The sequence below is a fragment of the Gouania willdenowi genome, chromosome 4 (genome assembly GCF_900634775.1).
Source record: "Gouania willdenowi chromosome 4, fGouWil2.1, whole genome shotgun sequence".
Lineage (NCBI taxonomy): Eukaryota > Metazoa > Chordata > Actinopteri > Blenniiformes > Gobiesocidae > Gouania > Gouania willdenowi.
Window position 1 is genome coordinate 16,257,389 of NC_041047.1, and position 72,089 is coordinate 16,329,477.

The following is a 72,089-nucleotide window of genomic DNA, read 5'->3' on the forward strand; positions in this document are numbered from 1 at the left end:
ACATCTAATTTGTTCCTCATCTCTTGGTTCACTTGTTAGGCTTCCTAATCAATGAAAATATTGGTATTCATATTTTTTCAATTACAATTATGATTATGTCATTATTGTAATTCATTATCAATTACATGATTACAATTATAAATGACCTCAACCCTGGTTGAAGCAATACAGTGTAAATCAAAGACAAAATAGATCAGCTCATGCATTAGTCTCTAGCATGTAGTTTCGAGCTCAGAGAGCTATGTATAATTGAGTCGCCCATCAACAAAAAAATAATAACTGAAGCAAATCATTAGCAAGTAAAAATGCTTAGATTGTTACATCAAATTGTAGTTTTTGCAAGCTGCTGGCCATTGTTACAATTGATGTTCAAGTCAGGGCTTTCGAGTGAACAGATGTTTACCACCTCACTTTTCTGCTGGTTACAATTTATTTTCATTATATTGTAATGAGATTTTAATGACATGACATTCAACTGTTAACCCAACCTTGTGTTACATTTCCATTGTGCTTCACAAAACTTTAAAAAAAAAAAAAAAATGTAATGCATAACACAATGGAAATGAAACAGACTAAAGCTGGGGCACCAAACACAAGGAGAAAATATGCAAAATAAATGAATTAACAGGGATAAAAAGAATTAAGTATTTGTGTCCAAAATCTCATATCTTAATGCACTTTATCCTTAATGCACAACCAGAGGGTCTAATCTTTTTGATTTTACAGTCTTGGACAAATATGTGATGAGTGCTCACAACAAAAGCTTTTTTTTCTAGCTGGTTATGACCTCACCTTTGAAGTTACAGAGAAGTTTGTGTGTAAATGTGAAAAATGAGTGTCTGCCAGACACTTTCATTTAGCCAGATTAGCTCTCAGAGGAAATAAAGGCAAGACTTGCTGGTTTATGGCCTCTCAGATGGAGCAAATATTTATAGTTGATGACACAAATCTCTGGCGGGGAAAGAAAATTTACAGATATACTCGGACTAAATTTAAAAAAGTGTGTGCTCCACTTTGTCAATCAGCAGGTTTCCACCTCTGGCACTGTAATCATTCATTTAGAAAATGGAGAAAGTGTTATTTTTATGTGAGAGTTGAGTTTTGTCCATGTTCTAACCTTTTATTCTGTTCGGTGGTTGTAGGGAGGATGAGTGCTACTCTTTATTAACAACACTTATGTTATACCACTGCAGGCTTCACGTAACATTCTGTTCTTCTTTTAACTTAGTGCAAAGCTGGATGTGACAGCCGCCCTTTAACAGACACGGGAGGCAGTGGGGGTGCCACTTTCTCACTGCCCTCGCACTCCGTCAGCGACTCCATGCTTTGATGTGGGCGAGAGAGTCCTGTTGCTAGGATACAGATCATGGGTCTTAGCAGAGAGCATGAAAGAAAACAGTGAAGCGGGTGATGACTCTCGCCCCTGCCCGATAAACAAACCTGGCTTTTCAGGCACTGCAAATATGTCACTGATCAAAGACACCATCTACCAGGATGTTTCCCCTTAAAGGTAAATGCAATTAGATTCTTCTTTAAAGCTGATATCCGGAGTTTCTGAGAAATGTATGTTTATGTATGTTTTGAAATGCGATAAAATACCTAACTAGTCCTTTACTATGGTCTGCTGCCGGTGGTCATTCATTTACATTAATGTATATAAGTCCCGCCTTCGTCCTATAGACCCCTATGCAAATGGAAACGAGTGCCGTGATCGCCCAGCCAATAGGGTTTGACTTCCTGTAGCGGAAACTGTCAATCAAAGTGAATGTGGAACTGTGCACGAAAATAAGGACGTGCGTCACAACAGCAAACAGGTGAATATGATTTTGGCTCTTTCCTGACCCATAGACCTATATCAGAGTGACCTGATGCAACCTTGTTATGTTTCACGATGCGCATGCAGAAAAGTAGAGGCGTGGCTTCTGGTAGTTTGGCAGAGTCAGTGGGAGGAAGTGGAGCTGTTGAGGGCGGGACATCGAGACATTTCTCAGAAACTCTGGATATTAGCTTTAAATTTCAGTGACAATTAATCAAAATTACTGAACCTGAAATGAATTACCCCCTAAATCATTCCGTTTGTTTCAATTCCACAGTCATTATTCTGAACTCAATTACAATTCCATTAATGATTACAACAGCAACATATTTTTTCAATTAATATTTTCAAATATGATTGCAATTATAATTACGTCATAAGTGTAATTAATTAACAATTACACAATTGCAAATGCCATCTACTTTAAAAGATTCATTTTGGACAGGAGCAGCAAATGATCCATAGAAAAAAAGCCATCAATGATATTGACACATAGGAGCTATCAGAAACGCCTTCATTAAGACTTAATTTAGTATTTTTTTTACACAAAAACCATCAATAAACCATTAAATCTTCACCTCGTTGCATCAGGCAACAGACTCTGTGCTGTTAGCCAGGTGCTTGGAGTTCACAGCACTTTGTTAAAGTGACTTTTTCCTCCCATCAATCAACACCACTACTGACCCTAAAACCCCACGCCGTAATTGCCTTCAGGATTAAAATGGATTGAAGTCTCTGCCGAAATCCTGTGCGCATTTTCCATTAGCGTTTTATGTGAGGCAAAGTTTGCAGTTGCAGGCTGAAAGGAAGATCCTGAAAATTATTTTTTTTCCCCTTTTATGTTGTTATGAATATTCAAATTACCTAACACGGAGGGTAAGGAAAACAGCCTTTATGCTTATTAGCTGTTTACCATTCAGTTTACACACTGTAGTGTGATGGCTGTTGTGATTTTCACAATTTTAATGTCATTGTCATTATAAGCCCCTATTATAAGAGTTATGATCAATTCAGGCTGTGTTGTCTAGGGCGAGCAGTAGCTGTAATTATATCAAACATTGGATTACATAACATTAAATTACTGTTTGGTGCCTATCATGGATTCATAGAAGGTCAAATGACTCACTAGACTGACTATAATATGATTACTGACGAGTCAATGGAGGATAAGCGTCCATGAAAGAAATACGATGTTATCTTATGCGTGTCACAGGCGCTGTGAGATGTCGTTTTTACTGTGTCTGCTGTGAAAGCCAATTTAGGTGATGCAGCGCAAAAAAAAAACAAGCAAGTATCAAAAGACAGGGCATTTGCATATTCATGAAACAGGACCCATAGAATAGTGTTCACACATTAATTGGGGCTGAGCTTGCTCGCCCATAAATAGAAACACATATATTACATGGAGCAACTAAACATGTTCCACTCCTTTCTTAATGAGTGTGTCCCCCCCCCCCAAACCCCATTACATTTCTATCACACACACACACACACACACACACACGCTCTCAGTCTCAACCTTGTATTTGTGTGATTATTATATAGTCTGTTTTTACCAGATGCCCTTTATCTGTAGTTTCACGTGTGTGTGTGTGTGTGTGTGTGTGTGTGTGTGTGTCATTCCCATCAGTCCTTTTCATTCTGACTATGACTACTTCTATAAACTGTCCTCTGGGTCTACGCTCCTTCCGCAACATCTTCTTCTTTCACAACAAGGGATCAATACATTTATGCGGGGGGAATGGGGGGGTTGGGGGGTTGTTGCTGAATCTTCATTGTGTGACTGCATGCATTTTGAAAACTGCTTGTTAGTCATTGTTTCACTCCGCTGCTCTTTACAGCTGATCCCGTCTTTTTTTGTGCCTCCCTCATTCTTTTTCTTCTTTCATACTCGAGTTTGATCAAAACAGGCGTTTACTTTCTGGTGGGAGGGAGAGAGAAGTAGTAAAAACTCATCTTTCAGACATAGATGTGCCATATTATCTTGTCACCACAAATCGACAATCAAGATTTCAAGCTTGAATGATGTAACTTTTCGTGACATTTGTTGTTAAAAATCCAATGATCAGCTTCTAATAGCGGACAGTTAATAGGACTGCTGCCCCTCAGGAAAGAGTTGCCAATCGTAACTGGACCACTGCAGACATATCTGTTGAATATCCTTGAACAATGTCATTTATGTAGAGTTTGCCTGAAAGATCTAAACCAGTGGTTTGCAAAGCTTTGTCTTGTCGTGACTCCATTTTTATATCACAAATTTCTGGCGACTCCAGTCACTTTTTTTTCTCTAAAATGTGTTTTTTTGATCAGGATTGTGATACTCGGTTACAAATACAGAGTACAGCCAGTATCAGTGCACAACGAAGCAAAAAAAGTGGCAGTTCAGTTATTTTTTATACTGCATTTTTTTTTTTACTAGATTCATATTTGAGAAAGGGAATTAAAGAGTACAGTTGTTAGAGATTGTGTGTGGAGTTTTAATTTGAAAAAGAATAATGATCTAAGCTAAAACTGCACCGTATGTCTATTTCTGTATTGTTTTTCGTTTTTTAATTGTGCAAAAATGATAAATACAAATACAGTATATACTGTATATTAAACATTTTAAATTAAATAATGAATAATACAATGTAGCGTTTAAAAAAAAAAAAAAAATGAAAAATTTAAAAACATAATTTTAACCATTTTTAATTTATTGATTTCATTTTTTTATTAATACATATCAGGCGATCATATTTTATTTCCAGGCAACCCCACATGGACCCCAAGGTTGAAAAACCCAAGCAACGCATGCACACACGCACACTTGATTGATTCCCTTTATTTGATGGACATCACAATTACATTGGTAACCCAGATGTATTCTTTAGCTTGTGCTAATTTGCAAAATCTGTCCACAGGAGACTTTTAAAAAGGTTGAAAGCAACAGAAATAATAATAAGAAAGTTAGAAGGTAATATGCACTGCACAAAACATTACAAAAAGAAAAGCAATTTTCAAAGTTAAATGCAGTCATTAGTTATAGGGCAGAGGCAACACGGGTAAGCGAAAAACCAGGTAAATCTATCAATGTGAACACTGTCGTTTTGATTTTAGCCATTTTTTGAGTCCATTATTGAAAGCATTGATTATTACTCAGTCTCACAGCCAAGATGTGAATACATATTATGTTTGGCAGTGTTACTGGTGCATGTGATTTTGTTTATATTCTAATGAGCATGGCATCTGAAAGAAAAACAAAAAAGGGGATTTGGGTTCTTCATGCATGTCATTTCCATTGTCATTGTAGTTTTAAAGAACTGTAAGGCCTCCCTTTCCTTTGACTCTGTATTTTGGTTTTTTCTGTGACTGTCAATCAGTGGCTTGCTGATTTCTTTCAAAGGACCTTTTTTTTCCTCTTTTGCAGCATTTGTCTCTTTCACCTCTAACCTACAGTCCATTATTATAACAATTATGAATCTCGGAAGCAGTTTGACAAGCGAGATCAAAAGATCAGTAGGAAGGAATCGAGTGAGCATATAATAGGTGTCGCATTTGAGGTTATTTGTTGTAAGAAGTAGTTCATTCTATTTTTCTGCTGAAAACCCTCACCAAACATAAATGTATGATCAGAATACAATTACTTTTCTTACAGTGGCTCCAAGTAGGAATTAGTACAAGAGGAAAATAAACATGAACAAAAGATTCATAGGTGATTGAAGGTAAAAAAATAACAAGTAAACAAATAACAAGAAAAAGAACGTAACTTTAATTATATTAATTCATAACATTAATTTTACTGTAATATCAACAGTATCCACACTAGGGGTGTAAATCACCAGCTTCATCACGATATGATACGCTGTCGATATGTTTGGATGACGATACAATGTTTGCCGATATCACAAGGTCTGTCACGATTCGACTCGATTGACAAGCCTGCGATCGATATCTCACACAATCATTTACATGTATATCAACTCCCAAAAAACCACTGAATCACGATTTGACCATTTTAGTTCTAATGTCTTCCAGGCATCACGCATTAAATAAATAGTATAAACACCATTCTGTAACATTTGACAAAGTGTTGGACTTTGAATTGTGTGAGTGATAAAAAGTAGTTTTATTTAAATTACTACAGTGCAATACGTTTTTAATCATCAATCAATCTCAATCAATCTTTTATTTGTATAGCGCCAAATCATAACCAATGGTATCTCAAGACACTTTACAGTAGAGCAGTCTTAAGGATGGACTCTTCATTTTATGGATACACACACGTGCATATATACGTATATACACATACATATGTATCCCACACCCAACATGAATAATACAAAAATATAGCTTTAAAAACTATTGTTTTCACTGTAACAAACTGTAACCAGATGGGGAAAAAGTGTCACTGGCATGTTATTAATAATATTATAATATTAACATTGACATGTTATTGATGCCACACTGTTGTAATTGTGTCCCATCCTGCTGCTCTTTAGGAAGATAAACTCTGTGTCACATTTTACACCAGTATTTACAGTATTTACACCAACATATTTACACCAGTTCTTTGTTTTTTACGCTGGATTGTCTTCATTCATCTCTTTTCTGAGTAATTTCCAGGTTTGGTGCCTCTGTCGTCACTAATCTCGCGTGAACTGCCACCCAGGCCATTTCAGGTTTCAGTAGTGACGGCGTTCAGTTTAATAAGGCATCTTTTAATCATTATTACATTAAAATACGGAATATTTACGGAAAAATGCTAATACGGGAAGATGGTGGGAAAGTGGGGTAAAATATGGGAGTTTCCCAGCCAAAACGGGATACTTGACAGGTATGAGCAATTGGATCGCTAATCAATTGATCGATATATTGTCACACCACTAATCCACACACAAACATATACAGTATCTGCTCGGAGCCCAGTAGTGACTGAGTGAACACAATGTACTTATTTATTGGCTTTGAAGATACAAATGGGGAGTACTAAGCAATCACCAAGTGTGTTCTTAAATACAATAATGGTAATACACAAAATATTGAATAATTGGCTTCCTAGAAACCACTACTTAGGGGAATGATCGTGAGCCGGGGGATTTCAGCGTGTCTTTACTGTGTGTGCTGCTGTAACTCTGCTGGTCACTGAAGTTTATGCACAGAAAGTGAAAAATGGCAAACTGTTTTAGATTCTTAACTGCATTCGACTTTGTTGTTTGGGAGGAGAAACCTGTGGCTTTATTTAATGATCAAGACATTACTCTATAAAGTTTCTGGTTGTTAATGTCAACGGTTAGTTTCCCAAGGCTTTGATCACGAGTGCAAATGTTTTAACGGGAACACAGGAATGGGTAACGCAACGTCCTTGGAAGTCAGAGGAATGACACGCGGCTAATAGGCTTTATGCTAACTATTGTCTCCAAGACACATGAAGGAATGAAATCTCCTCTCACATTCACTACAAATGGCAATAAAAACAATGGCCGCACTCACGCCTCAGACACCCAATATATCACGCAATGACACAAAGTTCAAGACAGTGCACCTATTAGTGTGCGCGTAATGTGTATAATATATCATGGTGGACGTTCAATCGTTTCCTCCTGCTGCTGTAGACAGAACATCACCACCAGCCAACGTTTTGCTTATATTTGGTGTGCAGTTCAGATACAATTGTCTCTATCGGACAGACTTGGATTTAAGGCGGCAGGTGTCGATGTGTTCCTGCAAATCAGAGAGGCAAGCAGCCAGCAAGGCTGAAATGATCTAATTGGAATAATGTATGAAATGAGTCAGAGTCGCAGGCAGGAAGCGTTAACTCTCAGCTGAGCCAGCTTCGACAGAGATCAATGCACCTAACCTCAATTCAAGAAAACATTCTTTAATGGATCCCCCCGGGATCACTGCACAGCCTCGTTCCTTCTCCTAACTTATTTATTTTAATCTTTTTTTTTTTTTTCCCTCCTTTTTCGACTGTGGCGCACAATTTTTAATTATCCGCCTGAGGATTACCAGGCCGGTGGAAAAGAGTGATTCCATATTCTGTCACACCAGACATCCAGACATTACTGGTCCTTACCTGACTTTTATTATTTGTCAATACCCAGGAGGACATTTTTACCTGCACTGTGTTAAGACTGCGGTGCCTCTGTTTGAGTCTGCAAGTTTTAAATGATACGTCAATAACTTTTTAAGAATCAAGACATTTTTATGTTTTCACAAGGGCTTTCATTTTAGAAATACATTCAATCTTTGTTTTTTCTCTACTTTTAACATATTTTGTCACTTGCTGAAACAAAGCTGTCAGATTCTGTCTTAAAAAGCCATTATTAGACGACGTATCTCAACAATGTTAATTACCTCAAGTTTAAACAGCTTACATTTGTGTCCGACAGCGGTAGTCTCTTTTAAAGACGAGAAAATGACTGTATCAATCAGATTTTCTTTAAATCTGCCCTGGCTGTCGTTTTCAGTTTCTGCCGCTTGTTGTCAGATGCATAATGAAGCACACAGGATTAAATAAGACAGGCCTGAGAAATTAGTGACAGATTATATTCAGATATGACAAGCTGATTGACTAAAGCAGTCAATCTCAAGACAGGTTGTTCATGAGATTTTTAAAACCCAGAAACTGGAAATTTAGACAATTAAAAACAGCCAATATGGTGAAAAACTAAAACAATAATAAAAAAGTCCTGATGCTAAAGCCTAGGCACTTACCTGAAAAAAAATGTACAATTTAAAAACTGAATATATTACAGTTATTGGACTTTATCTTGAGTAAATCTATCCATTTATTTATTTTCCAACCCTTGAGTAAATAAATAAAAGAAATATAAAACTACGGTGCTATTTAATTGCAATAACAAAACATGCATTGCTGTCTTAAAAAAAGATTGCACTTCTTGTAGTGTTGACCTTCGACAGCATGTGCAGACAAAGTAAAACATAAATAAATACATAAATTTAAAAAATAAGACTACTGTGCCGGGGAAGCAAACTCCAGTCAGGAAACCCAGCCCCAAAATATCCCAAACTATGTCTTAATGGAAAATCATTTCATGGTCACATTATGTGAAAGTTGTTTTTTGTGTTCTCTCTTTTACCTCTGAACACAAAAGTAATAAGAGAGTTAGTACAAAAGTCTCTGACATTTCTATTGTAACCTCCCGTGTTTCCCGTCATTTTAGGAAGAAACTCATCTTCACCAAGGAGTTGCCCTTGGAGATCACATATTGAACAATAGCGTAAGCGTTTCTATTCAGCTGGTTACACATTACTAAAGCAATATTTGTCGCCTCGAATTCTATATCATTGTTATAAGCTTCAAACAAGACTAAAACAAAGGCTCAAAGGCCAGAGAATAAGTTTTAGAAATGTATTGCAACAGGAGAGCATATTTGAATAAAAAAACACAAGAGGACTGCAAACTTCCACAAATGTGAACAAAAACAGACACTAAAGATACTGTAGGTCGATGTTCATTGATTCAAACTGTATTAAAATGTTAGGTTAATGTCGTTTCTTTTATGTCATTTTTTTGATTCCTTTACTTTATACTGCATTTCATTTGAACTGGATTTATAGTTCACAAAGTGAAAGCATAGAATACAGTTGTTTAGGATTGTGTGTCGTTTTAAATTTGAAAAGAGTAATGTAAAAATGTAAAAATGGATTTTTAATCAGTGGTTACTTTTATCAATTACGAGATATTTCAGGCAACCCTATTTAAATTCCAGGAGCCCCCACATGGGGTCATGACCCCAAGGTTAAAAACACTGGGTTAGACTATGGGTATGAGGGCTCAGCACTCATGGATGGATGAATAGTTGGATGAATCAGACATTGTGCTTGATTCTTACAAAAACACATTAACATTAAAAATAACTATGAAGCAGATTGCTGAACCACCTTTTCATTGAAGTCAATGACATTAGGTTTAGCAAGTAAATTCCAAAAAAAAAAAAGGGATATCTTCCACATTCTTCATTTTTCAAGTTTTTCCAAGATTACAAAATTAAAGGAGTGGGACATTATTCTGAGCAACAAACAGATGGTAAATAATTTTAATAAGTTTTCTTCCCTGGAGGCAAACACATTAATGATACTTATCAGTTAAAACTGCCTTTCCCCCTCCCCCACCCACCCCGATTTTCTGATCCAAGACAACCTGTCGCATGATTACAGTCCCACAGTACATCAAAGGATTTACACAGCATGATAATCTTTTTTTTTTTTTTCTCACTGTTACCTATTGACATGAAAAGGTATTAATAATTACACTATGTTTTAACATTAAAAAGCCCTGATGTCACATTAATGAACAGTGTTTAAAAAAAATGTCTGAGGGCATATTGCCAGCATCTGCTCAGAACCTTTTATTATACATATGATTATTTTTTGCTTCAGAACTGCTTTAACTCGTCCTGGCATAGAATTGAGTCCATAATATAATGGTAGCATCACACAGTTGCAGCACATTTGTTTGGCTCCGCATCCAAAATCAAAACTCCGACTTCACCATATCCCAAAGTTTATCTATTGGACCGAGATCTGGTGATTGTGGAGGCCATGAAGTATGAATTATTCAACCTCGTAAGACAGCAAACAAAAGACAAGTGGGCAAAAACTATGGACATACATGTTTATATGAGACATAAAGAAAGCCTTATATCAACAGTAGCAGGCTGCAGTGATGTACTGTACAAGGCAGGATGGATCCATGCTTTTGATATTTATGCCAAAATGTTATAGTGTCTGAACTCGGTAGTCGAGCCAACTGGTATGGGATTTTGAGGCTTTTAAAAAGCTGTTATCTGAGTATTTGTCAACATATATACAGTAATAAGTACATTGATCTATATAAACAGGATATCTACTGTATATGGACATACATTATTATAATACCTTAACTAGGATATAAGACAAAGAAGCAAAATGCTGCTACATTGAAATAAGGAACTGTAATTAGTCTGTCAATTTTAATGACTATAAAGCCACTGATAAAGATCTTGTCTCGTCATTTATACCTGCTTTTTCCCATACAGGGTACAGTGGAGGAGGCAGTGTAACCCCTCCCTGGATAGGACACTAGTCTACACTAGGGGGTTTGATCATAGATAAGTTGGGGGCCACCAGCAGGACTTGAACCCATGGCCCCTGCGCTGAGAGGCAGCAAAAATGAATTGTTATTTTCAGGACACAATATGGGTGGCCGTGGGTCAGTGGTAGAGTCGTTTATTGGTCGTCCAAAAACAGAAGGGTTGGAGGTCCAAATCTTGTTCTATCCCAGTCATTCATTGTTGTTGGATCAAAGAACAACAACAGCAACAGCAAGGTGGCTTAGTGGTTCATAGCAAGAAGGTCCTGGGTTCAAGCCCTGGGGTGGATGGACATTTGGGTCCATTCTGTGTGGCGTTTGCATGTTCTCCCTGTGCTGCGTGGGTTTTCACCGGGCACTCTTGCTCCTCCCACAATCCAAAAACATGACTGTTAGGTTGATTGGAGTCTCTAAACTAGATTGGATAGGAGCGAGTGTGAGTGCTTGTTTGGGTGTACCCCCGTCTAGCGCTCAATGAGAGCTGGAGCTAGGCACCATCAGACCCCTGTGACCCTGAAAAAAGGAGTAAGCAGGTCAGAAAACCGATGGATGAATGGAAATTAATACAATGTAAAAAAATATTTAAAAACAAAGTTCTTCAAATGGTAAGCAGTGTGAATCAAAAAAGCAAGTGCACTTCTCCCTGTGTTGTAATTTGGTAATCATTACTGCTGATTCAGAAGTGGCAGCTCATAAAGCAGAAAGCACAGCACAGAAAAGCAGAATCTCCACCAAAAAAAAAAAAAAACAATACTTCAGAAACATATTATACTGATTAATCAACCGAGTTATTGACCAATGTGGATTAATCAGTGATTGTTAAAATTAGCCCAATTAATTAGACACTGATTAATCAGTCAGGCTCTACTCTGTAGGAAAAAGGCAAGGCAATGCTTTTCAAATTCTTTGTTCACTTTAGTCACAACTTCAATATCTTTGAATCTTGACGTTGATCACTGCTTAGATATTTTTCATAGATGCATAAAAGCCAACAGCCATTAAAGTCTGCATTGATCAATCTCTTCTTTTCTTTAGTTCCATTTAAACCTCAGCAGCTCATTATGACAGTTTTTATACTCTTTAATACATTGAGTTGCAGATTGACCCGTCGACTTAAGACATCATTTAAACTAATTCTGAAGTGTAAATTATTAGCTGGTTTTGATCCCGTCACTCCCATGGACAGAACCATGAAACACTTTTTACAACAAAGAAACTGACAGGAGCAGGAGCGAGAATGACAGCTGTCTTAAATATGGACACTCTGACTGACACGCGGTGGCAGGAAGGGAACGATTGAACGGTCAATACACGACTGGATCCAAAACCAACTGAGGAGCTGCTTCCTGTCATTAGTGTTACGGCTGAACTACTCTGACGGCAATGGAAAAACTATTGGTGGCACACGGAACAGGTAGCAGATTGAAATGAGAAGCTATTAATGGTAAATTGAATTCTGAAGACATGTTTGCACTTGTTACAATAAACAAAACACAATCCACATGTAATTGTCAGATAAACCATGTTCAAACTTCATACTTCATACGTCAAACAGTCCAAACAAAAAGGTTGTTTTAATGAACTCTGGGAGGATAAAAGACAGACAGAAATTCACAACAAAGTGCTGCCTTTGTGATTCCAAGATACATACACAGACTGACGTTGAATCATTTTGGAAGCAGGAAAAAAATAAAAAAACACTTGTTCTATTTAAGCAGGCTTTTAATTAGTTTAGTTGATGTAGAGGTTTTGTGTCTAGTGCAGATCTGTGTCTGTTAACTTAATGGTTATTACATCATAGAGTTTCAAAGTGTTGCTCTGTCTCAGTGAAACCTTTTAAGAACAAGGCTGTATTAAAGCTGTCATTGTCATTCAGTCAGATGTCTTTCTAAACCCTTTGTGATATTTGTATTTGTGTAAGGTGTTCAGTAAATGACTGTTCCTACTTGGCTAGAATGGAAGCTTTGTCTGATCGAGCTCCCTCTGTGTGTTCACCTGGAACTCATCACTGTGGAAATCCTGGTTCTAGTAATAGACCATCAGTGCATCATTGGCATGGAAATGACTTGTCTATTTACAAGTGAGGAGCAAACAGCAGAACACACACAGTCAGACGTTCTGCTCACTGTAAGCAAACGGGCAGCTCAAAGGATGCCTGGCACTATTTTAAGGATACAACAGTAATCTGTGAACAAGGTGTCAAAAATGGGGAATATTAGAAATTACAACATGTCAGATGGATTTCTTAAATAGGATAACCGACTTTTGAATATGTATCAAGTAAATTATGTAATGGAGTTTGGAGTGTGCAATTGTTTTTGCTTGACTTTAAACCACTTGTCATATTTACTTGTGTGTTTTATGTTTAATGTCACTCTCAATGAAGAAAGTCACCTTAATTGCATGCGCGTGGGCCTCATCGATCCCACATTATGAAAAAAGTCATAAAAGGAAAAAAAAACTATTAATATAAATCTGCAGCTAGATGCAATTAATGTGCGATTTACATTTATTTCTGTAAAACTTTAACAGTTTAGAATAGAAACGGCCTTATTTGCATATTTTCTGTTGGAAAAGCGAGCAAATACAAGGTGACACGTCAACCAGCAGCAGCCTTACCTTTGATTAAACAAGCTGAGTAATGTGGGTGTCTTTGGTTTTCCTCACTTTTTGTTATCAATCTAATTATTTTCTACTTTTTGTGCAAGCCCACATTCCGTATAAGTAGTGATATATTTTCTGCTTAAGTAATAATAATAATATTTGTCTTTTTTTGTAATTAGAAGCATAAATGGAGGCAGTTAGCGCATATAAATCCCTGTAGGAAAACAATGAGTTAACATATTAGTGTATCAGACATGAACTTTGACTTGAACGTGTCCAACAGCTTTATTGTCCAGTTTTCCTAATACAGAAAAGCAACCGTTTAAGCACTACATACATAATGTGTGTATTTAAGTTTGATGTTTCTGATGATTCTAAAGCTCCCATTGAGTCCTTTGTTACTCCTTCCCTTTTTTTTTTTTTTTTTATCATCTCATGTTAAAATGATACTGGAATAGTAACTGGAATGTTAAATGCATGTGCACAGGTGAGCTCTGGTGGAATTAGACAATCCGTATCTCGATTAACACACCCAGATGATGTGTTTAACGACTGAGGTAATAGTGCATGTAAAAACGTTAGTTCGATAGAAATCAGACACGGTGTTCTGCGCATTTGCCACTTTTTCTACTGCTACTGTCCCCAAGAAGAAGAAAGATTGATAGCGAGCGAGAAGCAAAAGACGCACTTTTGGTTGGACAAGGAAACCAATTCATGCTGCTACAGCTAAAGGTTCTGAACGTCTTTAAGTACATACACGGTTTGACAGAAAACATTGGTCGTAGATGCACTGGCGGGCAGTGGGATAAGCTAGTTTTGGGCTTAACGTTAGACACGCTCATGATCCCAAATATAAGTTTTAGGTATAAGCACCCGACTGGCTCAACTGATTACACAACACAATAAGCACAATATGCACAACTTTAGAGTCACATTGCACTCTCAACTTAAAATAGTTGACTCTTTTCCACCCCTAGCATTTTCCTACCCTGACTCCTACTCCCCTGTTCCTTTCCCCCTCACCAAGGTGCAAAACTGTCCTCTCTTTTTTATTCTCCCTTTAATAAAGTTTTTCTTAACCTTGCTTAGGGAGGGCTGGTGTTGATCACAATTATGCAAAAAAACATTTATTTATTGAATTTCAAAACTTAAACATGCATAGCTGTGTTGAGCTTCAACAGCATATGCAGACAAGGCTCGTCACGATATGGGGATGTGGATGAGGACCCAAATGCAAACAGAGGCAGGAATAATGTTCAGAATACCAGTCCATTTTTAATGCTCAAGGCAACAAAAAACAAACTAAAAAAAAAAGGCACAAGGAGGCGAGAGGAAACAGGGTACAAAAATGCATCAGCACACAAGGAGGGTCACATAGACAATGAACCAGCAGCCATTCTGTGTCCAAACGCTTAGCTAAATAGTGAGGGAGGCCCGATTGGCAACGGGCCACACCTGGATGCAAAAACATGTGGCAGCTAATCACTAACAACCCAAACACACTGGCATCACTGGGAGGAGGAGACAGGAACAGGAAAACCTGGAAACACAAAGGCAAGAGTTAAAACATGAAACAAGACTTGAAAACAGAACAAACAAAGTCTCTCAGAATAACAAAAAAGGGCCGAAAGGGCTACACACAAACAAAACATAACAGACCCTGACACTGCTACCGCTAAAGGTGCTAAACATCTGTAAGTACATACACATGAGAAAAACACAGAAAAAAAAGATTTGTATCCATATTAATCTTCCTACTTGGAGAAACAGGAACAACGTAAATATGCAGTGTTTTGTAGGGGATACAGCACCACCTACTGAGGTGGAGTCAGACGGAGTTTGTTAAAAGTTCCGTTTTCTCTACTGCATGTAGGCTAAACTCAGACAAAACGACAGATCCTTAACCGACTTATGGACATAACTTCTTAGTTGTATGCATGTAGTGTTCAGTGATGTCCAGAAGCGTAGGCGGCGGGCAAAACCGCCTACTACCCTCTTTCTGGCTTTCTTCTACACTTTTAACATGTTCATAAATGATTCCGTACCCCTTTAGCACTGCAAGAATTGTTAAAATCCATGAAAGATTGAAGTTTTCCACACTTTGAGCAACTTTTGCAAAGCTGTTTCAGTGGCTGTTATGTACTGACATAAGCAGCTATGGTTAGTACTGTGTAAGAGGCACTACTTTATGTTGCGCATGTGTACAGGCGCATACGTTATGTGTACAGTGTCAGCGCACTAATGTTTGAGTTGTGATAAGGCACCTGTGGAGTAAAAGATGTTTAAAACGTTACCGGAGCTTTCGTCTATTATTTTACAAGGTCATGTAAGTGACAAACATAACAGTGGCCATTTTCTAAATCTTGTGCAAAGTCTTGTGAGAGTTCATCTCACGCTCCACCAAGCAGTACGACCGCGCTGACTCCTCCGCGTGGTTGGTGTCACACAAAACACTGCTCGGCATTGTATCGACTCGCAATAAATGTAACACCAACCTGCATTTCACCCTCCTGGTGAAACAGAGCAGGAGAGATGAACACCAGCTTAGAGGAGAGACTGGCAGACGAGCTACGACTGACATCTTTAAAACACGTCCCAGGGGTACAAGGACTACAGGGAAGCACTAAGAATCATGGGACATGTAGGATTTTAAAGGAAACTACTACGCGATGGTGCACCCAGTTATGTAAGCATTGAGGAGAGCGGACAGTCCACGCAAAGTCCGTTGTGCACAGGGTCCGCCCGAGTATGTTTGAGCTTTAAACGCCTCTCCCATCAGGGGGTCAAATCACTCTCCCTGTGAATATGCCACCCAAACGTCACACTACAAGCCAGCCATCAATACTGGGCTTTGTAACAAAGAAAAGAGTCACAGTTAAGAATATATAATTTTTTAAATTTTTTGTTTGTTTTTGTTTTTACTGGAAAGAAGTAAATAAAAAGAATTTGAAAAAAGTAGATTTTTAAGTGGTTTTTAGTTCTTCTCTGTGGTATTCAACATGTATTTTTTTTAAAGACAAAGTAAAGCAAATTGAGCCATTTTATTCTAAAAACATTAAATAGGTCACAAATGTATTCCTTAAAACATGTAAAAAGCAATTCAACCATTTATAATTTAATTGTGGAACTCGGCTTCACAAACTGTGAACCATCATTAGCATAAACCCGACCCTACTGCTGAAGAATACCAAACTTCCGCGGCCTCCTGCGGGCGCAATTTCAACTTGTAAAATGCATCATGCAAACAAAAACTAGGTGAGAAAATACATCATGTTAAGAAAAGTGCTACAAAACAGACAGAAGAGACCTGCTAGTGCCCTATCGTCCAGGCAGAACACGCCATTCTCAGTCTGCTGGTCTTTTTGAAGTTCCTAAAGTGTCTAGAAGTAGAACAGGAGGCAGAGCATTCAGCTACCAGGCTCCTCGCCTTTGGAACCAGCTCGAAGTCTTAGTACGGGAGGCTGCTACTCTCTCCACCTTTAAAAGTAAACTCAAAATTTTGCTATGGCGTATACCGTATAATAACAATAACCTAAAACTAACTTGGTCTCGTTGTTTTGGTCACAATCACAGACCATTGCACACAATGGTCAACACCTCAGACCATTGCGAGTGACGATTACATTAAAAACCTACTTATTTACTAAAGCGTACACCATATAATTGTGATTATTTAAAGCGGACAAGGCCCCCTCTGTAGTGATTGCTGAGATCACTACTTGCGCCCAGTACAAAACAAAACTTCATCTGTAGTGGTAGCATTTCAGAGCATGGAGGATGCTGCAAAAAGTTTATTATTAATATTAACCTAACCACTAGGAATGAGTGGATCATAGTGGATCATGTTTTTTCCTGCAGTCTGTGCCTTCTCCTCTGTGCTCTCTTTTCTGTTTCAGGTGTCTTGATGTTGAAGCTAGCGCTTCCTGATCATTGGTTCATGGCTCAACTAGTCTGGGACACTCTGATGACTCATTCTTCCATCCTATCCTGTTTGCCCTTCTGTCCACTAACCCCAACCAGTCTAAGCGGATGGCTGCCACGTCTGAACCTGGTTACGCTGGAGATTTCTTCCTATAAAATAGAGGGAGTTTTTCCTCCCACTATTGCTAAATGCTTGTTCATGTGCATCTTGTTGGGTTATTTTTCTTACTATGGAAAGTTCAGTTGAGAAAAGCCACAATTACACTAATATAATGCACAGAAAGCCACCATATAGCATAGTTTTTGCTAAATTTTCCAGGTTAGGGTTACCCCCCTAGTTGTCACGCGTCAACATTGCGTCTTTTTTTGGTTTAAGAAAACAGAAGAGGGCAGAAGTTTTAGAATCGCCTGATTGCTAAGGATAATGAACCCTAAACACAGATGTGTGCATGTGTTCCACGTTCATGATGTCTGAGTTTGTTTTGTTTTCTGTCTCTTTGTAATTATCTTTGTGCTGTAATAGGATCGACAAATGTGCAAGCATCACTGTGTGGAAAACATACAGTGCATATAGAGAGATAAACAGTGTGCACGATGTGCTGTTCACAATGCACTAAGCCAGTTTACATCCTGACAGGAGTGTTGTGAGGAACAGATGTGACAAAGCCCTTCCTTGCTGTTTCTGTATGCACATATCTCATCCTGTCACTCAATGACCACAAAGCTCTACGATGAAATGTGGTGATGAAAAGTTCAAGCTGTCACCATAACCTGACACTCTCATCCAGGCTCTATCCTCTGACAGTAAAATGATAAAGCAGCTATCATCCCTTACCATTGCCTGCTTACCAAAGAAAAATGTTGTGACTAAAAAACAAGACTGCATTTGTCCTTGCATGTACTGTATGTAATGCTGTAAATCATAGAAACAGGGTGACCATGACAACAGAGACCACAGCAGTCTATTTTATGAGCCCTGCCTAACTATGAGTGAACCACAGTATCCTAAATTCAATTCAGAATCCGCCTCATTGATCTGGTCAGAGCCACCATGTGTGGAACAAGCATGAATGGCTGCTTTGTCTCCAAAAATTAGGGTGCTGAACTTAAATTACATCACCTGCTACACTTGGCTGCTCCTATTGTTGCTCCTTTATCCTTATATGAATACCTTTATTACACCAATTTTGGCAGCAAGAGTATCTGCCCTCTACACGTCCATATGGGACTTTATTGTAGCTCTACCACTATTACTTACACTTCACCTTTTTTCATAATAAAAGCACAGCGTGAAGACAGTTGGAGCCTATTAAAAGTAATATAAAGTGTGCTTATGTTTATAACAATCAAAACATGTATGAAGACACAAATACCTACTTTATGTGCTTATCCTTTTCAGTTATACAGTTATATATATATATATATAGTTTTTTATGCAACAACTGTATCACATTAATATGTTGTTTCAATGGTGTTAATGGTCAAATATCAACAATCCCAGATCATAGGCAGAGCAAAGGGGTCGTCAGGAGTGGTGAAGGCCACCATAAATCTACTGCAACGCCTTAATTCCCTCTAATGCCACATGTGTGAAACTCAAGGCCCGGGGGCCAAATTTGGCTCTTTAGACCAATCCAAAAAAGTTAAAAAGACAGAAAAATCTTTATTATTGTCTAAATTACCAAATAATTCAGTTGCAATAATGTATTAATGTAACAAATTCAATGAAACTCCACAATATTTGGAGGATCACAATTTTCCCATGCTTTTATCACATGACTGCAGTCATTTTAAATCTCAAATTGTTCAAAGAATTGAATATTTCTAAAATAATTTCATATAATTTCCCCAAATTAAATAAAAATCCCAAAATCAATGGAATTTAAAAGAGAAAATCCTACATGGACTGATATCTGTCACTTATTGCCTGAATATTTTCAGTTTTGTTTGTTTTTCCGCCTAAAATCTGCAACCCACTGAAGATCCGACTATTTCGTATTTTTGGACCCCAAATTGAAATACATCTGACACCCCTGCTCTACGCAGATGTTCCATCATTGATTCAACAGAAGGATTGCTGTGCTGTTACAGACTACTAAAATGTCTACATGCTACACAGTTTTAGAAAATATAATGGCAGTAGTTTTGGGGTAAGTTAACTATTCTATTCTATTTTCCAAAGGCACACACAAACTGCAATAAGTAAATGTTGTGTTTCCTGTAGGCACACAGTTTTATATCATAATTTATGTATTACAAAACCTGTATGCTAATAATAAAAAAAAAGAAAAACATTGCAAGGCATGAACTGTTTTCCTACTCCTCTGCTGCTGCTTTTTACACTAAGGAGTAAATAATTAATTTGAAAGAACTCAGGTGATACAAAGGGTTGATTAATGTTTACTCCTTTGTAGTTTTGGTATGTGTCATTCATTTATTCATAATTCCATTTGAAATAAAAAAAAAACATTTATTTTTAAACATTGCTCTTGGAGCACGGATTTTCTCTGATTTACAATTTTTACTGTTTTATTTCGAACAAATTGCAAATGCAATAATACAAGAAACAATATTACAATAAACAAAATGCTTGATGCAGATGGCTTCCGTCCAGAAAAAAAAAAAAAAAAAAAAAAAATTACATATATCACTGCATAGCGCATACAGATACTTTTTTAGAGAGGGTGGAAGTATAAACATAGATTTAGCCTTTGACTGTTTAAACAAGATTACACCAGGTTACCACCATTTTTTTTTTTTCTGCATGGTCTTTTCTGTTTCAAAAATAACACACCAAGCTTTTGCAGCTGTGTGTGATAATGGCCTACAAGAGGGAGCTGCTATAATTCAAACAGGGGACCTTTGAAGTGTGCACCAAGAACCTGTTCCAGGGGTATTTTGAATAAATAAATATAACAAAGTTCTGAAATGACCATTAACGGCTACCTTTACTTAAATCATGCATGGATAGTGCTTACAACAGAATTTTCTTTATTGTAATAAATAAATAGATGGATAGTATGGCCTCTGTATTTCAAATTAACACCAGCACGCCATTGTTAGAACGATAACGTGCTGCTGTCCCCTTATTACCACTCTATATATGATGTAACCTAAGGAAATACATAAAGATCCAAAAGAAATTTTCTTCAAAGTGAAAACTGAAAATAAATAAATAAATGAATGAATAGTGCAGATGCAGTGTAGGTCTCGTGAAATAATGTATGCAGTATGTGCAACATGTGTAGTTTTTGCACAAAGAGAGTACAGTAAAGCATCATATATTAATAAATACAGTGAAGTGTGCACACTGACATTTCTGCCTCTGTCAAACAACAAGGCTATGTAGCACCATATGGCCTGTTAATTAGGCTGCATTGTTTCAGTTTTCCACATACATTCACCTCCCGAGAGCCAACCATCATGTTTAACTCATGCTGATCATCTCCTCTCCAAGGGTTTCTCTGTCAACAATCCATCACCAGCATCACAGACCTGCACACCAATCACATCCACTTCCTCCAATAGGGAAACGTGAGCAATGTTACAAAATTAATGTACTTGGGAAATATATATCTCACACCTGCCATGGCATAAAAACAGGTCCACCTTTGCACGGGCCTATTTGAAAGAAGAGAAAACACTAAAACACTAAAGCGTCAATAGAAACACATACCTTTCTATACAAAATTACTTTATGTACGCGTCTCAAAGTCCTTGTTTTACTAAAATCTAAATTTTACTGTGCTGGAAAGTTGTTATTGCTGGTGCGCTGCCACAGTAATCACCACCCCGCCCCCCGACAAAAGAAAACAGTCACTTTCTCCTCAACTTTTACGTGTCGTCTAATCTGGCATTTTTTTTACTAAAAGTGTAGAATAAGTAACTTTGTCGTGTCATTTCCATTCCCACTCCGGTCATTTGAACGTCGCTCTGCATGAATAGTGATGCCCAAATAGTTTAATGCATTCTTTCTATAGTCCATGGTTCAATGAAGCATGCAGGGTTACTGCCACAGTAATACCCCCCCCTGCCCAAACACAAATAAATAAATTAATAAATAAAATAAACATGAGTAAATATAAAAATAATAAATAGGTTTCAATTAGAAACACAAGACAATATATTTTTTCAGCACTATGAACAGTACTGGAGTTTTGCCTTATTGTACAGTGCATGCTTTTATTTCATGTTTGCTCTAAGTGGACTGTATTCTATGTATTTCCATTAATGCACAGTGTAATTGGCCTCACGATTGTTCTCACAGCGTGAGGTGTACGCTGCGGGGCTCTGCAGTAAGACACCAGATGCAAAGTACAAAGTGTGTTAATGCAACCCTCGCCTGTTTGAAAGGACAATCTGTGTGTTTTTCAGAATTGAGCACAATTTCTGTTGGTGCACTCTCAGTTTTCCAGCGTCAGTGCTGTACACAGACCAGAGCTAAAACCAGTTATTATGGATAACCATGAATTACGCTGTCGATCAGGAGCTTTCTGTCGCTTGCCACTGGCTAGGCCGCAGTGTAGCTCAGATCTTGTTGAGGAGATTGAAAGAAAAAAAAAGTGCAAAGACGTAGCTAACTGCTTATTACGGCAAGAAACAGCAAAGGTGCCAAATTGAGGCCAAGGGGTTATTGTTACATTTTTTATTTTTATTTTTTGCATTTACCAAGAAATCATTACCAAAGCCCAGCAGGAAAGAAGCAACAATCAAACAAAATATATAATATACCACATAGGATAAAACAAGTAGAGCAGCAATCCAGTTAGAGAGTTGTGTGAAAATCACAGAGTTCATTATTACTCAATAAAAGCAGCGTTTGTGCCACATATATACATTTCTCTCTACACAAGGGATGTAACTTTAAATGGAAATGTTTCAGCAGAAAGAAATGGCCTGTAAACATTCACAATCAATGTCAGTGTGAAGTATTGGCCTCTAGTCTGGGAGTCTGGTGATGCATTGCATTACCTTCACCTTAGAACGTAGACAGAATAAAGTAGATAGTGACACCCTACAATGGCTGCCTCAGTTTGTTGTAACATCAAATTTAATACATTCTTGTTAAGTTTTTATGTCTAAACTTCTCTCGTTGTGCAATCACAGTGAAGTAGCCGCTTTAACCTTTAAGCTTGAAATGCCCGTTTAAAGGTTGCTTGCTCTCTTTTTTGTATGTGCTCATTTTTTTCTCCGGTTTCCCATTGAGATCCATTTTCCAATCAGACTTGTAATATTGTTCTCCTTCAAGTGGATAATGACAAGCTGTAAACAAAGCCATGTTCTCCTTGGCATTTGACGTTCAAATTTTCTCTCTTTTTTGTTGACCCTAGTTAATAATGTGTTTGACCCCAGTTTGTTCTGGGAAATGATGCTGCTTGCTCAACGCAATGCAATCAACAAGTTAATCAACTGGCTTATAGAAAAACTATAAAGTTAAATTAATTACAAAAAAGATTAAAGGTAACTAATGAAATAATTACCATAGACTGGCTTGAATTACCAGTTTGGTGAAAGCACTTTAAGTTTTTTGCACTTTGAAAAGGAAAGGATTTTCTGTATTCGATTTAAAACATGAAGTAGCTCATAGATAAATTGGTTTTATTGGTTATAATAGAGGTAAGATTAAATAAGTCAGACATCTTCCTGCTCCGTTTTTGAATGTGTAAATGTTTTACGGCAGTGGCTATCCGTACGGATGCCGTAGCAATATACTGTACCGACATTCTATCCGTACGCAGCGCCCCTCATTGGCCAGTTTAGGTCACGTGACCAAGACAAAACCTAATCCTAAAAATTGTTGCGAAAAAAGGGTTATAACCTAACCCTAACCCTAGCTACGTATGTGTACTTCGATAAACGTACCATTAGCACCGGGGGTTGTCCACACGGCAACCAACACAAATAAACACTTTCATGTTTTATTGAAATCTGTTTACGTTGCGTTTTTGACTTGTTTTGGAAATCAACTTGTTGTGCCACCCTTTTTGTTTTATATTTATATTTTTTATTTTTACATGAAATCAAATTAAGGGTTCAAAGGCATGTGTCCTTAATTTGATATATATATATATATATATATATATATATATATATATATATATATATTATAATAAATAAAACAGATGAATAAATACATTTTTGTATTTTTATCTTTTTCAAATATCAAGCAAGTATCGTATTTCGAACTAATTATATCTTAGTTGCTCACTGTGCAAAGTTTGCATGTTCTCCCTGAGCATGTGTCATTTTATTACCTGTGCATTCCAATTTCCTCCCATAATCCCAAAATATTGATATTAGGTCCATTGTCTCTAAATTAAATGCAAGAATGGATAAAACGGAATAAAACTTGTAAAAAAATGTTTGAATTCCACATATTTCTTACATTTTGCAGGATTTAAATGTTATTTCAACAGAAATAAATGAACGTTGTCCACATGCATATATTATCATATTTCATGTAAAATGGTCAGATTTGAGGGGCTGTGTAGGACCCTAGAGAAAGACATTGACATGCTTTTTTTTTTTTACCCCAAAAGGAACACTATTTCACCCAGGGAGGGGGTTTTTTCCTTGAACACGTGTTTTTTGAGCCACCCTAATGGATATATCCATCGCATGGATGTTTCCTTCTTTGACCGTGACCTAAATTATCTGGGATAGGGTCCAGCAACCCTGATTACCACAAATGCTAATAGAACAGGGATTAATGTTTTCAGACATGCATGCACCAACACACATATATACACCTGCAGATACAACCAGCTGCAACTCCTGAGAGTCATTTCCAGTTTGAAAGTCTGCGCTGTAAACAGGGACACATTTTCTTCCTGTTGTAGGGCTCATTAATGTCAGCAGCTGGCAGGATGAGAGCTTTTTCCTCATTATTTAGTTTGGGGCCCACCAGCGGTGATGTATCTGTTCAGTTAACATTGATTAGGAAAATCATTTATTCTTTCTGAAAATTCAGGCAATCACTCAATCAAACGGAATACAACCAGCAGCGTTGGGGTCAATTATAATTGTAAATATGGCATAATTATAATCCATTGCTGTTGTCATCGTAACTGACTTGTAATTGGGTTCAGATAATAATTGACTTTGTAATTGTAATTGGCATGGAAATTCTACAAAAACTGTCAATTACAATTTATTTATGTTACAGTCCTATGGCTTACACATACGTGATTATTAAAATATGTTTCAAATCAAGTTTTCTCACTACCCGTCACTTCTCTTGATAATTGTTTTACCATTTTTGACAGAAAAAAAAGGCTCAGACACCCACAGCAAAAATATAAATACCAATATTTTCATGGATAAGGAACCCCAACAAAGTAACAACAAATGAGAAGATAAATAATATGTTTTTGTGTATTTTACAGCTGATTTAAGACGTGTGTCAAACTGACTCATTATCATAAGACAGTTGTTTCTCAAATGGGGGTATGTGTACCCCTAGGGGTATGCGATGGCACTACAGGGGGTACTTGAGAGCAAGAGAGGAAAATTGACAAATGAAAGCATTAAAGCAACACACAAAACAACCACAAAAACACACTAAATGAGAGAAAAATCCACAAGATCACTACAAAATACACAAAAATAACAGAGAAACGTACAAAATGACATAAGAAACAGCCAAACAACACCAAAAGCACGCACCACTGAGGGAGAGACAAGACAAGACCAATACTTTCGGGAGCCGAGACCGAGTCAAGACCAAGACCATAAACATTTTTTTTTTTCAATTTAAAAAAAAAAATCTATAAATAAATAAAACTATGACAAGGTTCGACAGTTAAAAAACATTCTCTCTTTAATTTTAGTTTATTTTAAATACATTTGACGGACAAAATAGGTGCCTGCAAAAAATTAACTAAAATATTAAAACTACTACTGCTACTGATAAATTCACAATTATTCTACATATTTGAAAACAAGATTTTTATGTCAGCTGAATGTACAGCAAGTGTTTAAAAGTATTTCTGCCAAGAAATAATGATTCTTGATTCTGATTCTTTCAGTTGTGCAGGTCAACAGGTCACAGATTTCACAAGATAATTTTCTAGTTTGAAAAAGCCTTTACACAGGCCATTTTTATTAATTCACTTAGTTGATATAGTTTAATTTGGTTGCTGTAATGTAACTAGGATATTCAATTAACAAAGGTTTCCAACTGTAACTGTAAAAGTGAAACTTTCTGAAATAAAACTACAAACAAATTGTCATCAGTGTAAAAAACAAAGCCCGGGTATATGTGAAACTAAAAAATTGTTGAGAATTATTATTATTATTATTATTCTGGATACAGTGGAAACAGAAACCATAAAAAATAATTATATTGTGAACCTGTTTATATTGTGGGGAACATATTATATACATAAATGTAATTGGAGTCTAAAGCCATAAAAAAACATCACTTTAAAAAAAAAATAGACTAATATAAGACCTCTTTACAGTTATTTGACTCATTTTGGCTTGAGCAATTTGTGGTGATGACGCGCTGGTGACGACATAAACCAAGATGGCGGCGGCCCGGACTACAGCCGACACTATGTAATAAAAACCTTATAAGACTTGGATATAATGAAAAGAGTGGATGGACAGAGGCATAAACATGCTGACACACACGGACTTATTAAACACACACAAACCTCGGTAAACACGGTAAACGGAACATGCTTCACCAGGCGGCTGGCACTAGGAGTAGCATTCACAGGCTGTAATATCATCAGTTTATCATTTTACTTGTTGTTAGAGCTACTGTCTTTACCAGGGAGATAATATTTATTACTGGTGATTGTTTTCTGGAGTTTTACTGGGATTTTTACTGGTGATTAGTTCATATCTCCCTTGCGCTCCGCGGTCCAAACTGACACCGTAGCCAGACACACACACGAATGTGTCACACACGTCACATTAAGGAAGGTTGTGGTCATTATACTGGGTGTATTAAAGAATGAATAAAAGATTGTTTTATCCCGTTCTTCTCCGTGTTATCACATTATAAAAAAGTTTAAAAATAGCAGGAATTGGTGCTGGTCTCGAACGGTCTTGAGAGAAAATCCCGAGTCCAAGACAAGACTGAGTCAAAATGCTTCACTGTCCGAGACGAGACCGAGACCTTTTGAATTTGGTCTCGAGAACGGTCTCGACTACCACAACACTAACAGGGGGTACTTGGATTCAAAAGTAAGAGAAAGGGGGTTCTTGAGCCCAAAATGTTTAGGAACCACTGTCATCAGAGATGCGAACAGAAAGCTAACACAAGATGAAGGATATGTTTTATGGGCATGTTTATTTCAGGTTCAGAAATTGTGATTCATTGAAATTGAACTTTAATAATTGAGAACATGATTGTAATTGTAATTTTGAGCTGGAGGAAGGCAAACAAAGTCTGGGAATGAGGAATAAAAAAAGACATTACTGACTCCAGATGAGAATAAATCCTACACAAAAAAGGACAAAAAAAAAATGAAATGATATTGTTCAGAACAACCTAAGAATGTTTGACCAGAAAGACAAGCTTTGTTGTAAACTTTCTGTGTACAAAACAGGGGAAGGGACTTGGATAAGCAAACTGCTTCTCTCGTCTCCTTTTTCGGCATGTACAAAAAATAAATAAATAAATAAAATGTAAACGTGAAAGTGAATGTAACCATGTCGAAAATAAACTGAATAAATAAAAAATAAATAAATAAAATTGACTTTCAAGGGGAAAATAATCATTGTAATTTCAATTGTATTTGGAAAAAATGCCCATCGTCATAACTGTAATTGAGTTGTAATTGAACATGGATAATTGAAGACATAATTTTGATTTGAAAAATGTAATTGACTCCAACCCTGATTAAGCAGCACTGGTGAAATTCCACTAAACGTTGTATGTTTGTGGGGGGGACAGCTAAGCAGGAAAGACCTCATTCTGCCTCTCATTCAGCCAGGGTCAGTTTTTGATTGAATAGGAGGAAACAGGCAATCAAGACAAACATGAAAGCAAAGCAGACCATCACAGGGAAAGAAAAAAACCTCTTTCAGTAGCCAGCACCCTCAAGACCATCAGACAGAACGAAGCAGGGATCAACACCACAGCTCCTTCTGAAAACTTCATTTCACAATATCTTTTGCCCGTGTGTAGCCGTGATTGGCAAGTACTTTAATGTAACCACTGCAGCAGAACTGCTCTCACTCAGAGACTTCCACACACGTATCGCCCCCCCAGGGAGCGTTTGTCAAGACAGCCAATTTATCAGATAATAAAATAATGATAATGGTAATTAGATTAATTCTCCTGATCATGACCCATGCACTGTGAATGCCGATTACCATGTAAACACAACCTCTATAGTGATTTTCCAGGCTGATAGCTGTGCTCCCAAATCAGGGCACAGCACATGCATCTCAAGGTCTAATGAAATAATAACTTTAGCTGCTCAACCATAGTCGGGGTTTACTTCTCCCGCTCATATACTGCTGCACTTGTCAAAACAACTCTCTGCCTGTTATGAAACATTAGCCATCAATTATGTTGTAATTAGGAAATATCTAAGATTTGGCACCAACCACTGGCATACAAATTCTCCACAGCTGGCTGAGCCCACAGTATTGAGAAGCGAACAAAAATGACTTTTCATATCAAGGGAAAGGATGCAGGCTAATTGAGTTGACCTTAAATTTGTATTTTATTTAAAAACACACAATGTGAGGTAAACTTTTTTGTTGTTGTGGATTAGTGGCTTACATTTGCTAAATGTGTACCTTCACCCCCCCCCTCCACCCCCCATTTCATTTTGAATGAGCCACATGAATAGACTACAACTGGCACAATATTTGTTGCTCTGTCAGTTTGTGTTAATGTCTTACAGGAATGGCCTAATGAGTGGAAAACACCAACCTGAACAATGTCTGCATGCAAATGCACGTTTGTAAAACACAGATCTAAGACAGAGCACGGGTAATGGAAGTCGACAGCAGGTTCACAAACAGCCAGCTTGAGGAGTTGGTTTATCAGCGCTGGTTGCAGAAATGTCACCATTTTAATGCCAAAGAGAAAACTATCTCCACATAACAAGCAGGTGCGCGACGTGCACGTCTGGTATCGCACTGAGCTGTGCTGCCTTAGTCCAGCTGTTTTGCATTTATTGCCAGCTACAGCAATATATGCAGCAGGTCATGAATCACATTGAGCACTTTTGAATGGTATAAATCATTTATATTGTTAAGCTTTCAAGTGGACAGAGTCATTCATCCTCAGTTCAAGGAGACACGGGCAGTTTCAGACACTTGTCAATGATGTATTCAGGGAGTTCATTATGGGCTGTCGGGCATGGAGCCGAGACATGCCATTTTTACACAGACCAACATTCTGCTGCTTATCGGTGCCGTAAGTTATGCACACATGCACCAACAGTTTGTCCACTGCCCTGCAGATGTCACTGTAAATGATCTCCTGTCTTATCGGTGACATTTCAGCGAAGATGTTTGATGCAATGATGCCGCAGCCAGTTCCTGGTAATTCCAGCATTGTAAGAAGAAGGATAAACCCATTAGTCTGGGGCTGAATGTCGCCTGAGCAATGATCAAAGTAGAGGAAATATTTATCTGTAATTTGCTGTTCCTACTCTAACAGGAGCGATGTGCTTTTTTCTGACAATGTGACACCTGACTCACACCACACAACTATTTGTGGTATATCTCCACTTGTGATACAAAGGCATAAAGATTCTGATCTTGACATTAAAGTAATAATGTGTAAAACAACAAACATACCGAGGGAAAAGCCTCACAATGACGCAAATCATTCGTAATCACTTCAGAACGACTCTTGCCAAGGAGAGCAAAAGAAAAAAATAGAAATACATTTTCAGACCGTCTCGAGATTCGCGCCAACCAAAATGTGTGTAACATATACAGCGATGCAAAAATGATTTGTAACATAATTGATAATGCTGACCACAAAGAATTGCGTCTACGTGTCATTTAAAAACCCCTGAGACGGGTCAAAATGCATGTCCTCTTTCATTCACGCTCCAGGGATTAAATGGATTAAATGCTTCTCAAATACAACAGCATATCACAAGTACCATATACTGTTTGAAGGCTGAGAATCTTACATTTTAACCATAACAAAGCTGCTGTAAAAAAAACAATATGTATATGCAACATCTTATTAACAAGAAGAAAGCAGCCCCGCCCTGATTTCTTCTTACTGTTTTAGCTCTGTGAGGTTGACCATGTCATTAAAAATCCTCATTTTCAGAATAATGTTGTAAATTCATGATAGAATCAGGTCGTCTGTCGCTTTCTGCTTCATTTTTGCTGCAGTACAATATATGAACTGCTAGGAGCAGTGTCGTTTCACCATTTACATTGTGAAGAATAATTGCGAAACAGAAGAAGAACCAACTTAAACTCTCAACAGTTTGGGACCATTTCACTGTATTTTTGAAAGAACAACAAATTAATTCATATATTTTTGTGCAGTCACTGTGTTTTATGGCACTTAAAATATTTGTATATAATGTATGTTAGAACATGTGCGCGTGTTTTTAATGTCTGGGTGGCTGGCAGTTGTTTTCCTATCCTCTGTCAGAAGGAACTGGAACATCAACGATGAGGAAGCCTTTGATGTAATTCCAAACTTCTTTAATGAACTCTTGCAGTGGTTACATGGGGGTTGAATAGTATTATGGTTTTGTATGTTTGTGTGTGTGTGGTTTTCTGGAAACAGTAGAAAGGAGGTAAACATAATTAGGATATGGTTGAATGCAGGTAACAAACCAACAGGCAAACAAATGCACCCTGAACAGGCCAGCGGTCTGAGGGCCAATGGCACCACCTTTTGGATGCATCAATGTACTGCACTCAACTATTGAGGCTGCAGTCGATGCAAAGGAGTGCAATATAACATTAAACACAATGGAAAAAACCCACAGTTATAATACAGTGAATAATAGTCACTTTGATGTATGTTATGTTCAGGGAACCCTTAACTGACTAGCCACATGTCTGGCTGCCTCTAAGCTGAGTGAAAGACTACACTTAACATGCAAACTATGCATAGAAACATATACACATATGTTGCAAAACACTAGGCTACATGGCAAGTATAACTAAAAGGCAACAATACTGTAACACAGGGGGACTTACTTGTTATTGACGCACACAGATGCAGCACATGTAACAACAACGTAACAAATAGAAACTAGTCCGGGCTTAAACAGGTGGAGTGGAATGTACCATTGCAACGGGGGAACATGGAACAGTCCAAACGACACCGACCTCAGGGGGTTTTCTACAGCCGCCTCCTAATGTGCATGGCAGATTAGTAATAACAAAAAACCCATGTGGTTAAGCGCTATCTGTCGGCATAACAGGTAAGACAACAAGTTTAGCTACCGGGCGTCGGTACGTGTGTTCCCCAATAGTCACTTCAGCCGCTCTGACCTGTCCATCCGAACTGGGAAAAACCTGTGAGACCTTACCCACCGGCCAGAGTGCCCGTGGGAGTTGTGCATCCACCACCATGACGACTTGTCCGATTGTCAGAGGTGAAACAGTCCTTTGCCACTTCTGGCGGTGCTGAAGTGCAGGTAGGTAACGCTGAGTAAATTGAGTCCAGAAGTGGTCAGCGATCACCTGGCTGTGGCGCCACTTACGCCTGCCAAGCTGTTCTCTTATGCCATACACAGCTTGAGGCAGGGAGGCGTCCCGCCGCCCCATGAGCAGCATGTTTGGAGTGATTGGGTCAATGTCTGCAATGTCAGAGGATACGTAACCAAGCGGCTTAGAATTAAGTATTCCCTCCACTTCGATGAGGACAGTGTGCAGCAAGTCCTCAGAGACACTCTGTCCTTGGAGAACGACCTGGAGTGCAGATTTAACTGAGCGAATTTCCCGCTCCCACGCTCCCCCAAAATGTGGAGCGTGTGGGGGGTTAAAGTGAAAAGTGATGCTTTGTTCGCTGAGCTTCTCCTGCAGTTGGGGCTCCATGGCTTTGAATGCCTCCTGGAGCTCTCTGTTGCCTCCTCTGAAGTTCGTACCCTGGTCGCTTATTATTTCGAAAGGCTTTCCTCTCCGTGCAATGAAACGGCGTAGGGCCATGAGGAAAGAGTCAGTGTCCATACCACTAAGCAGCTCAAGGTGAACGCAGCGAGTAGTGAGACATTTAAATATAATGCCCCAGCGTTTCTCCTGTCGCCTGCCTATCTTAATAGTAAACGGGCCGAAGCAGTCTATTCCGGTGGACCAGAATGGAGGCTGCTGCAGGCGTAGCCGACTGGCAGGGAGGTCTGACATTTTGGGTGTGACAGGATTAGCTCGCCACGTTTTACACTCAAGGCAGTGATGTTGATGTTTCCTGATAGCTTGTCTACCTCTCAAGACCCAGTATGTGCGCCTTAATTCGGCAAAAACACGTTCGGGGCCTGGATGCATGAGGCGAGAGTCATAGTCTTTAATAATGAGCTGAGTAATGGTGTGCTCTGGTGACAGCACAATAGGGTGCAGAGTGTCAACGTCGATATTCTCTGCTCGGCGGAGGCGCCCACCTACACGGATCAAACCTAACTGTGTGTCATACTCAGGAGACAGATTGTTAAGTTTGCTGTCGGAATGTACATCCTTCCCAGCTGAAAGTGCTTTTACCTCTGCAGGGAAACTATCCAGCTGTGCCAACCTGAGCAGCTGGATTTCTGCCTCTATACGCTGTTCTGCAGACATAGGCGGGGCAGCCGCCCCGTGAGAGGACAGGTAGGTCGCCTGTACTAAATCAGCCCAGGAATCATGAACTGCAAGATCGGACTGTGTGAGGCAAACAGAAACATAGGCACAGAGAGCTGATTTCTTAAATTCACTATCTTCTTCAGAGTCATTACTCACAGAAGGCCGGGATGGCCAGTGTTCAGGGTTTTGCCTCAGGAAGGATGGTCCGTCCCTCCATTGGCCTGGTGCAGACAGTTCCAGCAGCACTTTGCCCCGAGTAATGTCGTTTGCTGGGTTCAGAGCAGAGGGAACATGTCTCCAGCTGGCACCCTCTGTGAGCTCCTGTAACTCAGCAATGCGAGTACCAACAAACACTTTATATTGACAGGACTCGGACTGGATCCAGTTCAGAACAGTAGTAGCGTCTGTCCACAAAACAGTGTCACTGATTGGGAGAGTCAGCTCATTGATGAGGAGTTTAGATAACTGTGCTCCTGCCAGCGCTGCACATAGCTCTAAGCGGGGGATTGACAGTTGTCTTTTTGGTGCCACTCGGGACCTGGCCATGGCGAAGGCGGTGTGTACCTCATGTTCTGCTGACTCAAATCTCAAATAGGCCACTGCTCCATAAGCGCGCTCTGATGCATCACAGAATACATGCAGCTGCACAGTTCCGTCTCGCGTCTCTGGAGTCGTGTAACATCTGGGCATGCAAATGTCTGGGAGAAACTTTAACTCGCTCACCCACTCTTGCCACAACTGGAGCAGCTCGCCATCGATTGGCTCATCCCAGTGTCTTTCCTTCTGCCACAGCAGTTGCACGATGAGCTTGGCCCTTGTTGTGAAGGGAACGATGAAGCCCAGCGGATCGTATTGTGAGGCGAGAATGCTGTAGATGTTCCTCATTGTCGGCTCTTGATCAGGTGGTGAGCGACATCTGTAGCTGAGGTGGTCAGATGAGCAGTGCCAGGCGAGCCCGAGGGTTGGTTCTTGTGGGTCTGATTTCTGAGTGGTCAACCACAGCTCACAGGTGGGGGACCTTGCATCTGAGGGGAGATGTGCTACGGCCTCAGGAAGGTTACTAGCCCACTGCCTGACCTCAAAACCACCTGTCGCTAACAGCTCTCTGGTATTGTCGATCAGGGGTCGCGCCTGTGATGGAGACGGCAGCGACTTGAGGCAATTATCAACGTAGAATGAGCGCATAACACAGTCAAGTACTTGCTCATTGCCAACTTTGTGTTCCTGCACGTGGCGCTGAAGAGCATAAATGGCACAGCAGGGACTGCATGTGGTCCCAAACGGCAGCACACTCCACTCGTAGATGTCCGGGGTGCGCTCTCTCTCCATGTCCCTCCAGATGAATCTCAAAAGTGGCATGTCTTTGGTGAGGAGCCGCACCTGGTGAAACATCCCACGAATATCCCCACTGACTGCAACAGGGTACTCCCTAAATCTCAACAACACACCTATCAAGGGGGGACCTAGTATTGGGCCTGATAAGAGCTGGTCATTAAGACAGTCTGTCTTATAGTGGAATGAGCAGTTGAAAACTACCCTGGCCTTGTTATTATGATACACTATATGATGAGGGATAAACCAGGATTCATCAGTGCTGCGAGCCTCATCGGGAGTTAGTTTTCTAGCATATCCTGCTTGTTCTAGCCTGTGTATTTCTGCATTGTAAACAGCTGCTAAATCAGGATCTTTAATCAGGCGCTTTTCTGTGGCACGCAGCAGCGCCATGACTGATTCGGTGCCAGCATGTAGTTTAGGAGCATTTCTGTGGCGGAGCAGAGGAGTAGCATAACGAAATACTCCATCTACTTCGACTCGCTCAGTTTGGTTCTGCAGCAACTCTAGTGCCTCTCTATCTTGTTTGGAACGAGTGGCCTCTTTCTCCGATCGAAAGGGAAGTACGTCTAGCTGCCATAACTTCTCTACATTATGCCTTAGGACTTGAGTGGGGGATGGTAGCAAGGATGTGTGCAGACAAGAGGCTTCAGTGGGTTCATGCAGGAAAGTGGCAGGACCCTGGATAGCCCAGCCCAGTTTAGTCTCAACAGCTACAGGTGTGCCTAGTGGACCAGCTTTAACCTGTGACAAAGGTGTAATGAGGTGCGCATTATCTGAGCCGATAAGGAGCATTGGCTGTACATCCTTAAAGGCTTCAAATGGGACATCACTCAAGTGTGGATACTTCTGGCGCAAAGTGTCCATGGGACAGGATTGTTTGGCCAGATTGAGCTCAGCTGCAGTAAAAGCACTGCTGATGTGATGTTCAGTTTGAGGACGTTGTGGTGGACTAATGTTAAAAGTGACGTTTGCTCCCCTTAGTTCTGACACTTCCTGCCTGATAGTCCTCAACTTAATAGATTCTACAGTTTTCTCTAACTGGAGGTAATGAACAGCTGCTGATAATATAATAGTCCTTTCAGAGCCATCGTCCAAAATGGCATGTGTGAGTAGTGACCTGCCCTTACTATGGAGTGTAACAGGGACTACTTTAAGCATTACTCTGCCGGAGTGAGCGGCTTGATCCAAATACACCATTCTGGATGCTGTGCTCAGTGTCAGGACACTCCGGTTAGTGCTGGAGGAGGCCTCATGGAGGATCTGCAGATGCTGCTCTCCACAGGTTGCACATGGCTTTTTAAGGGTGCAGCTGTCTGGCTGGTGTCCCCTACCACATTTCCAGCATCTTTTATTTTCATTTATCCAGCTGACAACCTGTGCAGTACTCAACTTAACAAAATCTGGGCAGGAGTTCAAATAGTGTTCTGTACTACTGCAAAATGGACAATATGGCTTAAATTTCTCCCTTTTCTTGCCTTTAATTCCATCTTTATTCTCTGTGTTAACAGCAGTATGCGTGGGGGCTTTCTCAGTGCCATAGTAAATGGATGAGGAAGACTTAAGCTGCTTGGGTTGTTTCTCTCTGCGGTCTGAGCGAGGTTTCTCAGCTGTGTAGTTCTCTGTGGCTCGCCTAGAGATCTGAATGGCTTGGGATTTTCTCTCTAACCATCTGGCAAAATCAGGGAGTGTGTATGTGTTGACAGAGTCACTCTGCAAGATACCCCTGGTTAAACAAAATTCAGCAAAACTATCCTGATAAGAAGGGGGGAGTTTACTCAGCAGCCTATCTACGTGTGAGCCACATTCTAGTTCACTCTTGGCAGCTCCTTTTAAGGAGTCCAATAGTCCGACAAGACTGCTAACTGCTAAGGCGAAGTCCTCAAATCCCTGGGCATCTCCTGCTCTCACTGTGGGGGCTCTAAGAATGCTATTTATTTCACTTTGGACTAACTGTCGTGGCTGTCCATAGCGCTGCTGCAGAGCCTGCATTGATTTAGTGTACGGCATAGGGTCATGGACATATCTCTTAGCTATCTGGAAAGCAGCTGGGAACTTGAGGTGATCTAGCAGTACCTGGAATTTATAATCCTCAGAAAGGTGTGGATGTGGGCCCATAACACCGTCTAATCCTTTCTTCAATAAGAGAAAATCGCTCTCCTTCCCTGTGGTAAAACTGACTAACCTAGGCTTAGGAATACCATAAGAAGAGGATATAGCCATCTCCATCAAGTTAGGCCTCTGAGCTGCTAACATGGGGGAGGTGTAATGTGACATGTCCTGCAGAGCACCAGGCTGTGCACTGGCAGGAGGCTGAGGGGGAAATGCTGGATCCCTATATATATACTGTGCGCTTACATCGGGAGATATAACCTGTGCAGAGTGGGGATTACTCACAATAGGGCCTGAAGTCCAGGGTAATGAGCCTACAGGTGGCACAGGATAAGAAGGAAATGCAGATGGCTGAGGCTGCATTATTTCTGGGAAACTGGGTTGTCCCATGTAGGGCTGTGTAGACCGGGCTGGATAAGGTATGGGCCAGTTTGATCCTCTCTGTTGCTGATGCTGCTGCCAGGGCGGATGTGGATGGTCTGACGCTGCAGGCCTTGATACCACTGGTGCTGGTCGAGCTGCGTTTTGGGCTGAAGAGAGGACATAAACAGGCTGTGTTGTGCTCCCCACACCACCAAAGGCAGGTGTAGTGGAATGAGGAGCGGATGGCATAGTGACAGGCAGAACTGCAGGGGATGAAACTCTCTGTACCGTCGTCTGCTCAGGACTATGTGGTAATGAAGCGAAAGGGGCAATGTTCTTCAGGCTGCCCATATCAGGGTCTGTGATTAGGGGCATACTGAGGCTACGTGCCTGCTGGGGTAGTTGAGCATGTAGTGTTGATCTGCCGAGATGAAGAGATGCATGGAGGGTATTCTGCAGTTCCCTCATCTGATCTTGAACTTGTGAAACGCACCGCTCCATCCTCATCAATCTGTCCATATCTGGTAAGCTCTCAGCTTCTGCACCTTGCATTGGAGTTGATGTTCGCTGTACAGATACAGTGTTACTGCTCAAAGTGTTCATATCTGGATATGAAATTACTGGATCAGGCTCATGGGAATGATATGACAGAACGTAGTCATCCAGATGTCCTGGGGGCCGGTGATGCCTCCTGGGACGAACAACTTGCTCTTCTTCGTCATATTCCCTTAATGCCGCCATTTGGAAAACTGCCAACCTATCCGGCTCGAAGGACCACTTGTTAGAACATGTGCGCGTGTTTTTAATGTCTGGGTGGCTGGCAGTTGTTTTCCTATCCTCTGTCAGAAGGAACTGGAACATCAACGATGAGGAAGCCTTTGATGTAATTCCAAACTTCTTTAATGAACTCTTGCAGTGGTTACATGGGGGTTGAATAGTATTATGGTTTTGTATGTTTGTGTGTGTGTGGTTTTCTGGAAACAGTAGAAAGGAGGTAAACATAATTAGGATATGGTTGAATGCAGGTAACAAACCAACAGGCAAACAAATGCACCCTGAACAGGCCAGCGGTCTGAGGGCCAATGGCACCACCTTTTGGATGCATCAATGTACTGCACTCAACTATTGAGGCTGCAGTCGATGCAAAGGAGTGCAATATAACATTAAACACAATGGAAAAAACCCACAGTTATAATACAGTGAATAATAGTCACTTTGATGTATGTTATGTTCAGGGAACCCTTAACTGACTAGCCACATGTCTGGCTGCCTCTAAGCTGAGTGAAAGACTACACTTAACATGCAAACTATGCATAGAAACATATACACATATGTTGCAAAACACTAGGCTACATGGCAAGTATAACTAAAAGGCAACAATACTGTAACACAGGGGGACTTACTTGTTATTGACGCACACAGATGCAGCACATGTAACAACAACGTAACAAATAGAAACTAGTCCGGGCTTAAACAGGTGGAGTGGAATGTACCATTGCAACGGGGGAACATGGAACAGTCCAAACGACACCGACCTCAGGGGGTTTTCTACAATGTACATTATGTCAAGAATTGTATTTTTCCAAATTAATTAGAGAAAACTGTAATCCCCTCTCCCCGGAAAACTCCACCTATGATGTCAGGGTATTGTGATAGTGTGAGTTCTATTTGCCATCGATCTACGGCTACATAGGTACTATGTCTAAAGGTATAGACTGCACTGTATTGCAGGTAGTTTCTCTAATCGTCTTGTTTTTCAGCTGAAGTTCTTCCTGGGGGAGAGCAGATGGAGTTGAGGGATGGAAATGACAGAGAGGGAGGACACTCTATTCCCACGTGAGACTCCTACACCTCTGCAAGGGGTAGCAGAGAACCTTTCAGATTCCCTTGTTTGGGCAGGATCAAATGCTGCCCACGAATAGCTGTTAGCATTCAGAGGATAGTGTTTATCTCAAACAAAGAGGAAACCAGCAGAGATCATGTTCAAGCCAGAGTGTCTCAGTGAAGGCAAATTACAGTAAGATATTCTCAGTCCCAGAAACGCAACATACGATTGGATTTGAATTTTTCAGCATCTTGTCGACTCGTTTTAAGATACACATTTACAGTGACATAAAAAAATGAAGAAGCTTAATTACATGCAATACATTACTCTGTTGAATTACTGGTAAACGTTGGATGACATGTTATTGTTAACTATTTTATGGTCAGTGCCAAACATTCCAATAGGAATCCTTAAAGTTAAACTGTGGAAAAGTTTCTATTTATAAATCAGATTCAACATCTCACAAATGTCAAGGTTTTTTTTTTTTTAGGATCACTGAATGTATGTTTGGAAGGTTTCCAGGACAGCTTTTACAGTAAATAGATCCATTTGTGCTTTTCATTTTAGAAGAAGCTGATGGATTTGTTGAGTGGCGGTCCGTCCACTGCTGCACTAAAATTGGGTAAATACACATTTGTGAGGCCAGCCTCCCTAAAAGTTGAAAGAGTCCCTCATGTTCCTCATGATCCAAACACAAACAGAGAGCAGTCATAAAATGGGTTGAGCAAACCCTCTTTTTTAAAATCAACGTGCCTGCGTGTCCTGGTGGGTTTTTAAAACAAGTCATAAAAAAATGTCAATGATGGCGTTTTATCTAGAAATATGGTGTTGCTGTGTTGTGTTAAAGGATAATGCTCAGTCAGCCTTGTGAGTGGTTTCTCTACACGCTCACAAACACAGATTTTTTAAATTGAAGACAAACTATTCAGGGCAGTTTTCTACTCGAGGCTGCCCCCTCTTCGCAGGGGCAAGAGGGGGCAGCACCCCCTCAAATTAATGTTTTGCCCCCTCAAATCAAAGTTTTAGAAGTTGCAAAAAAATCAGCAGAAAAGGGGACATGAAGACGATATCGTATCAGCTTCCTCTGATCTCTCTCTGTACCTCCGCTGTGAGCGCACACAGACAGACCTCAGTAAACATCCAATCATTGTTAGTATGCAAATTAGCCAAGATGTTGCCGGACAGTGTGGTGTCAGGTTTCAGCGCGGACACGGAGCGATAAGACTGAAGAAGCAGCAGCGTTTTCTCAGTCACAACTGCTTTGCACTGCTTTGTTTCATTTAATCACAGCAGTTTTTACAAATCCAGCTTATTTCATTTCCACTCCAGCTTCCTGCAGCTCACAAAGAGAAAGTTAATGCTGTGTAATGCATCTGTTTTTCAGAGCTTTTTAAAAGTGTAGTGCTCCTGTGGATTGGAGAGAGAGGAGATTTTTGAGCTGTTCGAATGCTAACAAACAAAAAAAAACAAGCAAGCCTAAACATTAAAAAAAAAAAAAAAAAGAAAATGTAAAATGTTCTGTTCAATATCTGTTGTGTAAGTAAGTAATTTATTTATAGAGCGCTTTTCACAGATAAAATCACAAAGTGCTGTACAGAGCTGAGGAGAAATTAATACAAGTGCAACATCATAATAGAATAATAAAACATGGGTGCATATGCATCATAGGAGCTGCATCATAAAAGAATAATAAAAAATGTAAAATCCAGTTAACTAAAAGCTTTTCTGAAAAGCAAAGTCTTCAACAGTTTCTTAAAAGTATTGACACAGTTGAGCTTCCGGAGAGACTGGTGCACAGTCTGGGGTCTACAGCCTGGAACGCCAGGTTTCCTCTAGTTTTTTCTATTTAGTTTTTGGGATCTTTAGGAGACCCTGACCTGAGGACCAAAGACTGCACCCCGAAGTGTAGGGGCACAACAAGTCCGAGATATATTGACACTCAAAAAGGGAGTTATTCAAGACTTATACATACATACAAGAATGCAAACCTCTGCCAAATGCCAAATAATCTCTCATTGATAATGTCTTCATCACTTTAAGCTAAATTAAACAAAATCAAAGTCTTCTTCTTCTGTAATTTGGAGGTTTGGATAACTGGGGAATAGTTTCTTCTTTAAGCTGAACCCTCCTTCATTGTCTATAACATTATTACATTTTATTGGTTTTTCTCTAGTGGCAATTTCTTCCTAAACCAATAATTATTCTGCAATTTCTTTGTAAACTTCACTTGGAAAGCAGAGCAACATTCCAGTTGAAGTCAGGTGATGTGAAAGAAAATTTGATGGACCTGCAAACATGTTTCAGTATTTTCCTTTCAGCCAAAAGTGCTTCAACCTGTTGTTGCAAAGCCACCTCCAATCAATACACAGGGCTATTGTATCTCAGTCCCAAAGGGGCCACAGTCCTGCATGTTTTTGATGGCTCTTCTGCACAAACACACCAGCTCATTGTAAGGCAAAGCTGAGAGCGAAAAACTATTTCTGAGAAGAGCCGGGAGACACGCAAAACATGTGGTCCTACAGAGGTGAAAATAATGTCTGTGTTCTGCATCTTGTCCTTTTCAACGGTTTATCCCAGTGGGCTGAAGCTGGAACCTGTGTTAACAATCCAGACACAACTAAGGACTATTACAGGTCGTCACAGAGACTAACAAGTTGGCAGCAAGCAGTAAGATCACCAATCTGGGAGGCAGCACCACCAGAAGACACGTTTTTATAGAAACAAAAAAGGATGACTTTATATTTTTTGACATTAATAAAACAAGAAGAAGCAATAAGAAATGACTACTGCTCTGAATGGAAGAATATGCTAAATGGCATTGCAAAGCTAACACAGAGCTACTTTTCTCTTGTTTTGGAAAATGTACTTAATCTGCAGCCCTGTGTAAACAAACTCAACCCAGACGTTTAAAGGACCTCATGTTTCATTTCTTTGTCTGTTGTTGTTCTCGGATTTTGTTGTGTTTGTTTTGCTTTTTTGTGGCCTTGGCCATTATTTCCCCTCCAATTAAAAGCCATTCTTTTGAGTAGAAGAGATGCCTATTTAACATAGGGACAGAAAGACATTTGAATGGATGATTTTCTAATCAACAGGATGCTAGTAAAGTGCAAAGGACGAACTTTCTCAGTGGAACCCTCTCAATCATCCAAAAAAAAAAAAAAAAACACAATTAATGCCCTTGTTTGTGTGATAGTAGCACTCAGTCCTTGTTGATTTAGATCTGAAATTTCAATCTACAGGGCAACAGGCAGAGTTAAATCCAAAGAAAGGCCTCAGAGGATGTGAAACACTTTGGTTTAAACACTACTTTGTGTGTATTCAGGTAACTAAACCAGAGTCCTGAGCTTGTTGTTGGAACATTGTTGAAGGAGAAAAACATGGCAGTGAAAGCTGTGTCATCACAGCAGGATGTCTCACTGCAAGCTGCCTCACACTCGCATTTGTTCCCAGACCAATATATTGCATAGCTTCAACCAAACTACCCTGGATTCTGAAATGTGGATGCTGAGAGGATGCATCAATGTCAGTGAAATCTGCTGCAGCGTATAGCCAGAGGCTGTCACTGAATGAAAGCCTATACTCACGGTAAGGAGTGCCAATCAACAGAGATAAATACATTAGTATTTATATGTGTTGAGACCACATGTTGCTCCTATTGCTCTTTAGCAGTTTGGGAAAAATAATATATGTAAACTGTAAATGTGCTGTGGAAAGAATAAACTTACCACTCTTTAATGAGCAGCCACTTCATTGAGATTGTTGACAGCGTGAACAGTTCTGAAGGGATGCAAAGAAGTCCAACCGTTCACTGAACGGTTGGACTTCAAAACAAGACTAATTCAAAACAAGACTTGATTAGCAGTTCCTCTGTGGGGTGCAGCAGCTCTGTGTAGCTGTACAATACCAACAAACACACTATGCAGGTTTGTTTCATAGCTTTTCATTTTTGTAGGAACTGGGTTTCTAATCTGAGAAACAACGTGCATTATTCTACATAGAAGGTGGTTGTCCTGCTAGCCCATGGCTTGTCACACCTCCAACGGTGCCTATGATGAATTGTGCATGGCAGGGGCGTCCCTTTGATAAAATACTCTGTTGTCACTTCATTCTTGTTCATTTCAATTGCTTAAAATCTATAAGTGAATCATTGACAATGAGTATTAGTTCCCGTGTTTAAAGAGTAACTAAACCCTGAGGTGTTGGCTAACGTGTGTCCAGGCGTACAAAAATGCTTTAATTATGGGCGGGGCTCGTGGATCAGTTAAGACACGCCCCCAGTCTTTACTAAGAACAAACTATGCTATTTTAAGTACCTACTCAATATTCACAATACCACGCTAATGGCAATTCTCTCAGTCCAACAAATTGCTACATATTGCAGGATCCGTAGGTGATCTTTATGATAGTGAGGGGGGCAACAGTGGTGGTTTGTGACATAAGAAGCCACCAAAATGTCACAAACCACCGTCGTCGGCCTATAGCAAAAGTTTATCGTAAAAGCCTGGTTTCAACCAGTGTTAATTTTGACAATTTTAGTCAAAATGTTGTCATCAGGACTATTTCAGTTGTAGTCTAGTTTTAGAAATTCCATTCATATTTTAGTTAACTAAATCTGTTACAGATATAGTCGAATAAAATACAAAGCAGAAGAGTTTATGCACTTTAAAAAAAAAAAAGATTAAAACACCATTCATCAACCTTATATGGGAGAGTATTAATGCTTAAATACACAGACACAGACATGATGTGATCAATGTGTAAGAATACATGTTCACATGAGTGATGACATAGTTTAGTTTTTATTCGTTGACGAAAATCTAAATATATTTTGATATAGTTTTGTTCAACGTGATTTTTTTAAATTCGTCATAGTCTTGCTATTATCACTTGAAAAACTATGACGGAAACTTTTAAACACTGGTTTCAACCCATAGAAGGCAGTCACTCTTATTTTTACAACAAAAAAAACACCAAATGGACTCAAATATCAAGAGTTGGACAAGAATGAATCAACAACGCATTGCTCTGAAATGTGTGCAGTCATTTATTAATAAAGACAAAACTTACCATTCTTTCCTCACTCTTCAATATCATCCATCCTTTGTTCATTGTCCTTCTGTTGAGTGCTGAAACAGAGGGTTAGGGAACACACTTTAGGTTTAATGCCACTGTTGTGAATAGCAAACTCACAAAGATAGACGTGCACTGGTACTTACTGGTATTCACAACCATTCTGTGACTCAAACAAAAGCCTGAAACACCTTCACATCAGACGATTAAGTGTTCCTGGAGAGAACATGAAGGTTCTAGTTTGTTTAGACAAATCAGGAATGCTAACAGCAGTTTTCTGGCTAAGATGCAGTGTTTCTCACCTCTGTCACTCTGACTGTTTACTGGGTAAAGATTTTAATTCTTTCTTTTTGGCAAAATGATGGTGAGCAGTGTTGTCCAACGTCAAAACAGCTCTTGGATGAAACCTGTTGGCAGATGGAGTACGGATTAGGTACGTTAACCCTTCTTTTGGCTGGGTTTTGCTTCCCTCTCTTTGCTCAGAGGAAAATACTTTGGTCACTGACTGACTCTGGATCCTCAGCTTTTCATCTGATCTCAATGTTGGCAGCTTGTTTTTTGGATCTTAGCTGCATTTTGCATAATTTTGTCATCAGGCCAGATACAGTGAATACTTTATTATCAATGGATCTCTATTGGTCTAAGAGCACCTGACATCACACTTTATAATGAACACATTTAACAACAACAATATAAAACACAATTGTGGACTTTAGATCATAGAGTTTGCATGCGCTACATATTTAAAGATGCAATAACATTTCTTATTTTAATTAGAATTTTATTTCTGTAGTCTTCAAAAAAAAAAAATCAATTCAAAATATACTCTATCACAATATATACATCTTATTATGTTTATTGAGTAAGTTCTATAACATTTTATACCATTATATGCAAATAATGCTGTATATCATTGCTGTCCTAGGTAAAATTGTTGCTTTTCTTTCTTCTACTTATTCACGATTTAAAAAGCTTTTTAAACTGGTTTATGTTGTTGCTTTGTTTTATTTCATCCTTTAGGCAGTTCCATAATTTTACCCCTGCTATTGTTATATTCATCCTTTTCAGTGTTGTTTGGGCATATATTATGTCATTTCCCCTTCTCTCTCTGAAAATCCTTTCTGCAATGCATTTGGAAGTGCACCTTTGCTTGCTTTATACATCATTTGGACAGTTTTCAATTTTAAATCTGGTGTTTTTTAAGAATAATAAATTTTTGTGTTCTCTGTATATCCTGCATTATGTATCCGTCTGTGTCAGTATTTAAATCAGCAGCTGTGTCATCAATTGTCTCTCTGGATCAAGAACACAGGAATTATACACCTGATTCATACCACGGCTTGTTGCTTTGTTTTTAATTGGTGGATGCCCCAAGCATTTACAACCCACGTACTTATTCCTGCTAATCCACAAACACATGTTTCATGCTGTTTTAAAGGGAAATAAACAGGTTCCCCAATGGTGTCTCAATTCTTTGCGACACAATGTTACTACAAAGAAGTAATCAACCAGACCAAAAAAAAAAAAAATCAGCAACAACAGGAAAACATTAAAATCACACTACAAACAAGTGTTAATTGAGTTTTATAAGTGATAAAAACGGATTATATTTTAACAATATGGATGATTAAAGGTTGAAGACATTAGGGTCATGTGAAACAGTTGCAGTGTGGACAGGACATCTGTGTTGATTGTTGATTGTGTGGGTATATACTAGTTGTAGGTGTCACGTCTTTCCTGGATGTTTGTTTTCCTGGACTTCACTCCAAGGACCAGACCTTCAATTACTTCTCTCTTTTTTATTCAAAGTATTGTTTTTAGGCAGGTATGTCAGCTCAGGTGAAAAACCTCCAAAGGAGAAACAGTACAACAACAACTAAACAACCATTCCTTCATTGAAATCAAATTTAGCAACTTTGTGACCCTTTCCAAGTATTTCATTTAGTTGTTAGAGTTTTAAATTCATACCATGTTTTCTAAACAAGGTTTTCCACTTTTAATCAATTATATGAAATTATTGGTATTCTAACTTGTATTTTAACAACCAAACTTTCAATGTATATAACTTGTACAGTAAGTCTAGTATTTATTGGCCCAGTTTTAACAAAGAAACAAATCAAATAGTTATAATCATCATTCTTTCTAACCACATTTTTAACAAATCAAATTGTTAAAAGTAAGTTAACTTTATATCTTAACTCAGGTATTTTCAAACAGTTTTAGCAGCATTTTTAATGAATGTAGATACTTATTTAACCAACTTCCTTTAACCATTTTATCTTAGCTAATTTGTATTTCCCATTAACCAAGTGTGGTTTTAACTACACACTTAACATGGCACCCAAAATCAGCTTAATAAATCTTTAAATTAAACAAGTATCAAACTCAAACATTTGCCTGTTAAATAATAAACAATTTACCACACTTTACAAATAAATGAACAAGAAATGCATTCATCTTAAGTTCCAAAGCCAAAGAATGTTTAAGTCTTGAACTTTTGAGTGAACTGTCCAAGCAACAAAAGTTTTTAAGCAGCCCGTGGTTATTCCGAAGTGCTTACCAGCTGTAAATACAGAACTCTCTCCACCTGTAGCTGCTAAGCATGCACTGCCATTGTGTCATTAAAAAAACCAGGTGTGCACACTCACAAGTGGGAGGGGCTTCCACCTGGTCCCTCCCCTGCTTAGCAGGAGGACGGGAGGCCGCCCACAGGCAGTTTGGCAAAACAGTAGGTGTGCATGTTTGTAAATGTATTGTGTCTACGTGGTGTGAACATGGTTCACAGACAATGTGTAACGGGAGTGATCGCGCATCCAAGCGATGGATCGTTACACTTTTTCTTTTTCTTTTTTCTTGTATTGTTGCCATGAAAATGGAAATTGAGTAGTGAATTGTGGATTGCCTCATCATTACAGACTGTATACGTGTGTATGTGCATTTGGTTGATAATTATTGAACCACTCATTTTATAAATGATATGTTTAGTTTAACATACATATGCATATGAACTGTCTCGACCCTGGTGGGTTCTATTTTTGTTGTTTATGTATTTCAACTTTATTTTGAAGTGTGTGATAAATAAAGATCAAATCAAGTTTAAATAAATACTAGTGATGATTATGAGGTATTTGCAGAATAATACAGTGCAGCAAAACTCGCTGTTTAAGGAAATTGTGTCCTCATTCTTTAAGATTTGACCCTTCATTTCAAAGGTCCCAAATCTGGTGTCAAGACTTAATAATATAAGGTTATGAAGGCAGTAAGGTATTTGTGTATCTTAAATTAGAAAAAAAAAAAAAAAAAATCACAGCACAATGAATTTAACAAAATTATAAATTATTCCATCTAGAATTTTTGGTCTAAATTTGTAAAAGAAAAAGAAAAAGCCATATGGTAAGCAACAAACATTGTAATTGTTTGCGTGGGGGTCACAGGTAGGGAGGGCTCCAGAGAAAAAGGTTGGAAACCACAGCCACAGCTCATGGTTGTTGTTGCTCTTCTTATCTTGGATTCAAGTAAAGTGAGCCTCTTTATTGGCAAAAACTCAAAGACATTAAACTGAATTTAAAGTACTTTAAATACAGCATCAAGCTTTGGAAATGTGGTAAATGCTGCTTGCTTTGGTCACAAAACACAGAGTGACTTCTCATGGGAGGAAGTCACAGAACACAAATGCAGCTCGTAAACAAGTTTCACTGTGCTTCTTTAAAGGCACCCCGCGGAGTTCCACCACTTTAATGGCTCAATAGAGTCATTTTTTCCATGAGTACCGACTCTTTGCAGTGTGTTCTGGTTGTGCCTCTGATCAACAGGTAAAAGCATTGCATCTACAAACTATTTTTGTCATCAAGCGCAGGAGAATAAAGTCAGCCCCCATAACTACGAGAGCAAACAGAACATTTTCTCTTCTTCAGTAAAGTGTTCGTTAAGGGGAGGAAATTCATTCATTGTGTGTTGTTAACATTCATTCAGAGTAAACTTTGATTGCTTTCAATGAAGCTAAACTGGCTACATTTCATGTGTCAGAAAAGCTGCCAAATTACGCTTTTAAACAAGGTCTCAAGTCTGTAATATTAAACAATATATGAGTGATTCCTCATGGACTTTATTTCAACTTTTAACTGCATGTAAAAATTCCTTCAGCATCACCATTATTCAAAAAAAGTGACAAGCTGTGTCTCTAGAGGGAGATCACATTAAGATGAGTTACACAATTTCCATCTTGCATGGGTGGCAATTGATTCATTAAATAGCTTTGAAACTTTGTTTTTCATAAGGATTTTTTTTTCCCCCTCATTAAGTGCAGCCACCAAAGAAGACGCTTTGCATGAAAATTAGCACCGTTGCCAAATAAGTCTTTTCAGTTTTGCTTTATTCCAAATACTGTCACTTCGTAATGACTACTGAGCACTTGAAGCTGCTGTTTAAAAATTCAGAGATACTCAGGCTCTGCAGATAAGAGATGATCGCTAAAAATGAATGAAAGAACAAAAAGAATGAATTAAATAATTAATTAATGGGATTTCTGAGTTCATCCCATGAAAAAATGAGAATTCTGTGTGACAAATGAAACATTGCTGGTCGTCAAAAAGCAGCTCAAGATGAAGAAGTTGCACGAGGAGGTATTTTTAGGCTTGTCAGCACTGCTGGTCTTAAACAAAAACTATTTGCATGTGCTTCCTATTCATCATCTGTTGCATTTTGCCCACTGTCCTCTCTTGTTGCTGATTAGATTTCCATTAGCCATGCTTACTGGTCGGGCCAGTGTGGTAGTGAATTGAGGTAGATAATGACATGGGGACATGATTGGAGGGGCTGGTGGTGGTTGTGTGGGTGCAGTTCGTCTTCTTCTTAAGTGTTTTGTACGGTGGCTGGGAAGTGTCAGGTGAATGCATTTACAGAAATGAACACAAATGCAAACAAGGTCACAACACGAATGCAAACCGGCCACAACGGAAGTGTTTCCGACGGACCGGTATTACAGTCGGACAGTCGGACGGGTATTATGATATGATCGGACACACTTCCGTTGTAGCCATTTTGCATTCGTGTTGTGACCTTTTTGCATTTGTCTTCATGTCTTTAAATGCATTCACCTGACACTTCCCGGCCACCGGGTTTCCGCAACGAAAGTGTTTCCGACAGACCGGTATTACAGACGGACACGTTTCTGGCGGATGTTTTTAACCCACCAGAACAGAGAAGAACAAGAAGAAGACATCGAGACGCGTATGAAAGTAAGTGAAAGTTGATTAGGATACTCTTATATTTTTCATATCAGGCTATCATATCATAATACCCGTCCGACTGTAATACCGGTCCGTCGGAAACACTTCCGTTGTGACCGGTTTGCATTCGTGTTGTGACCTGTTTGCATTTGTGTTCGTTTCTGTAAATGCATTCACCTGACACTTCCCAGCCACCGTAGTTTTGAGCTCAGGCAGGAGAACAGAAAATTCAATGAAGACTCCATGAGACTGACAAGGAGGAATGAAGAAAGGATGAATGTTTTGGTCAAAATGAAAACATTTTTCAGATTTTGAGATGAGATCCAATGCTTGTGGGCATCGGGAGAAAATCCAATCTTTCAGCAAGTGCAGCTAACATCAATCTCTATACTAATACAGTGACGCCAACGTTACATCACAGTCTTGCAGCATTATTTAAAGGCCTGATTATAGGATTACATTAATAATGTGCCAGATTGTCACGTAACCACTGTACTTTCTCCAAGTTGCAGTCCACAGTCTGTTCTGTTCAAGCCAAAACCACATGCTGGAAGCTGATGATGATTCACTGTAATGCAAAGACAGCCTTCTCTAACTAGCAACGGATCTCTTTGGAACACTTAATGACCAGTAGGATCGATTAGCGGAGGGAGGATGGGCCTGCTGCCTCATTACTCTCAGTTTGCAGGTGTGCTCACAGCTTCTGTGCTACTGCTGCCTTAGCATGCAGAAGATAGAGGACAAAGAACGCACACACCTCGTTCATCTTGCGCCTCGTATTGGAGGTCATGCAAGAAAACGCTCCAGCTCAGAATGAGTTGCTGGGAGGGACAGATGGAGTTGTGAAGAATCCGTTCAGCCTCAAAGCGTTTCACTTGTTTTCATCTCTGCAAGGCGGCTGCATCAACACATTTGATGACAGCCTGCAGGGTTACATAAGGCAGCAGGTCTCAGTGCATTTTGATCGAAGAACATCTTCATAAAAGTAATGCGGCATGTTCTTATTCAGTGTTAATTAGTGTCAGAGAAGTACAGTATTTCACTGCTTTGAAGTCATTGTGGCTTTCATACAATAAAGACAAAATATATCCCTTACTTATCAGGATGGATTGAGCTCTAGATGTGTACAGAGTATGCAAATGCTTTAAATCACATGTCAAACTCAAGCCACATCTGGACCCTTTAGACCATTTATTTGACTCGCAGGAGAAAGTGAAAAAAGAGAAATGACCAAATAATTCAGTTACAGATATCTCAGCCCTTAGAAATACACTAATTCAATGAAACTCTACAATATTTGGTGGATGGCAATTTCCCCATGTTTTTATTATATGATTGCAGTCAGTTTAAATCTGATATTGTTCAAAGGACTAAATTTTCCTGAAATTATAACTCCAAATTTCCTAAAATAAAATCCAAACTTGTCACAAAATCAATTAAATTTAAAAGTTAAGATTCTGCAGGGACTGATATCTGTCACTTATTGCTTGGATATTGTGGGTGATTTACATACAGTAATTTATGTATCATTTATATGTTTAAATGCAAACTCGGGGAATCTACTGTTGAAATTGCTCGTGGCAACAGTTCCAACCCCTGCGGCTTCTCGGCGGACATTTACTCCCCCTTAAACACGTTTGTAATTCTTCTCCAGTCTGCATTTACTTCACCCACCGGAGCGTCATGTTTAAGGGGGAGTAAATAGCTCCTTAATAGCTACAAAGAGTCACAGATTTTGGCACAACAGCGGTCGTTCCCCTCTAACGGAGCCTCCGTCCTGCGCTGCTGATGTTTTCCAGATCTGCTTAACACACAGACATGTTTCCACTACAGCTAACGTTAGCACATATATTAGCCGTAGTATCTGCCTACCAGCTGCAGTTTGAGCACAAGCCAGTAAGGAGCGATAAACGCTTGATGTTGTGCTACCTTGCCGTGCAGTGGTACTAGGACCCTCGTTTGCTGTGTTGCGCCGCCATCTTGGGCAAAAGTCAGGTACTGCAACTAGTCAACGTCACATAGACAGAGTCGCGAGACAACACTAAAGTCGACTAATCGACTAGTCTGTTCAACCCATACTTTACATTATTAGTTTTCTTAAACATCACTCTGAAAAATATGCTACTTATACAATAAGACGTTTTATGCTAACCGTACATATTTTCAAGGAGCTCAATATCACAGCCTACAATTTTTCAAGGACATCCTATCTCTAGTTGTTTTTATCTTTAAGGTAGGTGATCTACACTATGCTGCCTAATGTATTAGTGCATTAAGCATTAGGCCTGTACACAAACAAACATGTCGTTCAATTCTTAACTTCTAAGGTTACATGTAGAGTGTATATAAGTGGGGGTTTGAAAGTTCTACACCGTCTCTTAGCTGTTTCTAACACTTCAGATGTTGTTCCTGGAATCTATTGGAGACACTCTCCCAGTTTGGAGGTCAGTGCTCCAGGTGATCCCACTACCACAGGGACCATGTAGGTTTTGACCTTCCACATCTTCTCCAGTTGTTCTTTTAACTCTTGGTAGTTATCTCCCCTCTCCATTGTTGGACTGTCACACAGTGGGTTAGGGCTCTAATCCTGCTCAGGGCAAAAACCATCCAGTAGGGTCTATTAGACAAGACCGCTAATGCTACCAATTTACCTCAAATATGAGCAATACCAATAATTACAGAGTCACACCTGCCCAGACGTCTCTACTGGAAACAAGGTCCGCATCAGGTGTTGGGAAACCAGGACAACCTAATGGCAAATGGGCGACTGGGACAAGACATACATGGATTAAGGTTAAAAACACGGAGTTGATGGAATGCTACCATACCAGCAATCCCAAAGAGAGAGGATTATATGCAAATAAAGTGGGACCTCTGGAAACATATAGTAGCACAGTGTTACAGCATTTGTATGTACAAACAAAAGCCTCTAACAAGGCTTTCCACAAGCGTAGGTAGTGTTATTGTTAATAGGAAGTGACTGTCTCCCAGTGTACTCTGTTATTTAATCCCAAAAGTTAAAATCTGGACTCTTTTGGTGTGAACTGTTATTTACTTTAATGCTTGTTAAAAACATAAGAACACTCAACCTGGTACAAGCAGTTTTTATTGGGTCGAGTGCTGGGATGCAGCACTAATTAGCATAGTTGGTCTTTGGCAGTACACATCATCAACAGAAATTGGTCCACACCGGACAAACTCACATATTGTGCTGTTTTTCTATCCACATTAAGTGCTCTTTCATGCTTGAACCTGAATAGAAGGACGATGCCGGCTTAATTCGCTCAGTGTTATTGTAACCTTTCTGTATAACTGTGTGCTGCTGATTTTATAAACAGAGACAAAAACACCAGCTCAGTCTGAACCATGTCATTAAAAAAAAAGCTAATCCCCAGAGTTACCCAGAGGTAAAAACTTTACACAATTTATCTTCTCTGTCTAATTCACAGCAATAAAGTGGCTCTATTTCAAATAGTTGTGGGATGTATCACCTGAGATATAGTTTAACTTTGTTCCAGGTTCACAATTATTTATCTTATCTTTTTGTTTTTCACTGATGTATCTTTGTTTGAAATTGTACACACTTGGAAAAACAATAAATATCAAAATACATAAAGAGTTAAGTGGATTTTCAGGGAATAGTCCTGGCGGTATAATTTGGAGATCAGCTTTTTGAGTTATTGAGAGGTCCTGCAGCTTTGGAGTCATTATTCTTGATCAAAGGTACATGTATCCCACGTGGTACAGAAGAAGATTGCAGGTGGTACATGGAGCGATTAGTTTTGTTTTTGGTATATATCCAATACAAATTTACTAGTCCTTTAATGCAGTGGTTCTCAATCTTTTCAGCCCACGACCCCTAATATAAAGGTGCAAGAGACCAGGGACCCCCACTGTACCTGAAAGAGCTTGAATACAGTCATGAACATTGAAGAACAGTCATGTGGAGACAGGGCCATCTATAAGGGGAAATAAAGGGAAGAGCTTTATGGAGCCCATCCATAAAGTCGGCAAAATGATGGTCCATTGTTCTATGAATCTATGATAACCACATTTATTTATCTGAAAAATATCCATTTTTATCCAGGAAGTTTAGTATTATTTGTGCCATAGTATATAATCATCTTTAAGATGTAAATCCTTAAAAGTGACCAAAAAAAGATGGTGAAATGGGATTTTAAAAACCACAAAAATTGGTTAAAAGTTGCAAATTAGAGTGACCAAAAACAGACAGAAAAAGTGGTAAAAATGGTTCAAAGTGTCAATATTGGCTTAAAAGTGGCCAAAAAAAGAAGGAACAATTAGTTTAAACTGGCCGTGAATGGGGTTAAATTGGCAAAAATACGCCTGAAATATGGTGAAAACATGTTAAAAATGGCAATACTGGGTCAACATATGCAACATTAGGTGGGAAAAGTGGAGGAAAGGATTTATAACTGCCAAACATGTATAGAAAGTGCAAAAAATGTGTAGAAAAGGCATTGCAATTTGAATAAATGGGAGTAATGTAGCAAAAATGCTTATATAAATAGGTTAGAATATGGGAAGTTTAGTGCAGTTGCAGAAAAAGGGTAAAAATTACCAAAAATGGGCTGAAATTATTTATAAAAATATTCTTAGTTTCTTAAAGGCATCTGGCATTGAGAACCCCTGCTTTAATGAGCATATTTTACAAGGTTGTTATTGGTGACATTAAACACAGGCTTGGGACACAAAAGGACGTCAAATTGTCTCTTCAATCTGTTCGTCTACAGCGTTCATGTTCTGAGCTCTGGGCTGAGCAGTTCTGAATGACTAACTCCATCTCCTCATAATTTCTCTCAGGAGCCACAAAGTGTGCTCCAGCCTCAGTGACCTCCTCAGGTGAGTGGGTAGACCATCATGGAGTAGATGCGCCACTATATCAGAAGAACAGATTTAGATCACCAAAATATTCAGGCTTGCCAAGACAAAAACCGGTTGGTGGTCGGTGATTAAAGTGTAAAGAGCAGCTTCCACTCAACTCTGTAGAGATAGGTATTCCAATTATGGCTACAGTAGATAGTTCAGCTGCTGGATTTAACCATTCCATATCACACCAAACACCCAATGTCTAGAAGCTGCTACAGTGACTGTTACTATAAGAAACTGAAACATTTTATATTTTTCCTGCGAATTGAACTTGTTTTTTTTTTTTTTTTGCCAATAATTGTGTATCATTCAGGAGTTCATTATACTTTCTATTGAATTTGTTTTTACTAGAAACAGGCCATATTATCGGCCAGCAATTTACTATAGAATATGTCAATTTACATTTCGATGTCTGCATTTGTTGTTCAAGGTTTACCAAAAAATAACCACAACAACTCCCCAAAGAAGGGTATGAACAACTCTAGCAGTGGAAAATACTTAAAAGAAGAGGACAGTTTTCTTTCCATCAGTAGTGAAAAAAATATGTGCAGTTTTTTCAGAACAAAAATATGGCACATTTTCCATAAAATAAGTTGAATTGGTTTTCTTATTTGGCCCAATTGATGTTTTTGTGTAAAATACATCCAGTGGGGCATCACATTAAAAGTGGGTTTAATGTGTTAATTCCAAGAAAATATATCATGTGACCAAAAGTTATAATTAGAGACTGGGGGGTCTCTATGTGCATATTGGTATTGGTAAATATCGAACATGGGAAATCAAGTGTCAAGTGTGATAATTTAACACAAAAGTGTGCTTTTTAGTCTGTTTCTTTTGTAGCCACCAGTGTTTTATCTGTGTTTTTACACCAATAAAATAGATTTAAAAACCTGGTTTAAGCTCAGTAAAAACAAGTTCATTTTTGTGTGGATTTTTGACTAAAGTAATTTTCACCTGAGCCCTAATGACATCTACTAGTAACTAGACGACTGTATTCATAAGTCACACAATGCACAAAGCATCATGTTCTACTCAGGATGTGCCTTAAAGCTCTGAAATCATTCATAGTTTGTATGAAACAACATCTACTGTTCTTGTTCATATTAAAACCTTCTGCCAGATAACACCTAAACTCCTAAACGTTGATCTAAATGTTTTGGTGATTATAGCAGCCTGTGTCCATAGAAAAACAACATGTTGGGGCCCTAAACATTTTTCACCCGTAGTTTTATGTGGCTCAATAAAATCCAAGTCTGTGACATCGGTGTGTATAGCGATCAATAATAGATACAAACTGATGTAGAAAACTAAAAGCCTTCCTGGAAACCAGTCATCTTTGTTACCAGTTTAGCAAACCACATCATTTCCATCATCTTCAAAGTGTGCAATCAAAGGAGAGAGAGCTTTCAAGATCTCGTTTAAAACTCTCCACTGCTGGATCAAAACAATAAAGAATTAAAAAATTAAAAGTTTTTTTCCCAGTCCATTCACTTGCAGGAACAAGTCTCTGTGCTGCTCGTTGTGAGCAGGTGGCGGGAAATCACAAAGTATTCTCTCATTAAAAGGGCGAGAGGGATATTTTTAGTCTGTAACATGCTGTTATGAATAAATTATATATCTGTAGTGTGGATATGGAAGGAGCATGTTCTCTGCAGTTCAACACAAACAAAGAAGTTCCCAGATCCTTTATCAACGGCCATTTAATAGTATCAAACCACTGCTACAAATTACATCAAACAAGATGAGAATGGATTTGCATTAGTGCTAAACACAATGCAAACTAGAAGTTTTTTTTTTTTGTAAAGTGGACAAAAATTAGTTATATCAATATCACTTAAAACCATGTACGGTATATTGTTCTATTGATGACGAGTCTATAATTGTACAACTGTATGGGGCGCCGTTTGTAAAGTTTTGCATGCTAAAAAAACAGCAGCTTTTTGCAACATTTAGCAGCGCCATTTGTAAAACAAACCACATTTTAAAAACAAACCACGTTTAGAAAACTTATGTAAATTGTTTAATGTTACTTTTAAATGTAAATATAAATATTAAATATAGATATAAATATAAATTTACATCTAAATGTTAAATATAAATATAAATCTACATCTAAATGTTAAATCTAAATGTAAATGTTTATTCTAAATCTAAATGATAAATCTAAATCTAAAAGGTTAAATCTAAATCTAAATGTTAAATCGCTCACCAAAGTGTGAAGCTACACGTTTCAAAATCATGCAAATTGGATCATGTGGCCCTGCCCACCCTAACCTACTGCACCTCAGTGAGTGAGGAGAGGTGATAATAACTGGCATGATAATTTATTTTTGTGTTTGATTTTTGACCAAGCTGATACCAAGTTACATATGCATAGATCCTATTGCCATACAAACAGCACACCTGTCATTTCTCCTGATGTCCAGTGACAATGTTATTAACATTTGTGTTGCCCTCTTTGATTTGGGATACCTGAGGCCACAGTTCCGTCGACTGTATGGTTCTTAGTTTTTTAGTTTTACGAAAACTTCTGTTGTAGTTCAATTGTATTCCGGGTCTTGAAGTTTTTCTTCAATATGTAAGCCCTATTCTTTTTTTCTTTTTTCTCCCAGAGTCTTCAAATGGATTCATTCCAAAAATGAACATTTCACATGTTCAGAATGGAGTGTACAACGCTATTGGACAGATGACGTCAACCATCGTAGTCCAGGGTGGAGACCTCCAGCCCTCCTTTCTCCTTTGGTTACAAACTACCTTATGAGACAGATGAATGTCACTTCAGATCACGTAGCTGACATGGAACTGAAAGAGGCCCTGAAGAAGGTATGACAGTGAGAATGGTGTGAATCATTTCATTTTGGTTTATTCATACTTTGAGGTTTTTATTTTAACTGGTGTGTTTATCGCTCTTATCCTTCTATTTTCATTACGCAATTATTAGAGGTTGACCAGGCAACATCCAAGCATCAACTGGAGCAAGCCCAGGAATGCTGTGACTCATAGAGACATCAAATCCAGTGTCTTCTTAACCCAGTGACCATGGACAACAGAGATGCATTTGTGCAGATTGGAATACGTTTCCATGTACCCCTTCAATGTTAAAGCTGCCTAGATCAGTTGGTTGAGGGCTTGAAGCACTATGAGGTAAGATGAGACTTGAATGTAAGTGTAAATGCTTTCTAGTGTGTAGCAGATACAAAATTGCCGAGTGTTGTTAAGTGTTGTTTTATAGCAGACAGGAAAACATGTCTACAAGTTCTATGGTTGTGAAAAGTCAGCTGATTAGGAGTACCAGATTAAACAACACATTTAAGTCAAATGCATACCATATCCTGAATTGTGATTCATTTCGTGCTTTTTCAATCACGTCCTCAAGTTCTTGGAATCCCTCAAACTTCCTCTAGTTTAAAAACAAAATTGAATTCAAAGTCAATGTGTGAAAAATTGTGAAAATCTAAAATTTAAGGGTGTAACAATTCAACCATTCAATCGATGAATCGATTTTTATTCCTACGATCCAACTACATCAATCTGTGCAGAAGCCTCATGATAACCATCATGTTAAAAAGAAAAGCATCAGGTTCAACCACTGCTTATTTACCCTGAACAGATACTGGTTGCACTTGATTTTTTAAATATTATTACTGTATTTTTATGTTGAATAAACAAACAGAAGTGTCAAGTAAACCTATTTTATAGAAAACTGAAGTGTTGGTTAGACTTTACTCAAATAAAATGTGAATATATTTGCCATTAAATGCTGTTTACTTGTTGGTTCATGTCCCTTATTAATTTATAAATGATTCCCTTATCAGAAACTTTGCCTACACTGTCCAGTATTCAGGGATTTATTTCACTCACATTGGTTGAATTATTATTTTGGCTAAAAAGTTACTGAATCCTTTTCAAGTCACTGAATGATTTTGGATTGAATCGTTCTAAACTACCCAATATCATCCTTGAATTCGAATCGGCAACAGCCAATTGTGATTTGTAAAATAATGTGGAAAAAACATGTTTTTTAATGTTAAGCTTGGTATGGGCTTTTTTGTTTATGATTTTACAGGTTCTACTGTTGAAAAGCAATTCCAGCATGAGGGTTCTTCTGGAAAAAGCCAAAGAAAATGGTGAATACACAGCTGATTTTGTGGCTGCCCTCCTATAACCCAGCTACTCTGTTCTTGGCAATGATAGAAGACCAAGAGAGGAGTTAATCTAGGTTTATGTATCAATCTTTTGAAATGCGAAAAAATACCTAACTAGTCCTTTACTATGGTCTACTGCTGGTGGTCATTCATATACATCATGTATATTCTTGTATACTTGTATATACATGTATTTAAGTCCCTCCTTCGTCCTATAGACCTCTATACAAATGGAAACAAGCGCTGTGATCGCCCAGCCAATAGGCTTCGACTTCCTGTAGCGGAGTCTGTCAATCAAAGTGAACTGTGCACGGAAACAAGGCTGCGCGTCACAACAGCAAACAAGTAAATATGATTGTGGCTCTTACCTGACCCATAGACCTATATCAATGTGACCCAATGCGCGTGCAGAAAATTAGAGGCGTGGCTTCTGGTAGATTGACAGAGGCAGGGGGAGGAAGTGAGGCTGTTTAGGGCGGGACATCGATACGTTTCTCAGCTTTAATGGTTGTTAAATTCAGAGAGTTTCTCCTCTCTGTTCAAGGTAATTGATGTGGCTTTTCCATGATCCATCCATCCATTTTCATACCCGCTTATTCCCGTTTAACAGGGTCTCGGGGGTCTGCCGGTGCCAATCTCCGGCTCTCATAGGGCGCTGGGCGGGGGTACACCCTGGACAGGGCGCCAGTCCATCACAGGGCAACACAGACACAGACAACCATTCACTCTCTCATTCACTCCTATGGGCAATTTAGAGACTCCAATCAACCTTACGGTCATGTTTTTGGATTGTGGGAGGAAGCCGGAGTACCTGGAGAAAACCCACGCAGCACGGGGAGAACATGCAAACTCCACACAGAAAGGACCCAAGTCCACCCCAGGACTTGAACCCAGGACCTTCTTGCTGTGAGGCGGACGTGCTAACCACTAAGCCACCGTGCGGTCTTTTCCATGATAAACTTGTTAATTAGAAAAAAAACAATACTTTACTTTTATTAGTAGGAATACTACTGCTTTTATAAGTCAGCTCCTGTCCAAAATAAACTTGTTTAGGAGCAAAAGTCAATCTAAAAGACACACACAGAGAAAATATAGAGGAAATTCATTAAATGGTTTTCTCTCTATAAACAAGAATGGTTTTAAGTTTGAAATCCTGACACAGAGCTCTGTAAACAGTGCTGAGTGTACAGACTGATGTATTAATGTTTGACCATACACGTACACCAAAAACAGTTTGTGTAGCTTTGAACAAATAAGTAAGGAAAATTGCAGTTACAGAACTGCTTTTAAACTAACCACATGTATTGCCACCAAACCCATAAACAAGCAAGATGTAGTATATAACAGTGGTTCTGAAAATGTTTTGGCTAAGTACCCCCTTATGTCCAACTACAACATTTTGCTCAGAATAATGTGAAAAAACAACTACAGAGCATAATGATGGAATTTATGAGTGATAACACACATCTTAAAGAATCTTCTTTTGTAAATAAGTGGAAAGGAACAGTATTTAGTGCCTCATGAATAGATTTATTTCTATAGTTTTGATCATTTATGGTCGTCTCCCTCCTGTTGCGGGACCAGGAGAAAGATCCTTGTTTTTTCAGTTCGTGTTCTAATTAATATAATTTCTATCATCATTTTCTGTGTTTTCTGTGTCAGTGTGTGTGTTTCTGGAGTCATTTTGTTTTTGTGTGTGGTTGGTATTATCATTATTATCATCGGCATGTACAAAAAAAAAAAAAAAAAAAAAAAGAATAAAACTTCTGTTAATGCAACCATGTCGGAAATAAACTGAATAAATAAATTAAAAAAAATAAAAAATAAAATATTATTATTATATCTGTGCATTACTTATGTCATTTTGTGTGTTACGCAGAGCTATGAAAATGAAGGACACATTAATGTAATTATTACACTCACTGTCCCCTATAAACTCAGTTCATGTGAATAAGATCACTATTCCTACAATGACTCCTTTTCATCTTCAAGTGGACGTCATGGGGGTGATAAAAGCACAGAGAACTTCCACTCAACCCTTGAGAGGGCAAACCATGAGGAATACCTATTTAGTAGGTAATTTAGTTGATTAAAGATACTAAAATGTATCTTATCCATGAAAAATATTTTTATTGTTGTACAACAGGGACTACAAGATTAAAAAACAAAAAAAGAAACAAAGAACGTATAGCTGCTATTACAATACCAAGCTTTGAGTGTCTTCTGATCAATGTGATGTAGATGAACAGTTTTGGTAATGGGACAAATCATCATCCAGATATACTGTACAAGACCAGGGAATATACCTAGGGTAAGAACAAAACTCTGCAGCTTCCGTCATAACCTGGCTCTTCAGCCATGACAAATGTGGGAGACGCATCATGAACCACTTAAGAACAGTGATTTATGTAACAAAAGGAAATAAATTGAACTCAACATTAACAAGGTGTGGAGTATGGATATCAGTGGAATAAATAGTGTAAGGTGTGCATGAGGGATGTCAGGTGGTGATGGAGAAGGTGACAAACGTGGAGATGGTGTCAATCTGATCCCAGGTTCGTGGAGTGTCTAAAATTGAAAGGAATCACGAAAGGATAAATCTCGTGATAAATTCTATACTTTGTCAATAAATTCCATGAGAAGACCAAAACCAATAGATATTTGATCCTACTAACAAGTATTAGTTGTGTAGGAGTTGTCTCTCTGTGACTCATTTTTGGACTAACATTCACAGCATCTTGGAAACTTTCTTTTGAACCAAATAAAAATAGATAAATGCTCACCCACCATTTATTGCGAACACCCTGCACAGAGCTGGCAGAAGTGAGAGCAAAAGCCAGGGTGCGAGTTCTCAGAATAGATGCCCTGCAGCACCCCTCTTTTTCCCTATTCCTGCATTGCCTGTTAGTCAATAAAAACAGTCCCTGTTAGAGGGCCCCCCTTTATTTGCTATGGGTTATCATTTTGAAGAAATCCTTGATGTTTAGAAGTCCTCTGGTCAGTAATCTACCCATAGATATAGTCACTATATGGTTCTATTTTTGTGACTCTTCTGTTTTATTACTTGTAATTGCAACATTTACTTGTGTCAGTTTTAAAGGGCGACAATTACTAGTTATTAAATTATTTATATCCATATGTATTCCTTTTCTTTTACTACAGCATGAGACCATCATTATTGCTTTATGGATGCCCAAGGAACTTGATACTTTGTCAATATACTACAGTCTTTGCAAACATTTCTATCAGCATTTTTAAAACAAACAAGTTTTCACTGCTTTAGGTAGCAATAACTGAAAGAAGTACTCATTACATTTCCATGTGCAATTTTCATACCTGGTCTGCAGTTTTTGAATGCCCCCTCCCGCACTCTCTACATGTATCCAGACTGTACATTGTGTAAAAGTCTGCCCTTTATGCTGCTAAGAACTTGGTCCAGTTTGCAACACCTGTAGAGACAATCTTGAGTATAAGCTGATTTATCTTATTTATTTAACATGGAAAACATACAGTATATATAACCATAACTTTATAGCTACAACCATTTTTGTAATCTTACTGTCAAGCCACAGAAAATGCACTTTTCACTGGAAGTAGTCCATTCCCACCACTGCTCTGAGGCAGGAACACACCAGGGACAGGGTTATTAAAGCTCTGTCTCCATCATGAAGGACCACCTCAGCAAATATGATCTCCAACAGGCCTGATGGCAATGGAAACAAGATTTGTTTTTACATTTTCTATCGGAAAACATCATCTTCAGTTAGTATAAAGCCAAACATCATGAATAGAAATACTGAAAGCATGAGCACTGAATGTATTCAATAAATATTGTATTCCCCAAACACATGCAAACAAACAAAATCATAAAAAAAAATATTAGTAAATAAAATACCTGATCAATACATGTTGCCCGCTCTAACTTTAACATTACAGCTTGGTTAACAGTAACGTTAATTAACGTTAACCCAATGTTTCTTGATATGTAACAGTTATCTAGTTACATTAGCAAACGGTAACATTAACACATAAACATTAACGTTAACACGCACGTTAACCACTAACGTTAACATACAGTTTAGCTTCATAATGTAACAACAATTCTCTGCAATGAAACTTTTCCACTCCTCATTCCATCTGAATGAGGCTTTAACATTTAACACTCACAGACATGATAGACTTCTTCTTCTTCTTCTTCTTCTTCTTCTTCTTCTTCTTCTTCTTCTTCTTCTTCTTCTTCTTCTTCTTCTTCTTCTTCTTCTTCTTCTTCTTCTTCTTCTTCTTCTTCTTCTTCTTCTTCTTCTTCTTCTTCTTCTTCTTCTTCTTCTTCTTCTTCTTCAACCGAAACCAACTCCTAACGACTCCTAAAATTGTATTGTGGGCGGGGCTGGACCTTCCCGCAGGCTGCAACCGTTAGTAGTTGGTGATGTCAACACTGTTGCCAACTTGGCAACTTTCTCACTAAATCTGGCAATTTTTCAGATCTTCTTGGCTACTGTTTTTGTCAAAAGCTACTAGCTACAAATCTAGCTACTTTTCCGGTGTTATTTGAGACTTTTCTGATGTTTTTTCAGAATCTGACGTGACGTGAAAGCAAGTATCGCTCTGCAGTTACTGTCCTCAACGAGCAGCGGGTGCTGCCGTGAGCCCACCCCCAGTTCCAAAGCACTGACAGGCTGTCAGTCTCAGTCACGCAGTCCCTCCCTGCTGCAGTCAGAGCAGAGGAGACCCTGACCCTCACCACTCCGCATCCAGACCTGCTTTCTGTGAAGTGTCTTGCGATAACACGTATCATGAATTGGCGCTATACAAATAAAGATTGATTGATTAGTGAAGTTATTTTGAGACGTAATGGCCTCTTTCAATGGCAAAATAAAAAAAAAAATTAAAAAAAACAAGAATCAATGGAAGAAAGTTCATTTGTAATTCTAAACATATTTACAGTGTTTTTTACTAACTAATTTTTAATCTCTACCATGAGGTTATTCTTCTCCTGCAGCGTCCATTACAATTACATACAAGTGGTCAATTACATAAATTAGGTGATGACGTCATTTAGCAACTTCTAGTGCCTTTTGGGACAGCCAATAGCTACTTTCCTTAGTGAGGAGTTGGCAACACTGGACGTCAGCCCTTCCCATGGTAGGAGGGGGGTATTGTGTGAATGATCCGGCTGCATTCAACTCTGCACAGCTGCAGAGATGTCTCTGGGCGTAGATAGCTGCGCCCAGAGACAAGGCCACTGACTCGTATTGAAGAGGAGTTCCTGCGCATGTACAACTTTTACCAAGAGTGGACGGTAAAGATTACTGTGCCCCAAGGAGGAAACACGTCACCAATCAGACAGATGAACAAAACAACTTTACGCATCATCATTATCTATATATTATTGAGTGGTGGGGTGGCGCCCTAGCGCCCTCTATTGGCCAGCTGCCACTGAGTCGGGGGTCTGTAGAATCCAATATCATAGCAACAGCTGATAATGTAATAACTGTGAAAATGAATACTGTGTCTTATGCATGTATGTAGAAATGTAATTTCTCTATTTTGTGCCTTTTTCACCGTTTGTAGATAAGGAGGTTGAGGAAAGCCTACACACAGGGACCTCACAGAAGCAGAAAGGGCATTCATTCAGACATTAAGTATTGGACACATCTCAGCTTTTGCAACAGGAGGCAGTAAAATTCCTGCGAATGGATTTAGTCCCAGCCCAAAACGGAGTTTTGTGCATAATGACACAAAGCACTTTCCAGCTGCCCATTCATGCTCAAATGAGCTTCAAATCTTTGTTAATGGAACGAATATATGGAAGCGTATCTGTTCCATAATTCAATTTAAAATGGATTACCAGAAATACTTTTTCACTTTCAGAATATTGCTGCATTTGTTTAACTCATAAATAAAATGAATGATAAATAATCCTAATTGCATTTTCATTTTCTTCTTCAAGGTTGCTCATTTTGTAACTTAATTAAAATGATAAACGTAGTTATATTTAAGTTGTAATTTTCAAAAGATGGCCCAGCAAATAGGTACCAAGATTAAATTTGAAATGGACAATTTGAAAATTAAAATGCATTAGCAGAAAGGCTAATGCATCGAAGGTTGTAGCTGCCTGGTTTGACTCATAAATCAAATTGGTAATAAATAATCAAAATTGCATTTTCATTTGCTTCTTTAACACTGCTCACTTTGTGACACAACTAAAGAAAGCAAAGAGGTCATTGCGTTTTCGTTTTCATGCCCCACCCCCCGCACAGTGAAACATCAATTTGACTTCGCAATCCCAGTCGGCGCAGCAGAGTGACGTTATTATTATTATTATTATTATTATTATTGTTAGGATAGTTGTGAACCTATAAAACACCGTTTCGATTTATTTTTCTACATTTATGTTTCTTCGAATAACTACACTGAATAAACAGCACATATTTAGCATCTCACTAAATGTAGTTTAAGTCCTAATGTAGATTATAACATTTTAGACTTGTAAAGGCCAGGTAAACTCTAGCTAGCAGCCAAGATAACGTTACCTACTGATAAATTACATTTTAACGTTCATCACAGCACAACAGGGTCACTGCTACTGGAAACCACTAAGTAAGTTGTGGTTAAGTGGGGTTATGTTTTTTAAACATAGCCATAGACAGCCTTTACTGTGGATCACATAACCATTGCTAGCATCCAAGTCACAATGACAAACAGTAGCGTTAGCTTATCGATCTTGTTGTGGACTGTGCCGGTGGAATGATCCCCTAAAGTTTCGAAACAAATTTAAATTTAAATTCCAGGCGACCCCACATGGGGTTGAAAAACACTGCTTTAAAGACACAAGTAAACATTTCTATTCAAAATATCCTGTCATTAAATAATAAAAAAACAGAAATTGCATTTATAAAAGTTCTTGCAGATTATTTTTTGAGCATTTTGCCATCTTTAATGTAAAAAAAGAGGAAAATTGTCATAATTATGTACCAATGACACTGAAACACATCAAAGAAGAAACATTAAAGCACTGCTAACAGCAAAAAAAATAGTTTTAGTGTCATTAAATGTAATAAAAAGTGTGTAATCTGCAGTTTGAGGTTTAGAAACACATTTACTGTCAATCAAATGATGACATGTTATCAATGGCCATCCTTTCAATCCTGCGTCAGAAGTTGAGGAGAAAAACATGGGCCTGAGAGAAAAAGAGCGAGAGAGACGGCTTCAGATAGCTGGCTTTAAAACCAAGGCATTATCTGAGGCTCTGCATCATTGGCTAGCAACTTATTTTCCAGCTGAGTGGAAATAATGAGAGACAGGTTGACAAATGCTTGATGCAGACTCTTTTTGAAAATGGCCTGTACCTCTATGCTGGCAGCTGCCATTTTTTGAAACCATCTCAAAGAAATTAAGTCTCCTGCTTTGAAATGTTTGTGAGAAACGGTGTAAATAAATAACTAAAAAAAACAAAAAACGTTTACTCTTTCTCTTTTTCAAACCGAGTCAGACCGACTGGGAAAATATTCAGAAAACTGACAGGGAAAATAAATTCAGGCTGGTTTTTTTTCTGCTTTTGTCTGAGTCGGACAGAAGAGAGCCAAGCATTTTCCTGCTGTGCGACAAACATATCCACCAAACTGAATGCACTTGAGAAACAGAGTCTTTTTTTTTGATAGTGACAGCTCAGTGTGCTGCTCCAGGGACTTTAGATGGAGACCACAGGAGCAGGGCTGCAGCCACAGCTGGCTGTATGTCACAATGTCTGAGCTGAGGGCTGACAAAGGCACAGGAAAGGTTTCATTAACCGCAAGGTCAGGAGGAACCCCCGTCTCGTCTCTCCTCCAGCCTTGAACTGTTTGTGCTCACAGCTTTTTGAGTGGTACAGCAATGGCGTGACATTAATAATTTCTTCAGCCTATATGGTATGTGTTGCAGGAAATCCAAACAGTGAGAATTCATTTCTTGGGAACAAAGCATCATGGGAGGTCAAACCCCTTCTCACAGTTTTGAGCAATTGTAATCCGTTCAACGGAAACAGACTAATTGTTGGGTTCATAGGCGGAGTTTGAGATTTTTGGCAAGGGGGGACAAAAATAAAATTAAATAAATAGACTAAGCATGTGGAGATTAATCGATATAAATCGGTATCTAGATACAAGGGTGCACGATTGAGTGTATTGATTCATTCACTGTGCATCAGTCACTGTGTGCCTGCATCCATCCATCCATTTTTTGAACCCACTTGTTCCTGTTTTCAGGGTCGTGCGGCAATTTTTTCATGTTGTATTTCATTCTATCCTGTGTTTCCGAGGTACAAATGAACGCACCATCACTGCTTCGCGTTTTGTTTTAAACACGGACTGAAGCCGAGAAGCACATTTCTACCGCAACAAAGATTTATAATGCACCTTAAAACTTCCAACTAGGCATAGAAAGACGGTAAACTAGACAAGACGGAGTTCCAGCAAAACTGGAAAGAAAAGTGTCAGAAATGACTTTGGTCACTGCAGTAAATGTTAAATTTGCTGCTGACAACAGACAACTACCTATTGGTACGTTTACCAAAGTACACGTATGTAGCGTCTTAGGGTTAGAGTTAGAGTTAGAGTTAGGGTTAGGGTTAGGTTTAGGTTTTGGGTTAGGTTATAACCCTATATCGCAACAATTTTTAGGGTTAGGAATTAGGGTTAGGTTTACGGTTAGGTTTAGTCTTAGTCACGTGACCCTGACTGGCCAATGACTGACCTATCACATGACCAAAACTGGCCAATGAGGGGCGCAGCGTACGGATAGAAAGTTGATATATTGAAACGGCCACCGTACGGAGAGCCACTTCCATACAATATACAGTATATTCTGCCTCTCGTACTGAATTGCAGCTTCCTATTTTCTATTTAAATTTTTGGTATAATTTTTTTGCATCATGTTGAACATGTCGCATTGTGTAGAATTGAATCGCCATCAAATCAATATCAAATCGAATCGAATCAGGAACAGGGGCGAATCGTATTGCCAGGGGACTCAGTGTATCGCTGGTAGTGTATCAAGGTATGAATCAAATTGTTGTCAGTGATGGAGATTCACACGCCTAATTTGGACCGTCTCGAGATTTGTACTAACCACATTTGTCATTTAATGTTGTAAATTCAAGATAAAATCGGGGTGGCAGCCACTTTCTGCTTCATTTTTACTGCAGTACCATACACGAACTACTGGGTGCAGTGTCGCTTCACTATTTACTTTGTGAAAAAGAATTGCGCAACAGAAGAAGAACCAATCTAAAGTCTCAAAAGTTTGGGACCTTTTCACTGATAAGAACAACAAATGATTTCATATATATTGTTTCCAGTCACTGTGTTTTATGGCACTTAAGTACAATATACTAAGAATTGTATTTTTTCGGTTGAATTTGGGAACACTATCTAACCTAACATGGAATACATACACAAAGTCGATTTGAACTGCTTTCGACAACATTTAAGATAAGAGTTTTACTTCTAACAAGGTAAATCAACCAGATATAACTTATATGGTTTGATTTCTGCTTTATCCACCGCATTCCTCTTCCTGGAGCGTAATTTTATCCTATTTTTTGTTGTTTCAATTTTTTTAACTGATCACAGGCCGTCACCAAGTTAACAAGCACACAAGCAGTGGCCAGGAGATGCCGAGGCATTGAGAATAATTCAATGTTATGTAACAATTTCTTCAGCCTATGGTATATATATATATATATATATATATATATATATATATATATATATATATAGTATGTGTTGCAGGACATAAACAGTTTGAGAATTCATTTAAAAAAACAAAGCATCATGGGAGTTCAAATTCCCTCTCCCATTTTTGAGCATTTGTATTTCGTTCAATGCAAACGAACTAATTGTTGGGGTTTACTCACATTTTGTCCTCATAAACTGCCCCCTGCAGCACATTTTCTCACCTGTGTGCGCTCGCTCACAGCATTATGCAGTGAATGAGCCCTGCAGGGAACACACTCAGCTTCTAATGCGCCCCAGCATTCAGAGTTTGTCATAAACTCTGCATGCACTGACAAACAGACTCACACATAATCTTAAAAGCAAAGTGCCTGCTTTTTGTTTTTTTTTTACTGCTGCCCAATTTTGCTGGAGGTTTAAAATTGGTTTATGAATGCTATTACCATGATGCATTTTTTTTACAAGGTGCCCAAACATCCGGTTAATCACCTTTTTTCATATAATCTATAATATAACAGAGGCTCTTTAATGGTGGGTTGTAATTCAAGTGGGAATGATGGGCTGTTTTTATGTGTCACATATTTGTCTGAGCAAAGGGAAAAAACAACCCATGCTTTCATTTGAAAGGACATTTTGTAAGTAGCAGAGGATTACTGTATTTGTTCACACTTAACAACAGAAAGTGGTCATTTGTAAAAAAAAAAAAAAATAATAATATATTTTTTAGAAAAGCAAATATTTTTTGCTTTTTTTGTACACAATAGAATTTACTAAGTGATAAACAAAAATGCATCTCTTATTATGCTCGCTTTTACAATTTACGTTAATACTTTAATGCCCTGAATTTGATCTGAATAATATTGAATAATGTCAGATTGATGGTGACTTAAAAAGCCTAATCATTAGAAAACCACAAATCAATTGTCACATGTGCATCAGCTGCTATTCGCGTCAATAAAGGCTTTTATCTCAGTTTGTGGTGAAGAAGGTCTATATTAGACTGGGCATACTGTATGATGGTAAATGGTAAACTGACTTGATTTATATGGTGCTTTATTGTAACCATAGAGGTAATTGGTCGTCCCAAAGCTGTGATAAAATAGATTAAAGACACCTTCAGTACAATACTTTTCCCTTGTTGAAACACTTTTTGTCTCCTGGTGTAACAAACTTCAGCTTCAGTACTGATTTGAGATGCAAGCTAAAGAAAAAGGAAGCTTTGAGATGAGATATTTAAACATTTAGGGGAAGGGGCGGTGGGACCCTTATAATACCAGCTTGTATGAATATTTAAACTCTTCTTATCTAAAATTTAAAAGCCCGAGAGTGCAGTTTTCTCCCCTGCAGTCCGTTGGGAGCGCGATGTGTGGCAGTGATCTCTGCAGGTGAGGGACAAGGCCTCTTCTACAGCTTCTACATCAACATGACTTTTTCATCTGATCTTTTTTGGAGGCAGGTCACATTAGACATGATTCTATCCAGGTCACAGGATGCAGGAATAGAACCTGTGATACAGGATCTGGTTGTAAATATCTCATGTCCACACAATGATGGAGGCACTGCGCTATATGAACCAAAACACCTATTGTTATTCTTTCTCAAAATGGTGATATAGTATGATATAAATCTTGATATTTTTAACTCAATAAAGTCTTACCAATAGATAATTAGGGGTTAAATGTCCTGACGCGAAATGCCACACATGCACATTTATTAGCAAACAGCTGAAACACTTTTAGCTTTTTCTCCTCTAAAGGACAGCACGTGTGAGTGAGTTCTGTAGTGCAGGTTGTTTAGAGCAGTGGTTCCCAACTATTCAAGTCTTGTGTACCCCTTGAGCCTTTTTGTCAAACCACGAGTACCCCCTCACTCATGCGTGTTCATTTTATTTCATCTTCTTAAATTGAACAATTCATATTCAGGCTTTATCTTCTTATTTAACTCAAATTAAACATAAAATTATGCTGCCTTCATGGCAAAATTATTAATACTGTATTATTAATACTAATATATTATGATTGTATTGTTATTAAAGAAAAAAAAAAGTTGAAATTAGAAAAAAAGAATAAATAAAAATAAGTCAAATTAAACTCAAATTAAACATAAAATTATGCTGCCTTCATGGCAAAAAATGATAAATATAAGAAATCATATTATAGTAAACATTTGTATTATTAATACTGTATTATTAATACTAATATATTATGATTGTATTGTTATTAAAGAAAAAAAAAGTTGAAATTAGAAAAAAAAAAGAATAAATAAAAATAAGTAATGTAAATAGATAAATAAATACAAAACAAATAATTCATCTGCCTGTGTTATATAGAACTTTTATGACATTTACCACAAAAGGAGCTTCTTTGAATATGTCTCCTTTAAAAAGGCATTTAAACTTTAAAAACAAGTCATAGCGCACACGTACCATTTTATTGACAAACTTATGAAATGACTGAGAATTCATTATTATTATTTATTATTTTTGTCTGCACATGCTGTCAAAGAATCTATTATTATCTTGGAAATAAATTCTTAATTTTTCCACATACCCCCTGCAATGTGCTCAAGTACCCCTAGGGGTACGCGTACCCCTGGTTGGGAAACACTGGTTTAGAGGAAGGTCTGGATTAGGACACGCGTGTATACAGTATATATACAAATATATATATAGGCAATATTGTAATTTTCTACATTGCCAATATAGAAAGTTTGATATATCTTGAATCTCTATACATTGCCCAGCCCTAGTATAAAATATACATGATAATGCACAATTAGGAAGACTCATATTACAGTTACCTGATACATGAATCCACCTCAACCTGTGAACTTCATCTTGCCATGAACGGATAGTGAACAGAAACCAAACTTTAACACACCAATCACTCCCCACCCATTCCATATCCTATCTTGTATCCCTCTTCCCTGTTAACTTCCCCACCCCCCTCCACCCCCTCACCTTGGTGTAACACTGCCCTCTCTTTTTTACATCCTCCCTTTAATAAAGTATTTCTTACCCTTAGGGAGGGCTGGTGATGGTCACAATTATGCAATGAAATAAATAAATTTATTTAATTGCAATAATAAAATATGCATTGCTGTTAAAAGATTGCACTTCTTGTAGTGTTAACCTTCGACAGCATGTGCAGACAAAGGAAAGAAAAAAAAAACACACCAATCATTGTAATAAACATTTTACTTCTAGGGAGATAATTTTAGATTTAATATATGTATAACAATAATATCACCAGGTATTAATTATATATATATAATATATATATATATATATATATATATATATATATATATATATATATATATATATACACATATATATATATATATACTATATATATTATATACACATATATATATATATATATATATATAATATCACATCATGTGTGTAATAATTCCAACACTGCAGATGTGTTCCATGTAACTTTTTCTTTATTCCGAGCATCAAATTTAAACTCCCTATGTGCCGATAAATATGTGTTTGGTTTACATTACACTCATATTTTAAGACATTTGAAGTCTTCATTGGTCCTAAACAATGCCAGCTATAGTTTCTCCTCGTTTTAGCACATTAAGACTAAACCTGCTGAACAGTCCCAAACTGTCAAGCATCCAGCCATGTTTCATTAAACACAGATAGTGGTCTTTTAATATCATAACCTGTCCGTTACTTTCAGACAGTTTGGGTTCACCAACGCTTTGCATGTTGTGAGGTAAAGATTCACTAAGTATCAACGAAAAAAGAAACTTCAAAGACCAGAGTAGTGGCAGATGTCACAGTAAAACAATAAAGCAGTAGTTAATGTAGATTAAATGTACACTGTACAGCAGTTGTCAAACCCGAGGGTCACGGGCCGAATCTAACACACCAGAGCGTTCAAACTACAAATAAAACATTAATAAATAAATAAATCACAGTTCAGTTCAAGATATTTGTTAATGAAGCTTTATACATTTACAACTGGGCACTTCTTTCACTTCTCTCGTCCAGCTAATTCATCATCTAACCCACACGTGTTAAACTCATGACCCGGGGGGCCAAATATGGCCCTTTGGAGCATCGAATTTGGCTCGTAGGAGAAAGTAAAAATTACAGAGAAAACATGAATCATTGTGTAAATGAAACTCAATATTTACACAGGCTCATAGTTTTCCCAGTGCTTATATCACACAATTGCAGTCATTTAGAAAAACTCAAAATTCTTACAAAATCTTTCAATTTTCCTCAAATTATGACATAATTTCCTTAATTGAATAGAAATTGGTCAAAAAAAAAAATCTAGGATTTGTAAAGTGAAGATCCTGTTGGGACAGTGATCTGTCACTTATTGCTTGGATGTGGTCGCTTTCTCATATATTTAGTATTTTAGGTATACGAACTGAACTTATTTTCTTGCATATAATCTGTGGCCCACTTGAGTTCCTACTGCTCCGTATTTGGCCCCTGAACTAAAATGAGTTTGACACCCCTGCTCTAACGTAACATGGAATACAAACACAAAGTCAATTTGAACTGCCTGCGACAACATTTAAGAGAAGAGTTTCATTTCTTACAAACCGAACTGACAACATATCGAATGAACTGAGAATTGAGAAAAGTTGGTGCAACACAAACTGTCATTGTTTATTTTGTGAGACAAACACTTTGTACGTTTTTGTATCAACCATTGTTGCCGATTTAAGTTATGGCTTGATGTCTGCTTTATCCACCGTATTCCTCTTCCTGGAGCGATCATGGCAAGGTCAGGGTATGATGTCATTATCAAAATGAAGTAATCAGCAACTTTTGAGTAATTTCATCCCATTTGTTGTTGTTTTATTTTATTTTAAAAACTGATCATAGGGCTTAGGAATAAGGTGGATCCGAGAAAAAAAAAAACATTGACATGAATTAAATGTGACGTAACAAAGAGGATGCTGTCAGATTGGTATGGTTCATAATCAAGCCTAGATAGGAAAACAATATCAAGAAGTTTCGCTCATTAACTCACATGTTGGTTTATATTGCAACATGAAGACTTTTATTGGAAATAATACTGGTTTTTTGATAAAAACAACTTGTTAATACCATTATTCAAAATAATTAACATCCAGTACATTTCATATGGAAATACGAGCATGGGCTTCAACGCTCACACGAGCAACCAACATTGACTCCGGACTGTCACCAATGTGCCACAACGATCACCATGACTCCAAACAGCAGTTTTTTTTTCAATAGGTCAGCAAAAAAAAAAAAAAAAAAAAAACCC

General features: G+C 38.4%; 2 protein-coding genes across 4 annotated transcripts in view; both read right to left on the minus strand.

The window, feature by feature from the left end:
• Positions 1-29,951: 29,951 nt before the first annotated feature.
• Positions 29,952-37,496, minus strand: LOC114462525 (uncharacterized). 2 transcript variants are annotated; one of them, XR_003673962.1, is made up of 2 exons: positions 30,570-37,496; positions 29,952-30,140 (listed from the first exon to the last, which is right to left on the minus strand). XR_003673962.1 is itself a non-coding variant. In XM_028445427.1 (2 exons), exon 2 carries the CDS (start codon positions 36,810-36,812, stop codon positions 30,771-30,773), a length of 6,042 nt encoding a protein of 2,013 aa, XP_028301228.1. In that variant the 5' UTR covers positions 36,813-36,925; positions 37,355-37,407; the 3' UTR covers positions 29,952-30,770. The 2 variants fall into 2 exon arrangements, 1 of the variants encoding a protein (XP_028301228.1); XM_028445427.1 differs by having other exon boundaries at positions 29,952-36,925; positions 37,355-37,407.
• A 33,624-nt stretch (positions 37,497-71,120) lies between these two features.
• negr1 (neuronal growth regulator 1) overlaps positions 71,121-72,089 on the minus strand; it is a 212,084-nt gene continuing 211,115 nt past the window's right edge. For both annotated transcript variants that reach the window (XM_028444489.1, XM_028444488.1), the window contains one exon: positions 71,121-72,089. This exon is cut by the window's right edge and continues 2,644 nt beyond it. The gene's annotated coding sequence lies outside the window, so the exon portion shown is untranslated.

What these genes read in the sequence shown, in the direction of transcription:
- LOC114462525 (XM_028445427.1), bottom strand. Translation starts at nt 36,812, where the DNA reads ATGTTCCAGTTCCTTCTGACAGAGGATAGGAAAACAACTGCCAGCCAC.